We start from the raw sequence: 60,948 nt of genomic DNA, 5'->3' as shown, positions 1-60,948 counted from the left end.
GACGCATTTGGAAGTTAAGGTCTGTTTTAGTTTGAGTTTAGCAAAATAAAACAAACTGTAAAAGATTTAATGATATGCACACAGTATAATCACAGCATGTTTTACAAGACTGTTCAAAAGGTTCTTTTTAACTGTTGATTAATAACACAGCTAAAGCATGTGCTCAGATAAAAAAAAATAACAACAAAGGAACAAAAAAAAAAGAAATAACCATGCATACTTTACTTTCCAGCAGTGCAAATGTTGAGATTGTTTCTGATTCAAGCCCAGGTGGGTTTTTTGTTCTGGTTTTTCCCCATTAATTGAAAATGAAAACTGTTTTTATTTTTTATTGTTTCAACACAGACTGGGGTGAGGGCATCTGCACACTTCAAGTAAGGAACAGTGGGACTCAAATTATCTTAACAACAGGGAAATATTTGTGAGCGGAGAAGTCAAACTCTGGCAGCACCTGAAGATAAAGCACAGGAAAAATCCATCAAACTCTAATAAAGTAGTGCTGATAAAAAAAAAAAAAAAAAAAAATAATAATAATAAAAAAAAAAAAAAAAAAAAAAAGTAAAGAAATGGATAGTAAAGAACCTAGCATTTATTTTGAAATTGTACACAGAGAAAATCCTTGCAAAATAAATTGTTTTACCTTGGTTTCCTTCTTATGGCCTCCAGCTAGGAGCTTCATCACTACAATGTTGGGCTTGGCAACCTTCAGTATGCGGTTCACCTGCCATAAATAATTCATTATTCATAGTTGATAGTCATTAATTATAGAGAAGAAATAAATTAGAGTGAAAATGAGCCATGGTTCCTGACAGAAAGTGTGAATGTGTTTTAATTTAGAAGGTTTAGCACATTCATTACTTTAGAAAATTAATTCTTTATATATACTTTTATATTTATGTATTTTTTTAAATTTTTTTTTTTACTTGTAAAGTTTAAAAATGTTCCACTCTAGAAGAATTAAATAGTTTTAACCACAGTTTGAGTTCCTGACCTCGGCGTCTGGGTTTGGCACGCTTTCTAGGATGAGCTTGGCCTGCTGAAAGTGTTTGCTGGCAGCCAGGTAGAGGTCTCCAGAACCTGGAGGAGGATTGTACTTCTTCAGGTCAGACATCTCCTGAAAAATGAAAGAAAGGGTTCCCACACACAAAAGTTTGTGTCAGAAGAGAGAAAATGTGAAAATTTACTGATAAAATAGAAGGATAGTACCTTGAACTGGATGTAGTGCACAGGCGGGGGGGTAACTACACTGTTGAAGGGAGCAAAGCGATGCTCATAGCGGACTTGTTCACTGTCCAGCTCAAACTGGGGCTTTCGTACCTTTCCATCCATATCCAAAGCTACCATGGTCTGACAGGAGAGAAGCATGGAGAATATGGAAAAGAGGCCCCTCTAGCATGTTAGAAAACAGGTGTGACACTTTATTTCTCCTACCTTGTACATGCCAGCACACATATTCTGGTAGGCCTGACTCATGGTGATCTCTTTGCCAAGAGGGCGAACTGCAAAGCAAAAATCAAACAGCATCAGTGCCCTGGAGAAAAAAAAAGATGCACACTGCTTGACAAGTTATCCACAGCCTTATGAACATCTTGCACTTTGGGGCTTTTTGACCAAAACTAAATTATAACATCATAACAAATAAAAGTCTGTTTTCTTTCCCTTTATGGTACTCTAACAACCCTCAACACCATCCAGTGCAATAAATACACTGAAATCAGTAATAAAAAGATTCTACCTGCCTGGAGATAAATTTCACTGTAAATACAGCAGTTCTGTGAAGATCTCAGAGGTTTGCAAGGAAACACCAGTGAAGCAAGAGCACGATGAACACCAAGGGACACCACAGAAAGGCAGGAACTCAAGCTGTATAAGGCAGGGTTTGCGTATAAAATAACATCCCAGCTTGTGAGAGGCTAAATATCTTCCAAAAGACTTAATGTCCAGTTGCCTAAATGGAACTTTTCAAGCTTGACCATGAACCGGATGACTGAGAAAGGCCATGTACAGATAGAGGAGCTGCATTCACAGCTTAAAGATTAAGTAAAAGCTAAAATTAAATAGTTAAGGACAAATATTCAAAGTCCAAACCTAATTTCAAATGAGAAATAGCACAGACTTAAAATCAACTATTTACAGATGCTTTCTATCAGAAATAACTGAGCTTGTACTATTTGGTGACCAACAATATGTCTCCACTTAAAGTAGAGACATATTCAAAAATGACTTTCTTCTGTCATTGCAGTAATATCACCTCTATCATAGATTGACTTGGGGGCTGAATAGAAACGTGCTCTCTACAATTTTAATAATTCTAATTGTCAAAACTTTTGAAAAACAGATCTTTTCCTTCCACTTTAGGATGACTTGCTTTCTGAGATTTTATCATTCAATCCATTTCAAATAAATCAAAGTTTGTGGCTGCCAAGTAACCACATCTGAAAACATTGTGTGACGTGATATTCACTTTGGAAGACATTGTAAATCACTTTCATGTGCACGAGAAGCACCACTAATATAGGTTTATCGTAGGAAAATTTAACCTTTCTTCTTCTTCTTGGTCTTTTTGCTGCTTCGTCCTTTCAACTGCTCCTCCAGAATCCGCTCCTCTGCCATCTGAGACGAGTCAGCTCTGCTTAGCGTGGACATCAGCCATGCATAGAGGAACTCCGACAAGTACCTACAACATAAAAAATAATAGATCATTTCACATAGCTAGTTATTATATGGATGGTTTTATATAACTAACCAAAAGGGATAATTGAGCTCTTACCAGTAGATGTAATAGTATTCATGCATGCTGTAAAGCTCGAGCTCAAAACCACTCAACAGATACTGTATCATGATCCTCAGGTTATGATAGAGGATCCAAGTGCCAAGGCAGGCCAAATGCTGCCGCTGAGGCTCCAATTTAATCAGTAAGCTGTGCAGCGCTGCATCCACCTTCTCAGCCTGAAGACAACATCAAATGTGAACAATTCATAAAGGTGCTATCCAACTCCAGCGCTGTGGTATTCTGTTTTAGTTCAAAGCAAATGGAAACAGCTGACTCTCACCTCATCCTGCAGCGTAGCAAACTCTTCAAGGATGTGTCCCAGTTTGTCTCTCTGTCGAGCTCGGTTGTGTCCGTGGATCTGGATGAGGTTGCAGAAAGGCTGCACAGAAAAAAGGAAAATTTTACCTGAAGTGTTGTAAAGCTTTCAATGTGATATGTAAATATCACAACATAAGGCATGCTTCCTAGTAAGTCCACTAAAGATCTAAGCCAGGGGTCTGCAACCTGCGGCTGAGGGGCCACAAGTTGCTTTACGGATGCTCTGCAGAGGCTCTTAATAGTGGCTAAGATTGAAAAACTAGCTTATGTTTTTTAATAAAGTAGAATAAATATTAGTCTTACATATTTCAGGAATTTTTAAAGATAATTTAAGTCCACTTTTACAAAAGGATGACATCAAAAGAGCCAAAATATGTGCAATTTTTCTTGTCATTAGCTTTAAAAGGATGTTTTTTGTCTTGCTTTTTTTTTTTACATCAATTTCCACAAATAACATTATTAACAACAGACAAAAATCAATGCTTCCTCTTTATGAAAGGTTTTATGTTTTTCCTTATTCTGAAACCTTAAAATACAAAAATACTGTTGTCTGTTTAAAACGGCAAAACATTTCTTATACTAGACATTTAACAACAATAAGTTGTATTTTAGCGGCTGAAATGAGCTTTCTCCGCAGGGTGGCTGGGCTCTCCCTTAGAGATAGGGTGAGGAGCTTGGTCGTTCGGGAGAGGCTCAGTGTAGAGCCGGTTCTCCTCCACATCGAGAGGAGTCAGTTGAGGTGGCTCGGACATCTTCTTCAGATCCCCCCTGGACGCCTCCCTAGGGAGGTGTTCCAGGCACGTCCCACCGGAAGGAGGCCCAGGGAACGACCCAGGACACACTGGAGAGACTATGTCTCTCGGCTGGCCTGGGGGCGCCTAGGGCTTCCCCCAGCAGAGCTGGAGGAGGTGTCTGCGGAGAGGGAAGTCTGGGAGTCTCTGCTTAGTCTGCTGCCCCCGCGACCCGGTTCCGGATAAAGCGGGACACGACGAGTACGTGTAAGTTGTATTTTATCAAGAGGTCATGTAATAAACAACCTCCATTTAGTTGAACTCCGTTTAAAAACCCTCTTTGGATTTCAAAGCTTGCAGACCGCCGATGTAAGCAAATGTAAATAAAGCCCAGAGAATACCTTAAAATGAAACCAATGCATAGAATATGAACAGTGGAATGGACGTACCCTAGAGCAGTGAGTAACAAAGGAGTCGATGTAGTCCTTAGCCTGTTGGTTGTTGAAGAGACAACATCTAGGTAGAGAAAAACAACATTAATCCTGACCTTAAAATGCAGCTAAGCTAAAGATTAAAGCAGGGAAAAAAGCTAAGTCTATATACATCGTTTCAAGTCTGCGGATCCTGATATGAAAACATTTATTCTAAAATTATTTGTACACTTACTTGTAGGAGAGGACAGGTGGGCTAACAAAGTATCTCAGTGCATCTTTAATCATGTCCTGCATCAGGTGAGTGCCGAACACTTTCTTATTATCGATCAGGAACGTCGTCTGAAGTTACAGGGAAAAAAACATTTAGTTTTAATGACCTAAGTTTAAGCTAAATAAAGAAAAAAAACATGATAAATTCTCTTTTTAAGTATATTTATTTAAAAGCCGAGGTTGACACCAGATAAATACAAACATATTCATGTCCTGCCTCCAATCAGTTAGGTTGATCAGGTTTATTTCTGATGGATAAATGCCAGAATACTGAAAATGTTTACTGAATATTTTATTACTTTAGATTGCTATGCATTTAAATAATTTGGAAAGGCTTTAATAATGCAACCAGCCTTGTAAGCTTCTGATTAGCTCTGAACATTTGTGTTTGTTGATCAGCCCCTCAATATATTGGAAGGCATAATCTCAAACACAAAAATAAAACAGATCATCTAAGCTATCAGGGAGAGCATTTTGTGGCCTCCATAGGTTTGGTTCATCCAAGGGTTACCTGAGTTAACCTGAAAGTGCCGCATTCATCTGTTCAACGAGTTATCCTCCAGTATAAATTGCATAAGAATGTCCAGCAGTCATATTTTTGTAAAGAGATTTTGCCTCCCAAATAAGAGCTTGTTTTGTGCAAAAAGTGCCAATTAACCATAGAAGAAAAGCAAAACTCTTTCAAAGACAGTAATAGTGATAGAGTGTAATTTCCAGATGTGGAACAAGTTAATGGAAAGAACAGTGAAAAAAAGAAGCTATTACTACAGAAAATAAAAAACAAAAGCCAGTTTGCAAATGTATTCGGAGACAAAATCCTTGTTTTTGTTCACATATTTAATATTCTAATGAAACTAAATGCTTGTTCATATTCATCATCGTTTCATTTAAAGTTTGCAAGCATCTTAGCTCCATACTTGTGCTGAAACACAGAAAAGGGAGCATTGCATGCTGTGGAGGAGGGACTAGTTCATCACTTCTAAGGTGGACCTAAAATAGAACCATGGGGAACTCCTTGACTGATAAATTGATATTTTTCTACATCTTAAAATAAATAAGTGGAGTGTAACTCCTATACATGCACCTGTAGAAGAGATCTGGAGAGTACACATGGTGACTGCTCACTGAATTCACAGAAAAAGTCCTGAAAAAAACAAGAAGCAGAGCGACTTCATCTTTCAAACATCCTGGAAACCATATTTACATTCAGAAGGTGTAACAAGACTCAGCATAGTTAAATAAAATCATTTGAAGCATTGACAAATATAAAAACAAAGAGAAGCCTCATCTATGTTTTTTTTTCTGCCAACAGAAAGATGTAAAAATTGAATATTTTGTTTAACTAAGTAACTTGAACTGTATTTACCAGTATGCCATGTAGGTTTGTGGTGTTGACCACATCACAAACTGTCTTGATGCGCTCTATGAGCTTGCTGAAGTAAGCAACCATGTCCTCCCTCTTGATGATCTTGGCGTAGCGGGGAAAGGTAGGTGGCAGCAGGCGCTGGTTAACTAGAGGCTCAAAGCCCATCATGATGGGGTGGTCTGCCATAAGACACAAAAATATATTATTATTCAAGTTAAACTTTGCAGAAAGCTTCAGTAGACCTAGTCTAGTAGAACTGAGCAAGTAAAAAAAAGATGCAAATAATTTATACACAATATAATGCACAGTTTTCTTAAACCTTGTGGTGGACTTAGTGGTTTAAATGTGTCTGTTTTACCTCCTTTAGTTGTGTCATTTTGGGACTGGATGCCATACTGGATACTGGAATGGATGGGTGGTAACAGGTCAGCTGCCTGAGCAACAAGCTTCTGGGCCTCACTTACAGAGCTGGTCTGGTAACATAAATACATAAATATTGATCACATCTAGCTGTGCCAAACAGAAGGCAGATTACTTTTATGTTCATAAACAAACTTCTTAATTTCTAATTTTCCATTTCCAAAGTTTGTACTGATTTAGATTCAGCAGATTTTGGCCTTTTTTCATAAATGTCTCTAGATTATAAACTCTATAAGCTCCCCCCCCCCCCCCCCCCCCCCCCCCCCCCCAAAAAAAAAAAAAAAAAAGAAATAAAAAGACTGTTTTAATGCATTTGTGTTGGGGTGTGTAATTCATTTTTTACCATCTAAATTGGGAAGTGCTTATGCTGCCTTGAAAGCACATCTGGTAAAATGTTTAATTTCTACAATAAAACAACATAGCAGTTTTAATGGACCCACAGATCCATTTTCCATTCCATACTTCACTGAGAAAAAGATGGTGAAACTGTCCTTTTCTTTTCTTTTAAAATAATTAATCTGAATTTTATTTCCATATATAGCCTGACCATTTATTTTCTAACTTTTATATTTCTTTGTTTGCATCGTACCTCTTTTTTTGTAAAGGCAATCAGAGCAGTCAGCAGCAGGCGGGTAAACTTGATTCTGTTAAAAAGTGCCAGAAACTGCTGGTGCTGGAAGAAGAAAACACATTAGAAACTTTTCTGGCACGCATGTATATACTAAATTAACAAAGAAAATATCCTTCTCAGAACAAATGTTCTCATACTAATACTTCAGAAAAACTGAACTTTGGAACAGTCTTTAGGGTTCATCTGATTCCATCAACATAACAGAAGACAGCAAACAAAGCATACATGGGATAAACATTAAGAGAACAATAGGGCAATCCATTTATTGCCTGTAATTTAATTAATTTCACGCAGGCCTGAATTTAATTGATTCAGTTGAATCACAATCAAAAATAGAAAATATATACTGAAAATCCAGCAGACACTAAACTTACTTCCAGCTCAACTTCTGGGTTTCTTTGCTCGCCCTGCCGACTTCGTGTGCTCTGTGAAGAGAAATAATGTACATCAGATAGACTAATACCAATATTATTATATGAAACTGCGCTGATAGAGTACAAATACCTTCACTTTCCTCTGTAACTCATCCTCCACATCTTTAAGCATACCTACAGAAGATCACAAAAGAGAAAGAAATAGCTTGCTCCTCAGAATAAACTGCAAAAGTTCAGCTGATAAGATCATAGACGCCCACCTGTCACCCGGAGGTCGGTGATGTTATTAGCCATCTTGAACCCATAGGTCATTGCCTGGAAGTCCTCCTATAGAAAAAAAAAAAGTTCAAATAATGAATTTATACCTGTTTAATCGAAACTTTGTCTGGGTATCAATTCAAATTTCTAGCATTAAATTGATTCAGATTCTCAAGATTTAGAATCAATTCATTTCAATGCAATCTGATCTCAGGTTGTATTCTGGTGCTTAAATCATGTTTTGCAGCTATTACATGAATTACGTAATACCATAGTTATGTATTCATTACGTATAATATTAACTGCAGCAGCAAATGAAAAAAAATTATGGCATTTAATACTGGCTGTAAGGACAGTGGAAACCACATTTAAAAAAAATTAATAAATTGATATTTGATTATATGAATCAATCTTTAGGAAACAAAATTTGAAAACAGATTTTTTAACACAGCCTTAATTCAAAATGAGGATCTTTCAAACCAAATCTATTCCTAAACTGCATAAATCCAACTGACACCTTTGTAAATAATGTAATTTATCAATTCAATTAAATCTTCATATTTTTTTTATTCAAGTATGGTTAGACTTTTTACTTATCAACCATCTACATTTATTTTAAAATACAAAACAATATAATTACTTATTAACATATTTATAGCATATTAGAATCAAATTGATTAATGCTAATTATTGTGTTTTGTCTCCTCCTTTGATTAAAAAACTAAAAACACCCTAAAAGATGTTTTTAGTGTTCAGGATTTACATACGAAAGCTGAAAGAAAAAATTGTAAGGAAGGAAGCATAGACACAAAGAAGGGAGGGCTGGAAGTGGGACATGTGGGAGAAGGGAAGAATATTGTGTGGAAAGGAGAAATGACAAAAAATGAAGAAAAGAAAGGTCACAATTAAGGTAGAATAGAAAGAAGGTGACAGCACAGAAAAAGGACACAGGGAAGGAAGGAAAAAGCGAGAGAAGAAATAAAGACTAAGAAAAAAGAAGGCAAGGGGGAAAAAGACTAGACAAGGAAAAAGGGAATGCAACAAGAAGAACAAATTAAAAAGAAAAGGAAGAAAGAAAGGGAAGGTGGACACAAGAAAGCAGGACAGCAGAAAAGAAAGATAACTAAGATATAAGAAAGGAAGGACACAATGAGAATGAAATAAAAATGGGTTCCAAGAAGTTCGGAGGGAAAAAGGAAGGAAGAAAAAACACGAAAGAAGTGAGGAAAAGAAAAAAATGGAAAGAGGACACGAGAAAAGAAAGAAGGAAAGAACAGGAAAAAGAGGAAGGATAAACAGGACAACAACCATACATTGGAAATATAAATATTTAACACAGTCTCGTTTCCTTTTCTTTACATTAAAGACCTGTGCAGGAAACCAAATTCTGTACTTTTTCAGCCTTCATATGAACCCTGTAATTCAAGAGATTATTTTTCTCCGAGGTTAAGTTACACACATCTACACCTGGAAGTGCTGGCGTAGCCAGGGACACTGATAAAGATTTTCTCCAGAGTAACTCAAATGTACCACAGTGGTTTTAAAGACATGCTTCAATCCTTAAACCTGCAACCTTCTCTGACCTTTAGGCCCACAATGAGCAGCAGACAGACAGCAGCTCACCTCTTCAAACACAGCTGCCTTGTTGACTTTTCCCCGTGCAATGTCACACACTTTGAGTAAACCCAGGGCAAAGGCTTTGAGTGCGGGCTCTTCAATCAGGTCCGGATTATGAACATAGAGGCAGGTGAACACAGTCTGTGCCAAGGAGTGACCCTCCAGCCATGTTATCTAGGTGAACACATGTAAAAACACAAACATTGGAAGGAAGAGTTTGCTGTATTTGTAGTCATCTAAAACATATAAAAAACGATAGGTCGGAAAAAGGTCTGCATAAACTCACATTATGAAACAAGTCATATTCATTTAGTTATTTGAATGCTTTTGCATAATTATTTACTGGTAATAAAAACAAAGAAATTCAAAGACTTTAATAAAGAATTGATTTATTATCTCTAATACACACTGAGGAAAAATAAACATTAAAGGATTAATTTCCTCAAACAGCAGCTCTGGGAATACAGTAAGGTGATGCCTCAGCATCCTGTTTTAGTGCTTACTAAATAATGCAGCAGTCCAAGGGTTAAAGGCCTACAAACATACAACTTTTTACTGTGACCAGAAAACTTTTTAATATTTTTATTTTTTTAATTGGTTGTTTCTGTACATCCTAATATCCATTCATCTGAGATGACCATTTGTGACAGCTTGGTAAAACATCTGCTCCTTCCAGACAAGGGAAACTGAGTATACTTTAGAAAAAGGAAGCCTATATAAAGCCTTCAAGAATCTGACCCTAAACCCTGACCTGAACACAGTGTTATAACATTTAGGGAACATGTAAAATGAAGGTCAGTGCTAAGAAATCAATTGATTTCAAAGAGCTCCATCAATACTGAGCTCAAGAGTCAAAAGTCCAAGCAGAACTGTACCAGATTTACTGATGGCTACAAAAATGACGTGGACCATACAGTATAGGTGTTGCTGTAGGTTATTGTAACCAAATATTACTGGGTTAGGATCGACAAGTGTAATTCCAAACAATTTAGGAAATTAATCAACAAAAATATGACGCTCCCTTGTCAAAAAAACAAACAAACAAAAAAACCCCACTAAAAACAAACTAACAAAATACACTAGAAATATATAATTTATGATTATTACAGTTATAAAAAACAGTTCAAACACATTGCTATAAAGTTCTGCATTATTAAAATTGTCAAGTGGGAGTTCTTTTAGGCAAAAACTGTTTAGTTAAAGGTTACCTCACTGGAATTTAAAAGAGGCAACCTAACAGAAAATAATAAATAAAAACTCCTCACCAAACAACAGAAACAAGTGTCAATGATTCCGATGAGTTCAGGCAAACTTAGATCTTTCACCTTGATGGCACCCTCCTGGAATGGAAGTCAAACAGTTAAATCAAGGATTAAAAAAAAGCTTATTATGTACATATATTAGCTGAGTAGTAGACAATCCGTCTTTTTTTCTACTGCTGTACCTTAATTGCTTGTTCAAAATTAAGCACCTTCCTGTTGACCTGGTTTCCAATCATCCCTGCATCCATTTTAGGATCCATCATCTCGATAGCAGACATAGCCTCAAATAAGCCAAACCTGCATAAGAAAAAAAAAAATCACTTTGTCTGCTTTCTGAAGAATTTAGCAATTTTAAAATAACATGAAAACAAACAACAAATACTAATTTCAGTGCTGTCAACTTTAATTTGGAGGATTGTTCTTTTTGAGTTGTGAAGCAATATAATATAATTGTTTTCTTTATGCTTACAGTTTATCATGAAGCAATTCTCCGAGGTTCAGCTCTGCGAAAATAAAGGAAAAGAACATGAATTTGATCATCAGGATACATTGTAGATTATCCAGAACAGTTAAATAATTAGATTTAAACATTTTACCTTTACAAGCACCCTTAAACTCATGGGTGATATCAACCCAGTTTGCATTGTTCTTCATCTTTTCCGGTATGCCCAGCACCCAGCCAGAATCATCATCCTCAACTGCTGACTTCATCACCATGATGACTGACAATGAAAATAAGAGAGATGCAAAGATTTAGACAACCTGGGAGATCTGAATGTTCTTCTCCTTCTCCTCCATCAATTAATTCAAGGAGTTCTCTTAGTTCATAACCAATAGAACCAATATAAAAAATGTGAAGGATCATCTAAATCAATCAGAATACTTTAAATATATGAATAGAATCACTTAATTTCAAGCTTTTACTGCTTTTATGTTACTGATTATGGCTTAAAACTAATAAATACTAAAATACAGTTTTGAGTATTGCAATAACACTAGTCAATCAAAAAAGAGAAAAGATATCTACAGATATGTCCACAAAGAATATTACGTATTAGGTTTACAAATACATTTTAATAAAGTCATTGTTTGCTGTTGAGCAATTGCAATCATCAACAGCACTTACTTACTGTTACTGATGTTAAAAGTTAGATTATTCAATATTCTGAAAGATGTTGTTTGTGGATTTTGTTTGTTTTTTTAAGCAATATTTGTGATTGGGGGACTTTGACTGCAGGGACATGCAGCCCCCTACAAACCATTACTTAGAGCATCAACTTTTATTTGATTAATTTAGAGACAATGAATAGTGATATCCTTAGACTTAGACATATTTATCTGTCATTTTGTTTACACAAGTGTACAACAAAAATAAATTTCACTTAGAACTGCTCTCTGGACATTTTCTTTTTGAAGTGCAGCCTTGAAAAATAGTAAAAAAAATATATATCCTATAGTATTTCAAATGAATCATCAACTTCACCCTAAAAACTCACCGAAACCGAGCACTCGACGTCGTTAAATCGACAAATGGGAGGAATATTTCAACACTAGCAACTTTAAACTAACACAATAGCTTTACAACTTTGCATATACTATACTATCCACATACTATAGCCGCAGTATAGATCTTATTGGAGTCAATTGCACCTTTTCAGCAAGACATTGGTGTATTTATCATTATATCTCGGACACATAGGTGGTACAAGCTGGGTATTAGGGCTTTCTGTCTGTATTAAAAGAATATCAACAATACTAAAAGCAATGAATCCAGCACGACAGGTATATACATAGTAAATAGGCAAGATAATGTTAGCTAGCCAGTTTCAGTTACCGTTTGCAAACAAATTACTTCGGCCCATGCTGTATCTATAACAACAAACCCCATTTATTCACATTTTATGAATCGTTACCTTGCACCTATAAATACTGCGAATTTTCTTCTTCTTCTTATGAGATTTTATGGCGGTTGGCAAACTTGTGAAATGTGCATTACCGCCACCAACTGATATGGAGTAAAGCAAGGAAACAGGAAACGATTCACCCCCCCCAAAAAAAAAAAAAAAAAAAAAAAAAAAAAAAAAAAAAAAAAAAAAAATACAATAAAATAACCTGTGTAACTTAAACCCACATAATACTAAATTATACTAAATTACATTTGCCCGTATAATTTTAATTTACTCTAGGTCATCGTACCTCTGCCAGTTTCTGATGGTCCCATTGGTCTTTCCATCATGCTTCCAACCATCTCCCAGTTCATATCTTTAACATCCAGATATTTTTCTGCAGCCTTCACTATTATTTTGATTTTTTCTGTTTTTTTTTGTCGTCTGAGCAGTACAATTAATCACTTCCACCATGAAAAGAACAAAATTTGTCTTTTTAACAATTAGTGAGTCGTCATCAATTTTTGGAGATTTCTCTAGAGGTTTGAAATTTGCCGTGTGTTGAACTGTAGGTTTGGGTTTTTCTGACTGAGATGGGATCCTTTTTGCAGCTTCAGCATAAGTTATTCCAAGCTCAAATTTCATTTTTTTTATTTCTTCAGACCTTTTGCTTGCTTCACAGCCGCGATAAGCAGCAGTATGTTCTCCACCACAATTACAGCATTTTATTTTAGCTTCTTTTCCACATTTACCATATTCATGTTCTCCTGCACACCTTCCACACCTCTGTTTCCCTTTACAAACTGCTGCAATGTGTCCGAATTTTTGACATTTGAAACATCTCAATGGTGGTGGATTGTAGATTTTGACATTGTAACTGATGTAACCGATGAATACTTTGCTTGGTAATTGCTCTTCCTCGAATTTAATTAGTACAGATAAACTGTCAGATCTTTCTCCGTTTCTTGTTGTTTTTAACCGTTTTACTTCTTTTACTTTTGCACCGCTTATGTTTTCCAGAATCTCTTTTTCAGAAATTTTCAGAGGAACTCCTCCAATGACTCCCCTGCTGATCTTTTTGTTCTCCATTAGGCTGCACTGAACTCTTATCCCGTCAATTTTGTTAATACGTATTGCTTTGCCTTGCTGGGCGCTGTCTCTGCAGTTAATTAGCAGGTCTCCACTGTACAGAATTCTGGCACCTCTGACTTCTCCAACAAGTTTATTGATGGTTTTTGTTAAGTGAACCGGATTCCAGTTTGTAAAAGAGTCTGCCTGATTAACGACTTTGAATATGACTTTGAATTCATTTTGTTGTGCTGTGGAATGTATGGATTGATCATCACTGGATTGTTCTGAACTAGATTCCCCTTTAACTGATCTCTGTTTTTTTCCGCTTTTTCTCATTTTTTGATGCTGCTATCTTCCAACCTTCATTGTCACTATTTCCCTCTTCCATCCCACAAGAATCGCTTCCTGTTTCCTCACTACTCACGGCCCAGGACATTTCTCCACAAGCAGAGCAGCTTCAAAACACGCGCCATGCACCAAACGACCAACGTTCCTCCCACGTCCTCTACTGCGAATTTTGTTATTCGTTATTCATTAAATAGTTATAAACTAGCACATACCTTATTTTTTTAATCCCCTCGAACACAGTAAAAGCTGGAACACAAATTACACGTCATTGGTCGCAAACATTTCTGGGATTTGTAGTCCATATGGCTACCGGTTAAGTTCCAACTCACGATATTGCACGTCATTCGTTAGATTTAAATGTGGGATCTCAAAACAAATTATAAAATAACATTATGAGGCATTTGGAGTTTCTATTTATCGTAATTTCGCTTAAAAACTAACTATACAGAAGGAAGTCGCGACTCTCGCGTTGCTACGGCGTCTCCCACTGATCTCGTCACCTCATCAGCAGGGCGTTTCAGGCAAACAGTAGCTGTCTGCCTTATCTCTGAGTCAGACTCGGCCCACCTTCAGCTGGACCGCAGCTCCTTTTAATTCAGGTTTGATTAATTCTATTATTTTATCCTTATTGTAAGTATCTGCTCTGTCTTAGCTCGGGCTGTGCTTCATGTTGAGCAGTGTCGCTAGCTTATTTCTTCGTTAGCTGGCCTGCTGGGAAACACAGGCGCCCGATAATGAGCGAGCAGCCCAGCAGCAGGTGCAGGAGCCTTAAGCTGCTGCTGAGCAATTCATTTTAAAATATTTAGATAAACACATACAAATAAATCCGTGCGTCCTGAAGCATAAAAAGGGCAAATGTTCACATTTTAAACCGTGACAGGACACAGGTCCTTAAAAATAAATCATCCCATCAAGACACTGTTTTGGCCTAAACCATGAGTAACATGTCAGCTGTTTAACGGCTTTTCTGGAAAAAAACAACAACAACAAAGAAACAAAAAAAAGCCTGGCCTGTTGTTAAAATTGTATTCTCTTTGGCAACAATTATCTGAAATTTAGGGATGTCCTGATCTGATATTAATATTGGAAATCGGTACAATATGAGACAAAAATGGAATATTTGAATATATCAGCCTGCATCTAACATATCTTATATAAGCAAGTTTATAGAAACACTACACTTCTCTACACTGCTGTTCAGAGTTTATGTCATCCATTGGTTAATAGTATAGGGGCCAAATACTCTTATACCTGATGTTGTTTGCTGCTGTTCTCTGAGTGATATCACTTGATCAAACCTTTTCACTGTAAAAAAAAAAATAAAATAAAATAAATGGTTAAAGTATGTATGAGTCGGGTCGATATTGTATCAGGTCAATATCGGTATCGGTCAATAACCAGAGATTATCTTGCTGTATGTGGTGGAGTAGCAGATGATGATGGGCCTTTCAGTCACAGTCCCTGAGATGTTTTAGAAATGGTTGAATGATTAAAAAATAAAATAAAATCCATGCTTTATATCAGATGAGGTGGAATTTTGCATTGGACAATTTCTACACAACCATCCCAACTATCCACCTTGCCCAGATAAAGACATTGGCACTGGGATCTGTTGTGCAATTACATCAGCTGTGTAATAAGTAATGCCAGTATCAAATATCATGTAATTCAGTTACATATTTTCATCTTAATTGATGAAAATAATCATCCTTCTTGTTTCTGTACAGACAAGAAGGGTTGACAAACTTAAGGCTGTTGAGGTGTAACGTGAGTTAATATAGTTATTGTTAAAAGTTAGGTCATTGGATAAACTCTATTATTCAAAAATATTTTTTGATGATAAACTGCATAATCAGATGTGCCAATCTAGCATTTTTTGATAGTTATTAAATGCCATACTGATAACAAAAATTGATATTTATGTGATTTTAATACCAGAACATTAGAAAAAAAACAAAAAACAAGCTTGTTTAAGTGTATTTCTTTATTTTTTTTAATCCTATAATATTAAAGCAAGCAAGTTATCCTTCGGCACTGCAGGCAGATAATATTAAACTGCATGCTTTGAAATGCTGAGCGACAGCAACAAAGAAGCTTTGAATTTGCTTGAAATTGCAGTTGGGTGCAGTTGAGAACCAGTTATCTCCCAGTATGAAAAGAGTCAGAAGGAGTAAACATGGAAAGAGTATCCAATCAGGTAACTACTAGCTGGAAGAATAAAGTGGTAAATAGAAAAATAAAAACTGTAACGGATTAATTTAAAAAAATAGAATAGATTTTTTTTTAACAAAATTTGCTTCTTTAAGTTGGTTATTCTACCCATTAACTCTTTAAAACTTCAGGTTTCAGTAAGTGTTTCCTGCACCACCATCTACTCCACTCCATTATAAACAATATTTTCTGTTTACCGTAAATAACCATCTAATGTAAACATATCAACATTTTAAGCATAAAACCAAATTCCCATTATTCAATTTTTTAAGACAGACAGTTTAAAGACAGGAGAAATCTGCTTTGGCCTTGTCCCTTTCAAATTAGCTGTTAGCTTTTCACCTTTGTAACTAACCTATATAGATTGTTACCTGTGTAAATGCTGCAGCAAGTTTGGTCATTTCGACATGTCAGATTTCTCTGTATTTCATTTTCAGCCCTTATAGGTGGTGCAAAACCTAAATGTATTTCTTAATTTTTTATTCCTGCTTATAACTGTCCATAAGGCCATACATTTGATCTTGTCTTAAGTCGTCTTACCAACATACAACCGGCCAGGCAATGGAAATTACAGTCAATGTTTTCATAATAGCACTCAGAATCTGTTTATTTTGTCTGATGGTTTATTTTATTTTTTAGTACAGCTTAAATAAGCTACGTAACTGAAGTTTTACATTTTTGTAACACCTTTTTGGATGAGAAAATCCTAAAATTTTTATCCTTTCTTAAATTAGAGGCTTATCTGTGTGCATTAGATGCCTGGAGAATATTTAACATGATTTGATTAATTATATGCATATTTCTACTCCAAATTCCACAACAGCGAAGCTATCACAGACCAGCTTTACTCCTCCTGACTCTGCTTAAACAAAAAATGAAAAAAAGTTAAATATGTCAAAGAAAAAATGCACCACACTTGTTTTTGGAGGACCTCTCAAATCTATATTTTAACACTGCTTAAAGGAATAGTACACCCAAAACATGATTAGCCTTCATTTTCTACTCACCCCATGCTGAACAACACTCTGGAGTACTTTTTGATATCTCAAATGCATCTGGAGATCTGGGAGGCTTCTTGCTGTCTGCTGACATTCAAATAATGGAGGTCCATGGTGCCCGAGACAGAAAGGTCCATAAAAGTCCACAAAAAACGTGTCAATATTCCTCCATACTGCTCGTCCAATGTATTCCAAGTGTCCTGAGTGGGTAGCATCCAGAATTTACTCGAAAGAAGTCATTTAGAATGCTTTTAGAGCATAAACAGTAGTGTATAGGATTTCCTAAAAGCGCGTTCACGACGCTACGGAAACCGCGGCAGACCAAACCAGACGAAAGTGCGCATTCAGCTCGGCAAAGAACTCATGCTCTTCCTCAACACTGAAGTCCTCAGACATTTTTCTTTCATTGTTTATTGTTTATGCTCTAAAAACATTCTAAATGACTTCGTTTCGAGTAAATTCTGGATGCTACCCACTCAGGACACTTGGAATACATTGGACGAGCAGTATGGAGGAATATTGACACGTATTTTGTGGACTTTTATGGACCTTTCTGCCTCGGGCACCATAGACCTCCATTATTTGAATGTCAGCAGACAGCAAGAAGCCTCCCAGATCTCCAGATGCATTTGAGATATCAAAAAAGTACTCCAGAGTGTTGTTCAGCATGGGGTGAGTAGAAAATGAAGGCTAATCATGTTTTGGGTGTACTATTCCTTTAAGCTCAGATCAGGCTCTTTTTCTTTAAATGTATCGTTCTTTAAATATCACTGCTATTTCTCCTTACATACATGCCATGGATATTACTTCTAAAGTTGGGCTTCTCAGTAAGGTAAATATGTAAAGTTGATATTTAAAAAAATACCTGGATCAATGTATTTGTAACTTGAGACTGTTTTGAGGGTGACAACAACGGATTCCTACAAGTAAGTCTGTGTATTCATCTGAATAAGAAATCTGTATTAAAATGCAGATCATTTTAAAATGTTTACTGCATATATCCTAAGTAATGTAAACCTGGCCTAAAATATGACCTACACTCCATATGCAGGTCTGTTAATACAATGCCAAGTAGAGACTATATCCCTTTGAAAAGCAGACATAGCTTTCCATCAGTCTGGCATGGTTTAATAAAGTTATTCCTAAACAATTTTAAGTCTATGATGGTACACTGGCACTGTGCTATGTTTCATTTCACAGTTTTAAACCTGACTAGAAGTGATTACAGGGTTTCTTTCTCTATTGGGGATACTTTGTTATAGGCTGGAGCCTCTTCTGTATTTAAAAATCGCCTCTCACTCCCTCAGTCAGTGTATAAACTATCCCACTGCCTTTATTGCTGTTTTTCTTTTCTTCACACATAGTTCCCATAACATTTTTAATACCCACCTATAAACATTCTCTATCTGTTCTGGTTTGAGATGCTTCAAAGACTCGTTTAGTGGGGCTTTATTTTATAGCTGCACCGTTTTTTTATTTTTTTTATTTCTTTATTTTATTATAGCTTTTCATAATCTGTCCAAGTCAAATGTGTGAAATTGTTTTAATTTGTGTATAGCACAGAGACATAAGTGGAAAAAATGCTGCTCACCCTGCCTAGTCGGAGCCTCTCTATAGGCAGTCAGTGTGACATGGAAAAAAAAATAAGTTCGGAGATTAAAAAGTCACATGTAACTGCTGTGTTCAGGCCCTAACCTGTTTTCAAGTCTCTGACGTAACTATGAACTCCTAACCTCCTTCTCTGGAGGTGTATTTAAGTCTGATGGCCCTGCAACAGGCCAGTGGTCCCAAACACTAAAGCAGATCGAAAACAGAATGGATTTAAATGAAAAAGGAACAGGGTGCTGCAATGGCTCAGTCAATAAAGCAACTCATCATAGTCTGTTTACCTATAAATCTATCTCTCCTTGACTCGATAGCCTTGCAAGCACAACCACTGCTCTAAATATAAATCTTACCAATTATCACATAGGCTTCTGTATAACATCAATTAAATTAGATACTGAAAGTATGACACTAAAGAGTTCTGTGTTTTTAAATGCAGATGCAGTGCACTCAAAAAGATGAATGAAAGTGAATCCTCTCATAAAATGATAAAACTTAGAGAGGAGGTACTTAGGATTGTTCCATGAGCCTCAGGGCTGAGGTAGAACCTGATAAACAGGGATTTTATTTTTATCAGGCAGACGGTTGTAGTCCAATGCTATTTGATGTTATTTTGCAAAACATTTTACTCTCTTATGACACTACTCAGGTTTTGGAAAAATCCTGCAAATATTTATACACCAGTACATTCAAAGCTAGGGGCTGTTGAGCTTTACGGTCAGGTGGTTTCAGCATAGTTGCTTGGCTTTCTCCAGTTGGAGTTCTGTGGGAAATCATGTGACCCTGGAGGTTAAGGTTAATCACGCTTGTTTCCAAATGATGCAAATTGTTTTGACTTGTCCTCTTTTAGTAATGTGGACTTTCCTTTTCATTCTCTTGCAGACAACATGACCTTTTGACGTGGGAGAAAAATGAACAAGCCCAAAATGGCCACAGAGAAGGGGTGAGCTGATGCATGCACAGCCACACACACACACACACACACACACACACACACACACACACACACACACACACAGGCAGTGATGGGTGAAGCTTAGAGAAACATCTGTTTTATGATCTTCGTAACTCTTGATTCACTTTTATGATGTTGCTCTGTTATATCTTTTATTCCTTTTAGCTTTTGACTCCCTTCGGAGCAGCATCTGATCCTACTGTTTATCTTATTGTTGCACTATGTGTGACCATGTGAGGGAGGGAGACTTTTAACATTTGTGCCAGAGAACACTCTGCAGAGATAATTACACGGCCTTCAGAAGCAGCCATATGAATTTGTCACGACTAAAAATAATCTTTGTTCATCTCTGACTCAGGTTTATTTAGGTTCTACATCTGTTTTTGTTCTTTGCCCATTTAGGCTTTACATTCTCCAGTCATTCCTGACATTTTCTTTAATTATCTGTCTTGATCACTAGCTTTCTATTTCTGTTTTTGTCTCTCTACTCCTCTTTTTCAAGGATGAGAGCGCCTGCTCTACTGGGTATAATCAGAGCTTAGATTTTTGGTTGTTTGCCCTTGCTTTACCAAATGACCCCTAATCTCTTGCTACAAGTGCCAGAGAAGTTCATGTTATTCGAAAAAGGTCAGCCAGCCCAGAAATAGCTAATCCATTGAGAACAGTCATTAAGTGGGATTTAGTAGAATAATAAATAATCTTAAAGCAGACCTTAACTGTGTTTGATACCAGTGAAGCTGCTTCTATTTATAGTTTTTTTGTTTTTGACATATAGTTTTTTTGTAGATGTAATAATCCCAGTTTAAAATTTTCTCATTTTGTTATGTATTTTATTGGCATTTTATATGATCAACCCACAAAGCAGCAGACATTCATAAATTGAAAGAAAAGGGATATATACTTTTACAAATAAGTCTATAAAGTCTGACTTCCATTTGTATTTGGCTCCTTTTAATTTGATACACCTTAGAAGACAAGACAACAAGATATTCAAATCCATTCTCATGTAATTTAATCCCAGAATAAGTCAATTTCTTTAAAGTTGTGCTAGTTTTTGTTAGACAGCATTAGTGTATAAGTATGGAACAGAGGAGACAGGTAAAGATGTCATCTGTAAAACCTCTGAAGTCAGCAGATGAGGCCACTGTTATTAGGCTGATCTTAGACCATGAGAGTTGAACTTACTTAAGACTGTGGAGATATTGTAGGTGAGATGGAAGCAGCATTTTATGAACTCGGACAAACCTTATGTAATATAAGATGAAATGTCTGTTTCTTACCAGTGTTCCCAGTAACTCCAGGGTACTTATGCTCCTCGGCCAACTGGAGAGGATGAATGGGGAGGTCATGCTGAAAGATGTAGAAACGGCAAGACAGGTCACTGCGAAGATCCTTCATCTCATACAGACACAGGGTGAGGAAAGCAACAAAATAAAACTCACATTTCATTATGCACACATGCTCGCAGACCTAACCAAATGCTGATTCAGCTAATTACATAGCAGCATCCCTGTTTATTAAGGCACTTTATCTAGAGTTGCACATCATTTTTCACTTCCGATTTATTCCTGACTACTAGCAAGTTATGCTTAAACGATTACTGATTGCATACTCAACAATGTGTGAACCAGACAGTCCACAGCAGCAAAGAAAGTTTGCAAAAAAAAAGTTAAATACCAGTGTCTCGTCAACCTTTGGTGTAAACATTGGGAATATTTTCATGACAAACCTTGGGCCTCTGAGTGCCAACTGATAACTGTTTAATCATCACAGCCATTCTCCATATAACTGTTGTTTACCGATTTCCTGACGCTTGCCCTAAACAGGATAATGCTCTATTTAACAAAGGTTAAATCGATTTAATTCACTGGCCTTCACAGTCACAACATTTCACCAGCATTAGCTTGGCCTGTTCAATTTGTGTCAAAACTACGATGTGAATTGTTTGATCTTGAATTGAATTTCTAACGTGCAAAAACACAGACATTTAAGCTTGTGTGTAAAGTTGTTGCAACATTTCCTGCATAATCTGCATCTATTGGTGAGAGTGCATTCACCTGCATTCAATCTCAGAAAAATATAGAAGATCGAACATTTAGAGACAGAAGTAGCTTATGATGTGATTAGTCCTTATTAAGGTGTATATTTTTATGACAGTAGAGACATTCAGACGCTGTGATCTGTAGAGAACGAATATATCCCCCTGCCAAGAAGATATTCCTAAATATAAACCTTAGTGAATGTTAACATAAGGGCTGCCTATAACGATTATTTTATAAATCAATGAATCTGTCAATTAATTTTGAAGTTAATGGATTAGTAATGGGATAGCCAAAGAATCCTGACTGAAGTTTTTTTATGAAATTAAACCAGGTGAAAATAAAACTTTACCACTTAAGGAGATTATTATAGAGATTATTGATGGACAAAAGTTTTTTTTTTTTTTTTTTTTATGCAAAATATTTTACAGTTTTGATATACTTACTGCTCTGAGCGGGTTGCTAATCTATACTCCAGTTAATTATTAATCAGTAAATGAAATTATGTGACGATTATTTTAATTATAGATTAATACGATTAATTTCAGCCCTAGTTAACATTTCAAGTATGCAAGTATTGATCTTCAATTTGATATAAATTCACATACAGTGTTTCTTGAAGACACAAATCAGGAGCAACAAACTAAACCTTTGAGACATTTTCAGTTTTTACTCAATTAGCAAATCATAACATAAGTTTCAGAGTTTTTGCTGATTGGAGACATAGTCTTTAAGCATGATTTACTTTTAGCTCAATGTTGCTAGGGAACTAAATATTTATTACAAAGTGACGTTTTAGCCTTTTTATTAGCTAGTCAGAGATGTTTGTAACCTTCAGCAACTAAACTTCAGCAGAGATTTATATCAGGCTGAAGACATCTGATAAGCTTAGTTCTTCCTAACACCACTCTGCCAAACCCTGGCCGTTTTATTCAGCTATTTTTCCTTCTGCTGTTCTCAAATATGAGTTCTTCAGTCAGTGACAGTGACGTCCTCATGGAGTTTATTAATTTTATCTTCTGAAAGCAAACCTTTTCTCCTTATTTTCCTTTGTTTAGTAAATTAATTCACAAAAACTTGTTCAAAAGTCCTCCTGTGCAAAAGGAGAGGATGGGTGCAGCAGTAGCTGAGGTGTAGATTGACTGATCTTGAGCCTTCGAGTTTCTGATTACTCTTTAAGAGCGGTGTTGATCTCACAGCGGAAAGAGAAGGCATTGTGCCACCTCTCAGTGTTGAACACCATGTAACATGAGTGTTTCTCTGTTAGCAAGGAGCCTCTGCTGTAAACTTGGATTAGTTCAAATATCAGTTTCACATTGTTGTTGCACTCTTACACTCGATAAATGCATTCGCCTAAGTGGTGAAATTAACTGACAGTTTTGATGCTTGTTTAAGTCATTTATCACGCAAATATGCAAAGCATTCTAAGCGTGCAAGTTTTGACATGCTAGGATTGCCGGCTATTCTCAAATTGGCATGACTGTAAATAGCAAACACGCACTCACTAAACTAGAAACGTAGAGACAGAAATTCAGGCTGTTAAATATACTAAGTGTTCATTCAACAGCTTTTAGATCTGCTGCCTAAAATAACAACTAAATCTTATATATAAAATTTCACAGCAATCGATTAGAGGTTGTTGGCCAATCCCAGGTTTGTGAAGCAGTATTTATTTAATAGATTTATTTTTCATCTTGCTGTGAGCAAATATTTTCCCCTTGGATTACTAAGCAAAATCCAAAATAGGTATATGGTCTTCCTGTTGTGCTTTTACGTTTTTTATTTGTAATTTTAGCAGCAGATGCATTACAGGATTTATGGAAAGCAATCAGTGTGACCCTTAACCTTTCAGTCTGCAAAGGCCTTCCAAGTATTTTAGCTACGGCACATTTTAAAGCATTAAGACAGAAAACAGAGGAATAAAATGGAGCCTTCAGCATGCTGGTGTCTAATAAGATGGCTACTTTGCCATTTCGTGTTTGTAATTGCTAGAAAAGCTTCCAACCAAGACAGTCTCTGTATCATGGCAGACTAATTGAACGATCCATATACTTTCTCAGAAAATGCAGTGACTTTTAAAAAGCTTATTATACGGCTGTGGTTGCTCTGGCTTTATTTTATCCCTGTCTGTAAAGCCATACATGGTTTTTTTTTATTTTTCTTTTATTTAAGGCTAAAATAGTAAAGACCTTAAGCTTATAGTAGGTCTTTTCTTTAATTTAGCCATGCCAGTCAATATTTCTTTGTTAGCCTAATCATGGTCTGCCTGGCACTGACTTTGTAGATGCTTAGGAAATTACAATGAAAACGTTCTTCTAACGTGTATGTAACTTTTGGCTCTAAAATGGCGATTTCAAAAGGCTGAAACCTCTAGCAGTCGTTATAACCCCTAGTGTCTACTATCAGAAGGTGTTGAAGTTGGATGGCCAAAGTGTGAAAGCTCTGGGATGGCATGCCAGTTGAAAAGATTTGAGATTTAAATTGACTAAGATGTGTCTGACTTGCCCAAGTTATTAAGCTCAGGAAAACTATAACATAGCTAATCTGGGATTTTTTAATTAAAATAATCTATGAGAAAAAACAAGTATCTCAAATTAAGTTATTTGAACTGACAGTGAAGCCACTTTCACTCATACTGAAACTGGCCAACTTCATATCTTCTTCCCTGAGTAGCGACTTCCACACTGAAGAAGTTAGGGTGACGAGGTAGTTTTGTTAACTTGTGCTCATTGGTTGGAAAAAGATCTGATTTTTTTTTGTTGCCAACTGTTCGTAATGCTGAAAATAATCAGATTCTAGCCACTGCTACTGTAGCTCTAGATACTTGTTTGCGACTTTTAATGAAGCACACAGGGAGTTCTTGCATTATGTTATGTAACAGAATGTTACTGAATTGCTAATTTTCCCTTTCCCACATGCTTTGCTTTTCCTCTGACCTTGTTTCCATCTCATCTTTCTTGAATATCATCTTTCCTCTTTCCATAATTTTGGTCTTCTCCACTCTTCAAAGGAAAGCTGTTAATCCATTCTGACTGACGGGCACAGTGGAAAACCGTCTGTCTGTAACTCTATCAATCATGATATACAGCTGTTCCCCTTCTCATCTACTGCTTTGCTATCTGTCAGAGCCTCCCCTGCAACCCCAACTTGAAACTTGCATGAGTATGACGTTGGTTAGAGGGAAGTGGAGGGGCACAGTGACCCTGTTCACAGTAACTATACACTCCAGGAGGGACTTTTCTGTCCTCTGTCTTAAGTTCAGAGTCTTAGGGGCTTAAGAGGCAGGGAAGAGAAACCTAAAGAAAGAACAAGGGGAAGCTAAGGCTTATTATAGTGTCCTTTTCCATCTCAGAGTGGTGTATTCCCTTATATGAAACTGTTTTTACATGAAGAGATGCATCTAAAACAACTGTCGGTCTTCAGTGGTTTACTTGTTGGCAAAGTTCAGAGGGAGGGGCTTGTTTCCAAGTGTAGATATCTGTGCACACATGGTAGAGGAGCAGGTGGATTGTGTTAACATCCAAAGAGATCACTGTTTGCCTTGAGGGGATACAGACATACCAATGAAGCTTTGGGGGGATCTTTACTTTTTGGCATCATTTACTACAACATACCTAACCCAAAGGGGTTTGACTTATTGTGGTGGAAGTAGGGCAGACGTTTTGGAGAACTCCACACATTTTCATTCGAATGCTTGAGAATCATTAGGCTTTTTGTTTCAAAATGGATTACCGCTACACTAGGAGATACTATTCATCACTGGACTCTTTGGACTCATCAGGTAGGGTCAAGATTGGCTAAATATACCAGAACAATTTTTTAAGAGGTCAGAATTTTCTATTTCAGACCTAATTAAAATCTGTAATATATAGATTTTTTTTTGCCACAAGGTTATTTGTAAATTAAAACAGTAAATTTAATTCAATAAATTTGATATTTAGGTTTATCAGAGGAAACTAAGGAAAAATGCTTTTAACAGCAAAAAGAAATGTTGTTTTTAAAACCGACATAGTCATAATAAACAAAATGTGCAACTAATAGGGTAAAAGTCCAAACGGCATGCATAATTTTTTAATAAAAAAAACAATAGACTATTAACAAAACATTGAAATAACAGTTCAACTAACAGCAGGGTGTAAAACGACTTACTTAGCTTGTTCAGAGCATGATTATAAAATCTATTAGCTGCAGGGAAGAAGGATCTGCAATAACGCTCCCTTTTGCAAATGTGCTGCAGCAGTCGTTCACCTAAAAATTACAATTGAGTTCAACGTCAGGTCTTTTTTCTAGGCATTTTTTTTTGTAGATCCTAGTCTTTGATTAAATGTAAATCTCTTAACTATTATTAACCATAAAGGAACCCAGTTCCTGTGATTAAATATAATAGATAGATGGAGATATAAAAAAATACATTCAAAGTATTTTTTTTAGCCTTCTCTTACCTGTCATCAATTTTAGGAGTGGAGGTGCAATCACGCTTGCTGTATTCTATTCATTTATTATATAAAAATTTATTATATAGATTTTTTTTTTTTTTAGACCAATGGCAGAGTTCACATTTTTAATCAGCTTTGTTTGTTTTGTTGTGTTTTTTGTGGACCTTTTACCTTAAGCCTTTTTACAAAAGGCTCCCTTCATATCCAAATTCTGCATAATCAATAGAACTCTACTTCCTTTTATTTACTCCCAAGTCTTGCAGACGTACCTGGACATGTAGAAAATTTCTGTGAAATTGCTTCTTATAGTTTTTGTTTGCTTTGAATTGAATTTAAACACCCCATTGATACCACAAAAAAACAAACTGTTAAACTGTTTTTGCTGAGGGATTTTCAGCATGAGCTGATTAGTCCTAATACTTTTAATAATGAGAAAAAAATAGATTACTATGGTCCCAGCCTAGAGATTACTGGTTTGGCTTAATTATTACTGCAAATCAGCTGAAATTTCTTTGCACCTCTCTTCATTTTCCTTAAAGATCCAAACATTGATCATATCATTCTAGTATTCATTGTTACAGAAATGCATCAATCAGCATTTAGGCGTTAAGGTGCTGATTTGTTTAGAAGCTCTTTAAAAAGCCTGGCATGATAAAAATGTTTTTAAGACGATGCTGCTCCCCTTTCCGCCAGTCTAAAGTGTGAGGAGAGACAGACTGAATGAACATGATTCCTGTTTGCTCTTCAGTGTAACTTCAGCGTATTCTCCTCACTGCAAACTGCGGAGGCTGCATAGCTGACACATTTTATCCCCACATGCACTGGATATTGCATATTTTGTCGAACACCCAAAACTGCCTGACATAGTCTAAAATCACCACTTAGTAATATAACCCTTCACTTAAAAAAACAAAACAAAAATAAGGGTATATCTCTGATTAAAATGTGCCAGCTTAAGAGAAATCTAGTAACATTATCTCCTGCTCCCAACTTTGTCATTGATTATGTTGTATATGTAATTTTCTGTTGTTTATTTGCAGTATTCTGTTGTTATTGAAGTCCTGCAATTTTAAAGGATGTTTTGCAAAGCCGTCAGTGTCCGTTCCAGCTTTTTTATTGTTGTTTGGCGGTTTAATATGTTCCTTTAATCTGTCAGCACTCCTAAACATCGATGTTAGGCCCTGCAAAACAAAATACACTTGGGTAAGACTGTTTTTGTTATTAAAGGACTAAGTAACTGCTACGTCTTCCTCAGTTGAATAGAAAACTTAATAATATATATGCGGGGAGGGGGCAGGTTTAAGAATTCCTTAAAGTTTTAACTTATGACATGTTGAAAACTAATATGGATGCAAAACAAATATTTGCTATGTAAAGATACAATGGATTAAAGGTCCTCAGCAGAGAATGAAATCACTTTCCCTCTTTGTTGTAATGTGAGCCTCTGCGCTCTGTTGCGGGGCCCATTGTAACGCCATTGCATATTTTTGAATGGGAGTCTGGCAAAGTTTGAAGCATTCAAGTGGAGATGATCTTCTACACTTCAGTTCCTGAAAACAAGCCAAGCTCTCATTTTAAGATGGCCAGAGATAGGAGAGATAAAGATATAGTATTACATCATGTTGACTCAAATTAGATAGATCTTTGAGTGTCTTTGTCAAGCATTTGTTCCACTTGTTTGACGTAAAAGGAATAAGTCATCACCTACTCTTATAACTACAGATTTAGGATGGGTCTATGATCTTTTTATAAAGTCTTAAAAGGCACAAATATCTGTGTTTTTATATTCCTGATGATCTTTTTACTGTCTGTTGTGTTACAGAGAAGAGTGGAAAAGAGGTGATGTCTAAAGGCTCCAGTGGAATGGAGGTCATCCTGTCTTCTCTGGAGGTCAGCTCATGTTCAGTCAACCACAGGCTATCCCATCACACCACTGTAACACAATATTCAATAGGCTCCCTTTTTAAAATTCACCAAGAGTAAGATTAAGTTACTTTTATTGAACGGTTCATTACCCTCTGTGAGTCAGTATGACACATCAGATGCAGGTTTTAGAAAGTAAATAACCTTTATGTAATAATGAAAATAAGAACCTTTTGAATTATATTTTTGTAAACCAGAAATGTAACAAGATAAAAACAGACTATTTAAGAGAAAAAATATTGCATTACAACCTTGTAAGATATAAGAATGAAGGGGGCTTTATTGTTATTTGTACATTAATTTTTTTGATCAGAATGTGTCTTTTGTCGGTTTTGCTTTTCTTAATTTTAAAATTGTCTCACCACATCAGAAAATTGTTTAAATGAAGCATTTTGGTCTACAGTCTTCTTATAGTTGCTGATGATTCAGTCTCCTTTATTGACTGCAGCTCTGCAGCCAATTTCATGCTGATTATCTAAGAATAATAAATATCTATAAGTTCATAAAGAATTGCTCTTATTTAATAATTTGTCAACTGTGTCCATCATTTAATCATATGTGATGCTTGTCACTTTGACAGAACAGCAGGGATGTCCAGACTACTCTGAACATCATGTACATCCTCAGTGAGCTGCTGACAATCGGTAAGGAGGCTGTGATTTATTTTACATCAGGTTGCATTAAATAAATTAAGCCTTTTGCAGAGATTGCTCCTGCATTTATTTATAATGCAATTTAAAGCCATTTAGAAACATAATATATTTTCTTAAAGCTTGCCTAGTATAATTTGATTCCTTGATTAATAATATGGCAGTGATAAATTGTATCAATGTTACCCCATGTGGTTCTAATCTGGTCCTGAATTAAGTTTCAGCTCTTTTAATACAGTTCTTTTCCTGGTTTTCTGTTATAGGCAGAGGCCGTAGAGTGGGAGTGTTTGTTTCCAAAGGAGGAACAGGAGTTTTATTCCAGATTCTGATCTCCGCCAGTAATGAGCTTCCTCCCAGTGAGGAACTCATGCTGCAGCTTCACTCACTACTGGCCAAGGTTGGACCGAAAGGTATATTTATTTTCGATCAGAGTCTATCCATCTAGAAAGTTATGTATGATGCTGAATCCTTACAACGCTAGGATTTTTAAAAGCTCAAGACATTTAAGCTGGTTTTATAGGCGCATATCTGTGACGTTGTCCGCGTCTAAAGTAATGTAGAGATCCATCCTATTGGTCAAATACATGAAGGGCTTAATTTGATTGGTTAAAAACTTCAAGCGCCCATGTGATTTACAAAACACCAATATGTAGGGTAGATATAAGCATTTGACTCAGCCATTTATCACAGTTTAACGGTTTTGTGATAAAAAATAAATGTATTGATAACTTAACCATTTAAGGATGAAAAATTCCTCTTCTTAACACAGTACACTACTGACCCCCACTGGTTGAATATGGTCTGAATTAATCAGTAGGTAGATTTGACAGCCCTGCCATGCTTAGTGAACAAATCTCTCTTTGTTTAATGTAGGGGTAGAAACTGGTCAAATGTGGGTTAATTTGTAAATTTTGTATGGATTTGTGTAGATTTCCAGCCACAGTGACAGGTTGCAATTCCAATAGTAAATGCTATTTAGGTAACTAGCATTTAGGGCAGCAATGCGCCGGAGTTGCTACATCTTTCCGTTTCAACGGTAAACTGTGAGAAATTGAAGAATTAATTTTGGCAACATAATGTTACAACCTCTCACAAACTAGCGTGTCTTAGACTCCATCTTACTAGACATCTCTGTTCATAAACATCCGAGAATGACTGTAAGTTCTTTTCAAGAGTTATTTATAATCAATAGATACAGGTGATATTTATGGCATGGGCAGGTTCATTGAAGACAGAGCAGACATTCACCAGACACGTCTCTATAAAGCTGCATTTTTACAACCGCGTACAAAATGTCCCACTGAAAGCTGCTCAAAGGGAAGAAAAGTTTCTGTTTGAACGGACAATAATTACTGTATCCATCAGCAGATTTTACACTGGTGGCACAACCTAATACTCACATCTCATTATTTCAGTATATCCAATCTAAGATTCCCATGATGTCTGAAAAATGCTACACTAAACAACATGGTGGCTGGTAAAATATTCAAGTGGTTCGTACTAAGTGCTGTAAACCCCTGGTTTAGTGTCTCATGTAAGTAGGTGACAACACTTGGCTGTGACATATGAGTTGTGTATTTGTAGCAAATTAAGATGTAGCTTTTGAGATCACCATAAAATGTACACAAATAATGCTGAAGAATTATTAGGTATTTTATTGTATGAAATTTGCAAGTGTTTTTTTTTCTGGAGACTCCTGTAGACCTCTTAATTTTACTTGAATTGCTTAATGTACATCTTGTACAAAATGTCCGTTTAATCCCATTAATAACCATTTTTAGGGGTATCTAAGTGTTTTCAGACGGCACACAAGTTGCTTAGTAGCCTTTTTTATTTCATTATCAGGGAGCATCATACTTTTCTAGCACCTTCTTTTCTAACATCTGTACAAAACTTGGCTGTCATGTTTTATCTTTATCCTTTGAGCATCATTAAATAATGCTCAAAAAAGAATAATCAAAAGTTGGTTTTATTATTTGAAAAAAAATTTCAAAGATGAGATCATGAGTTTCAAAAAATTAACTAGAGATGGTAGTTCATTCTTTTCATTTGTGCTAACAGTCGACCGATACAGGCTTTTTTAAGGTCTATAAAGATTATTGTGACATCTGACTGATTTTGAAATTTGACAACAGTTTTTTTACTTTATTAAAATGACAGTAATAATAATTGCTACATCTAACAGAACATTTAAAATGGAAAGCGAATGGAAGGAGTTGCAATGTGATTTCAGGACATGGCTGATGAATACACTAATGAATCTGCCAATGCATGCACTTGGCAGAAGCCCCCCCCCCCCCCCCCCACCACAAATATTGCCAAAAAAAATCCGCTGGCTGATGTTTCAGTCTGTCTCTTATTAGGACTATTGTTTTAGTCTTTATGTGTCTCAGTAAATCGGTTTTAAACCTGTGTCAGTCACTTCAGAAAAACAGAAGCTTACATGTGCTCTGCACTGGCTTCCTTTACGATAGAGACTACATTTCTAAATGTTAATCCTAAAGGTTAGGGCTCTATGGTTAAGCTACGGAGTATGTTAATAGCTTATGGATGCCATATAATTCCCCTTAGATTCTAAGATCAGCTGGTTACTGGTAGTAATGCAGACTCGCCTTAGACCTTGAGGAGATTGGGCTTTCCTGGTGGTGGCTCAAAGGCTCTGGAACTAGCTCCCACTTTCTTTGTGCTACATAAATACCCTACAAAAAAAATCTGTTATTTTTATATAAGCAGGCTTTTAAATAGACTCCATATATATTTGAAGTATATATATTTCTATACTTATTATTCTTACTATACTCTTACTATTATTCTTGTGAAGCTATATTTACTCTGTCTGTGAAAGGTGCTATGCTAATTAATTTGACTGCTTACATACTTAATATTGCTTTTTATTGCTGCTTCATTATCAGTGATTTACAGAAATTAATGTAAAAAAACTGAATGTATGATTAAAAAAAATCTTAGTAGGCGAATTATAATGTATAACAAAGTGTTTTTGACTCCTGTAAGACTAGTTTGAGGTTTAGTTAAAAAGCATATTGCTTCTTTCTCACTCACTGATATTAAACCTTTTGTGTCTTTAGACAGAAAGTTTGGAGTGAAGGCACGTTTGAGTGGAGCTCTGAACATCACGGTCAACGTAATTAAACATAATCTGCAGAACACAAAGCTGCTTCTTCCATGTCTGCAGGTTCTCAGGGTTTACTCTACCAACTGTAAGTAGAATGCATCCTCAGTGTCTTGGAGCTGGGATAAAAATCGTATCTTCGCTACCAACTATGTAGTTAACTTTGACCTCCTCCTGTGCTTTTTCATATGCAAAGCGGTAAATGCTATTTCTTTGGGCAAGTGCGGTGTGATGGAACTTATTTTCAAGATTGTCGGGCCCTACAGTAAGAAGAACACCAGCCTTTTCAAGTGAGTGTTTTTCTCCTGTTAGAGAGGCACATAATTATAGACAGCACTGGTATCCACAGGTTTGTGGCCTTTTTTTACAGATTTATCAGTCATCATTTAACACTTTGCTTTATTTTTTTAAATAAACAGGATAGCTCTGGATGCACTTGGAGCTCTACTCAAATCTAGTAAGTATGTTATTGGTATGAACTTTATGTATGTATGTTATGCATGTTATTGAGTTGAACTTCATCTTCTAGTCCTTCATCAGTACACTCTTCATCCAGTGTTGCATACCTTTTACTTTTTCTCCTTGCTGCCTTCAATAACACACTTTGCTCTGGAACCTCTATTTCTGTCTGTCTTTACAGTTTTTAGTTGGACTCATTGATCAGTCCATACCACAGTGTTAACCCTGTGTCTGTTTATCTACTATGTCTTCCATTCCTCTGTGCAGAAACTAATGCTCGCCGTTTGGTAGACAGTGGCCATGTGTCTGTCTTGCTCACTCTGTACCTGGATTGGCATCGCAATGACACCCGACACAGATGTGTGTTGATTCGTAAAGGATTGCTGGTCTGCCTCAGAAACATTACCAACATCAAACTGGGCCGAAAGGCTTTCTTAGAGGCTGACGGCATGAGAATCCTTTACAACTCCTCCACTGTGAGTGAGAAAATCAAAGCAAGAAGAAAAGAAAACGGCACCGCAGTAGTCTGGAACATTTCATTTCATTCTTTTTTTTTTTTTCCAGGAGTGTCTACCAGTGCGGACACTGGATCCACTAGTGAACACTTCAAGCCTCGTCATGAGGAAGTGTTTTCCAAAGAATCGTTTGCCTCTGCATACTATCAAGTCAGCCTTCCACTTTCAGCTGCCTCATGTCCCCCCTGGGGGACCTGTGGCTCAGCTGTACAGCCAGCCTTCTGGGGGTGAGTACACACAAGATGTACATAACCCTATATGCAGTTTAGTTTAGGGGGGCTAGCTTGTCACAATAATTGTTACAGTAATTATAGAAACAAAAGCAGTGCAGTAGTGTCATGTCGCTGCCACATATAACGGGCCTTTTCAGTCTAATGAACTAATCAAATCTTCAACAGCCCTTAACAAGTGTTGTGTACATACCATAAAGTATTTATTCACTCCCTGATGAGCAGAAATGTAAAATCTAAGAAAAAGGCTGTGATTGCATCCTCCATTTGTATTCAGTTGCCTTAAATTTGGTTGGAGAATAATGATAGAACTAGCATCATTAAGACCAAAGAACAGACTAAACAGGTCAGGATAACATTATGGAAAAGATCAAAGCAGGATCAGGTTTATTTCCCTATTTTTCATCCAGCTTAGCAGTCAACTCTCATCATTGCAACATTTGAGGAAAAACAGTATGACACTACAGCCATATAGATACAAATGTGATGTCAAACCTTTAAGCTTTTATATTTGTAAAAATCTTTCAAAATATATCTGCTATTACCTTCCTCTTCACAATTTTGATTTGCTTTATTTTGGTTGGTGACATAAAATCCCAATAAAATGTTTAAAATTATGTGTTTTTTTGTAAAAACTTTTCCAGGTAACTGCATTAAAAGCTATTAAAATGTCATCAGGACCATCCACTCCTTATTAAAGTGTAATTTTAGATAGCTCTATTATTTCCTTTTCCATCAGTCTCTTCTCCTGACTCCTCACACACCCAAATGTTTTCCGTTATCCTCCTACAGCAAAGACACCAATGTCTTCTGCTGAAATATGTCCAGAAATCAGAAAAGCTGGTCTCTTATGTGTATAAAATGTGTCTGCATGTTTTGTGCCCAGTGGATGATGTGGCAGATGAAAGCGATAACGAGGAGCCAGAGGCAGAGACAGACACTGAGAATGACGAAGATGACAAGGATCAGTGTAACCTGGTAATACTCAGAATTTCATTCATAGATAGTTTTTAATTTGACAGTCTGATGTATTACTGCTATTATAAATATAAACTGTAAAGAGTACTATAATATTCCCTCTTAGTTTGCTATTGCTAATTTTACCAAGAAAGCTTTGGGATGTTCAAACAATTTGCATGATCTACATGCTATCTCTAGCATTTGCAATTCTCTGAAGTTCCAGCAGATGGAGTCACTTACAACTTGAAATTAATAGTTAAATGTTCAGTTTTCCTTTTCAGCAATGTCTGTTGCTGTTTTGGTTTTGTTTTCTGTGTGGTTATGTTTTTCTCCCTCAATCAGAATGATGACATAGAGACGGATCTCAATAAGCTACATCCCAAAAGGACCATCGGACGCCCGTTTGAGGAGCTGAAGATCTATCAGAAGTTCTTCTCAGAGCTTTCTGAAGACTTTCAAGTAAGTATTTTCTACTTTTAGGAGCTTTGTTTCTTTCTAAAAATAGATTTGATTCTTGAGTTTAGGATTGGCTTATTTGCTAAAATATATTACAACCGTCTTTCTTTTTAATTTGAAATAAAGATCATGCCATTTAGATATGGTTAGCCTATGAAAATTATGCTGTAAACATTCTTCCTTATTGAATGAAGGGACTTATGTCAACTTTAACTTGTATTGCAAACGTTAATTAGCTTTTTTATTTAGTTCAACAATTGCAAAAATGTATTTATTTTTACTTGAAAGAACATGATTAGGTTGAATTCCCACTAAAGTTATTCCCACATCCAAGCACTGACTACATGGGTAAATGGTTAATTAAGCCTTAAAAAGTGGTGCATGTGTCACAGTTTGAACAAAAAGAGATAGATGTTTCAAGTAAGTAATTGCAGCTGATCTACTCAGGCTTATTCCTATTATGAAATGCTAAAGACATTGTAAAGCTTGAATTAATTTTCATATTGTTTTTAGAGTGGTAAAAATTGTTCACCTGTGACTTTTCTTTCTCTCAGTGTGACTTTACCTTTGTTCCAATATAAATATTTGAAGAAAGTTCATAATAAATATTTTGAAAGCTGTTAAAAAAAGATGACCAAATCTTTAGGTACTTTTAGAAATATTCAGTTAAAGTATTTTATTTTTCAGGTATAGATAATTCTGCAGTTGCAGTAGATTGTCTAATAATTTTCCATAAAGAATAGACTTCTCTGGCTATTTCCTTTTAACCTCTAATAAACAAGCCTCTTTAACAACATTTGTTCAAAATTTTTCCCCCAAACTACATGTTCATGAGATGGCGTTTGATAGTTTTAAACGCTGTGCTTTATGTTGCAATAGGTAGATATTCTATGCTAATCTATTTATTAAATTCCTATAAATAGTTTTTGAGCTGTTTGCAACCTTATCCCTCAAAATTCTATAACCCCCTTTTTTTATTTTTTTATTTTTATACCAGGGGTACAGCTTTGAATCTTCAAAGAGTTCCTTCACTACTTCATCAGCACATCTCTTCTCATCATTATCAGCTCGGTTCACTCGACCGGTTGTAGTGCCTGCAGCGCAAGAGTCCCCAAAGCAAATACCAGGTTCTGAAGTGATTTGCAACTCTGTCAAAGAGCATCAGAGTCTAGCCTCTCCCTCCCCCACTGGTTCTCAAACTCCTCTGGACCTGAACTCAATCGACCTCAGCAAGGGCAAAGATAAGAAAGAGAATGTCAGCATTCCAGCTGCAGATGGACACTCTGCTCCACCCCCTTTTTGCAGTTCTCCCTCTCAAGGACCTTTAATAGAACAGGAACTCTCCCATCCACTGGAATGTGTCTCTCTAGAGGACAAAGGAAGTCAAAATACAGAGGCTGGGTCTGAGAAGGTCAAACATGAGGGGTCTCCAGTCAATAACTTGAGACAAATACAGTCACCTTTGATCCTTGGGGGTTTCCCAATACGTCGGGCAGGTGGGGGAGGCAGCAACGTGGGTTCAGAATGTGGCTCAGAGGGTGCTGAAGATGAAGGAGGAGAAGGTGCCGTTCTTGAGGTGCCAGACACAGCTCTGCTCCTGCCGCTGCATGACCCTGACCTTTACGTGGAGATGGTGAAGGGGACACAGTCAGTCCCACATTATGCTGAAGTGGCTTACCCAGATTACTTTGGCCATGTACCTCCAGTGTTTAAGGAACCTCTTCTGGAGAGAGTGCATGGTGTACAGAGGTGAGACAATTGCAATAGTAGCTAAAGAAAATAGATTAAGTTAAAAGTTAAGGTGTATCTCACCAAAACATCCTTACGTTTTGAGCCTTTTCACATTTTTATTCACATTGTCTTTTTTTACGATTTCTGTGAGAACACTGTTCATAGTTTTGAATTGGTAGAACATTAATATAGTTTATAGTTTCTGATATTATGTCCCAAATGTAAAAAAAAAAAAAAAACCTAAACAAGAGTCTGTCAGTCATACTGTATTTTATTCGGTCCTTAAATCAGTATACTGTAGGAACATCATTTGCTCAGTTTGTGCTACTTGGTATTCTGTCTCTGCTGCTTTCTTAGCAAGAGAAAATCTTGCTGGCATTTATTTATTTATCTTGTTTCGTCCTCATCTATAGGTCAAAGATATTTCAGGATATTGAGCGGCTGATTCATCCTAATGATATCTTGGATAAAGTAGTTTATGACATCGCTCATCCCAGGTGAGCTACAACACATCTGCTGAAGTTTTTAGTTGAAGGAAGGGTGTTGGTTTTCATCCAGTGTTTATAAGATCTTATGTTAAAGTGTTATCAAACACATGGATACCTCAGATTTGTTATTTTCATTTTGTTAAGAGTTTCATCCTGTTAAGAGTTTCATCCAAGCTAATTATATATGATTGCTATCAATGCATTAAGATTGTTTCTGTTTCAGTCCTGTGATTGAAGAAAACAGCGAATCTCTGAAGTTCAACTCTCAATTTGAGTCGGGGAACCTCAGGAAAGCTGTTCAAGTTAGGAAGTAAGTAGCAAATATAGGATCTGAAACTCTAATACAAATTAGAGATGTACTGATCTGATATTGATATCAGACATTAGTCTGACATCAGCCCAAAAAATTAAATATTAGAATAAATCGGCCTGCAATTAAAACATCTGAAATCAGCAAGCTTATAGAAAGACTACACTTCAGTTTAAAGTTTGTTACTCATTAACTCATAGTTGTTAGTTGTTCTGTCTATTGTTGTTGACTGTTTTCTAACATTCCACACTACAAAATGAGTAATAAAAGCATTTCTTACACATTTTGTAGTGTGGAATGAGTAATTCCACACTATTAATGAGTAAGTATTTAGAAAAGTATTTGTGTTATCGTATTGAATCAATACTGAAAGCTGCAATATTGGTAAAGTATTAAAAATGATACCACATAATTTCCTATGAGGAACAATCTCTGTTGAATGTATATATAGTTAAAGTTTAACCTGGCTTCAATATTGATGATCTGCTTTTTACCTGTATGTTCCCTTGTACATGTTTGTGTTGTTCAATTAATTTATTGATTTGTTTTTTCTAGTTGATGTTTGGGTTAATATTTAGAATTTTTATGTTTTGTTTTGTTTTCTCTAGATATGAGTACGACCTTGTTCTGAATGCAGATATCAACAGTAATCACTACCATCAGTGGTTTTACTTTGAAGTGAGTGGCATGCGTGTCGGGGTTACGTACCGTTTCAACATCATCAACTGTGAGAAGTCAAACAGCCAGTTTAACTATGGTGAGACATGAGGCCACATCTGAGGGAAAACACAGCAACCATTTGAGCTAACAAATGCTATGCAGCACAGCATAACCTTTACTATTACTTTGAGTAACATTATTATTTTTTGTGTGTGTGTTTAGGCATGCAGGTGTTGATGTACTCTGTGCAGGAGGCCATTGGTGGCAGGCCTTGTTGGGTCAGAACGGGAACAGACATCTGTTACTATAAGTAGGTGAAATCCAAAATGTGTAATGGACCTGCACTGTTGTTTCCTGTTGAAAACAACCATCCCAAAAAATTTTGCCATTAGTAGTAAAGTTGCATAAAACTAGATTAGTTTCTTACTTTTGTACACTTCATTTAGCAGTTTAAAATACACTTCACTATATAATAATTTATATTTTACTGCATTACTAAAAGTTATGAGCTCTTATTAATGGACTTAATGCTCAGCAAGGCCTCATTTAGAAACTATATCACTGCTTTACTGTCCATCTTCACTTTTTTATGGAATATGGATATATGATGCTCCAGTTTTTATAGCTACACCTAAATGCTCCTATAAAATTTCCAGTTTTTACTCCATTGGTTTTATTAGGCGAATATGCAGGACAACTTTGCTAAAGAGATAAAGTTTTCAATAAGTCTTTTTTTTTTTTTTATCACTTTCCTTTCTGTACTGTTTAACTTATGTGTTCTTCTCAGAAATCACTTTGCAAGAAGTTCCATCGCCACTGGGGGACAAAAAGGAAAATCGTATTATACACTGACCTTCAGCATAAACTTCAGCCATAAGGATGATGTCTGCTACTTTGCTTATCATTACCCTTATACATACTCCACACTTAAGGTACCACTGAAGTGCAATTTTGGGAATCACACTACTATCTGTTTACTTCTCTATGTTTAAATAAAGAGTTTTCCTGCTCTTTCATGTTTGAGCATTCGCTCCGAAAGCTAGTATCACGTTGCTGTAGGGATGTCACAAACTGATATTCATTTAAGGTTTCTGACATAAACTAGCTGATAGGAACACTGCTTCTGTTTATGTATCCCATTGGTTAATAATACATGGGTATGTTGTTGTCATAACTATTGTTGTTGACTATTGTACAAATCGACAAACAGAAGTATTTTAAAGTCTGTTCTCTGAGATACGGGGAGCCAATGAATTGACTTTTGAACTGGGGGGATGTGCTCTACTTTCTTAGTTTTAGTGAGGATGTGAGCAACAGCATTCTGGATCAGCTGCCTGTCGTCTGATAGAGTTTGCAGTAATCAATTCTACTGAAGGCAAACTCATAAAATAGTTTCTCTAGATCCTGCTGAGACAATGGAGATGTTCTTACGGTCAATGCCAATGTCATTTTTCTTCTGAGCTTGTACCATATTCAAGTTTCTAAACCATATTATTTTATAAGTTGCAACTCCGTAGAGTAGACATCTGAATAAGTCAAACAAGTTGGAGCAACAATGCAAGAACACATTTAAAAGAGCCGTATTAAATCAGAGTTAGAAATAATCTATAAATTTGTTAGTAAGAGAGACCTAAAAAGTGTAACTTTTTAACTTCATACAGATGCATCTGTCCAAACTTGAGGCTATGAGGACCCCTCAGATCTACTTGAGACAGGACGTTCTGTGTGAGACCCTTGGTGGAAACACCTGTCCACTTCTTACTATCACTGCCATGCCCGAGTCCAAATCCAGTGATCATATCTGTCAGTTCAGTAAGTAAATGAGTGTTTTGGTTGTTGTTTGTTTTTGTCGAGAAAATTCTATAATTTTTCATAAAATTCTAGCCTCCTTTCAATTTCAAAAATACTTATTGAACGCAAAGAGACAATATGTTGTTAAAAAAATCTGGAATTGCTTAATGTGAAAGTTTGTTTTCTGGCTAATCGAAAAAAAAAAAAAACAAAGGCATCTAGAAATTTGGTGCTTTTACAGCAACAGGTTAAGACCCCACTCCTGTCATTTTAGTTTCAGTGCTGTAAATGTAAGATGGCAAGATGTAGAGATTTAGTTCACTAATTTTTTTTATAGTCACCAGAGGTTTAAGGTATGCTATCCATTGTCCTGTATATGATTCTGCTATACTTTATTTTTCTTCCACTTCAGGGAATCGCCCATTGATCTTCTTGTCAGCCAGAGTGCACCCTGGGGAGACAAACGCCAGCTGGGTGATGAAGGGCACACTGGAGTTCCTCATGGGCACCAGCCCGCTGGCAGTGAGCCTGAGAGAGGCCTACATCTTTAAGATTGTCCCGATGCTTAACCCTGATGGAGTCATTAATGGAAAGTGAGTTCTCAGAGATGGAGTAAAAGTAACCCAGTGAGAACTTTGAAGTATTAATTCATCAGTTGCAGCTAAGCTTGCACGGTTGTCACAGCTTTATGTATTTCAAGGCATGTACAGGTGCTGGTCATAAAATTAGAATATCATGAAAAAGTAGATTGATTTCAGTAATTCCATTTAAAAAGTGAAACTTGTATATTATATTCATACATTACATACAAACTCATATATTTCAGATGTTTATTTTGTTTAATTTTGATGATTACAAATGACAACAAATGAAAATCTCAAATTCATCATATCAGAAAATTAGAATATTACTGAAGACCAATAAAAACAAAGGATTTATAGAAATGTTGGCCAACTGAAAAGTATGAACATGAAAAGTATGAGCATGTACAGCACTCAGTATTTAGTTGGGCCTCCTTTGGCCTGTATTACTGCAGCAATGCGGCGTGGCATGGAGTCGATCAGTCTGTGGCACTGCTCAGGTGTTATGATAGCCCAGGTTGCTCTAATAGTGGCTTTTAGCTCTTCTGAATTGTTGGGTCTGGTGTATTGCATCTTCTTCTTCACAATACCCCATAGATTTTCTATGGGGTTAAGGTCAGGAGAGTTTGCTGGCCAATTAAGAACAGGGATACCATGGTCCTTCAACCAGGTACTGGTAGCTTTGGCACTGTGTGCAGGTGCCAAGTCCTGTTGGAAAATGAAATCTGCATCTCCAAAAAGTTGGTCAGCTGCAGGAAGCATGAAGTGCTCTAAAACTTCCTGGTATGTGGCTGCGTTGACCCTGGACCTCAGAAAACACAATGGACCAACACCAGCAGATGACATGGCACCCCAAACCATCACTGACTGTGGAAACTTTACACTGGACTTCAAGCAACGTGGATGAAGTGCCTCTCTTCTTTTCCTCCAGACTCTGGGACCTTGATTTCCAAAGGAAATGCAAAATTTACTTTCATCAGAGAACATGACTTTGGACCACTCACCAGCAGTCCAGTCCTGTTTCTCTTTAGCCCAGGCAAGACGCTTCTGACGCTGTCTGTGGTTCAAGAGTGGCTTGACACAAGGAATGCGACAGCAGAAACCCATGTCTTTCATACGTCTGTGTGTGGTGGTTCTTGAAGCACTCACTCCAGCTGCAGTCCACTCTTTGTGAATCTCCCCCACATTTTTGAATGGGTTTTGTTTCACAATCCTCTCCAGGGTGCGGTTATCTCTCTTGCTTGTACACTTTTTTCGACCACATCTTTTCCTTCCCTTCGCCTCTCTATTAATGTGCTTGGACACTGAGCTCTGTGAACAGCCAGCCTCTTTAGCGATGACCTTTTGTGTCTTGCCCTCCTTGTGCAAGGTGTCGATGGTCGTCTTTTGGACAACTGTCAAGTCAGCAGTCTTCCCCATGATTGTGTAGCCTATAGAACTAGACTGAAAGACCATTTAAAGGCTTTTGCAGGTGGTTTGAGTTAATTAGCTGATTAGAGTGTGGCACCAGGGGCCATCAATTTTGAACCTTTTCACAATATTCTAATTTTCTGATATGATGAATTTGAGATTTTCATTTGTTGTCATTTGTAATCATCAAAATTAAACAAAATAAACATCTGAAATATATGAGTTTGTATGTAATGTATGAATATAATATACAAGTTTCACTTTTTAAATGGAATTACTGAAATCAATCTACTTTTTCATGATATTCTAATTTTATGACCAGCACCTGTATTAAATCTTGACTGGAAGAATTCTCTAGCTGTTGCTCTGTTCTCCTCCACTCTGTATTCTTCTCTGCCATCTACTTTCTGCTTTAGTCATCGATGTTCTCTGAGTGGAGAGGACTTGAATCGACAGTGGCAGAACCCCAATCTTGAGCTCCACCCCACCATCTACCATACTAAGAGCCTGCTGCAGTATCTTGCATATATACAAAGGGCACCACTGGTAGGACTTCTAATTAACTGCACTTGAGTTACTTTGGGGCATTTTGCACTTTGCAGCATCCTCTTTCCATTAACTACCTTAAATGGTGCCAGTTCATTTGCACATCCTATTCAACTGCATGGAAAACAGTATTTACTGTACAGTGAATTCAGCGTCAGTTCTTCTAATGCTTCGTTCACACCAATGCGTAAAAAAATGCTTAAATGCAGAAATTTGGACACTGGGTGAAACTGTGGTCAAGTTGCTTTGACGCTTCAACGCTCTGGAAGCTCGGAGCTCTGGTTGTTTTTCTAGCTTGAGAGTAGCTTGGCTTTATTTAGTTTATAAATTGGAAATTCCAATTTCAGACATCATCTGTGCGGTCAGATCATCAGGATTATGATCCCACTAAAATGCAATTCTTGTTCAGACCGCCAGACCTTCAGCATACCACCGGGAGGCAGTGCTGGAAATCCCTGCTGAAAGAACTCTGCTGCGGGGAGCCTTTAGATGATTTCCCGCTGACGTTCATAGTGGCTTGAAGTGAATATAAAGTTATCTTTCAACATTCGTTTTGGTATCTCACTATGGGAACAGGCCTCCAGTGCTATCTCCAGAAACTCTATAACATTATGCCAGTCTTGACTGCCTCACAGAGATGACATTTGCAACTGGAGGAGGGACTTGTCCCTAGTATAAGAACCTGATGTCACGCTGATGATCCTCAGTCTAACACCTCTTCTCGCTCCCAGAAGCTTACTCGGATGGCCAATACAGCAAGTACTGAGCTAGCTTAACTGTTCACAGAGCGAGCTAACAATTCGGTCTATGAACGCTGCTGGAGGTGGACGCTGTGATGGAGGTTGCCAACCCTCCACCACCTGTGCTCACTGTGTCCAAACAGGGAGAGCCCCTATTCACCGGACCAAGCTCCCAGTTGAAACCTGGTACTGAAACCTAACCCTGCTTTCATACCAAAAGTTGTTAACCCCGCTCTGTCTTGCTGCCCTCTTGAGTTGATGGCTTTCCACCCTCCTTCCTTTTCTTCTCAGGTGTATGAACGACTCCTCATGCTCTGCCCAGTGCGAGCTCTCAGGATCTATGTGAAGAAAACAATCTGTTTCCGCAAATCTGATCAACTGTTTGTATCACGGTCTCCACCACATAAAGGAAAGCCCCTCACTAAAACGTCTCTCACATTGGATAGTGGGAGCTATTACAACGGCCTATGAGGTTAAGGGCTCTCAACCCCTGCAGGCCTGCGAGCTCTTTCAACCTGTAGTATGGCATCATCGGGGGTATTGTTCCAGGGTATACTTTTGGATTACATCTGTGGGGCTGCATGCTGGGCAACTCCTCACACTTTCACTAGGTTTTATAGGTTGGATGTTACCACACCCACACCTGCCCACACGGTTCCGGGATGCAGGATCCTCACATTTATTTAAGCTTATCTGTCAAAACGGGAGTTGCAACATCCCATAGTGAGATACCGAAACTAATGTTGAAAGAGAACCTTAGGTTAAGTTCTGCGAGCCACTTTTAGACACAGCAGGCAAACCTATGGCAGGCCAGGAGATGCGAAAGAAGGAGAATACAATAAGAAAAAGAGCAAAGAAAGCGTGGACTGCTGGAAGTACCGCAGTGAACTGGTGAAAGAAAAGTGAAATGGCGTGCTCAAAGATGACCCTGCACATTTTGAGTATGTTTGGCTCAACCTACTGCTGTGAAGCAGGATTCTCCACCATGAACATAATCAAAAAATAAATATTGATCCAGGCTCACGAAATAGCACCTTGATATGTGCTTGAGAATGGCTTTGTCAACATTCAAACCCAGTTTTTCTGATTGATTACACTCCAGTATCCAGCGGCAAAAGTTAAATATTTTGATCTCCAGCGTCGAACGCTCGGACGGCAGAACGCTCTGATGCGTCGTTCCTGATCCTCGAACGCACCAGACCTCTTGACGCCACCCCAATAGACATTGCATTTAAATCAGATGCTTTGACACAGGAAAAGCGCCCGGTGTGAACGCAGCTTAAGGATTGACCACAAACAGCCCACTCTGCTACGCTCTGTGCTAAACTTTTCAGGAACTTTCAAATAGATTTGTTTGGTTTTGTTTTCTGTGGGCCTTTTCAAATGATTAAACTGTCTTTTATTTTCTCTAACTAGAAATTCTTTTTACATTTTCCAACCTCTTTTAATGTATCTTTCACATACATAGTTTTTATTTTCTACCTAGTTTCTCATTAATTTGTGGTAGAATTTCCAGTATGCATAATAAACCGTTGTGCATCCATCCTGTCTGTGGCTGTGTTTGTGCTTAAATACACAGGTGTTCTGTGATTACCACGGCCATTCCAGAAAGAAGAATGTCTTCATGTACGGCTGCAGTGTGAAGGAGACAGTCTGGCAGTCTAATATCAGTGCAACCTCCAGTGACTTACAGGAGGACCTTGGATACAGGGTAAATATTGTTACATCCACCAGGCTTGTTTGGTGGGGGTAACATTAAAGGAGACCACACAAGGATATTCTTTCAAGTGAAAATTGAATTTATTAAATTATACTAAAGAAACAAAAACCTGAAAAAGGGATAAATAAAATGGGGAATAGAAAATGGCTTACTGCAAAACCATTAACTAAACAGAAATAAGCAAATGCAAACAAACCTAACAAAACCCAAGCACAGAATACAAACCGATCAAACAGATCACCTGCAGAAGGCCTGCATCCAGAACCCTGCAAGGAAAAGTGCAGAAACCCACTGCAGCCGTAACAATATGCACACAAATGCACAGAACATGGTTAATGATTGTAACTCTATAAAAGGCTATGAATAAGCAAAGGATTATTTGTTTAACTGTACTCTACTACTTCGTTATATCTTCAACTGTATAGCTCATATTTAAGTTATGTAATCATGTTGTGTATTACTGTATTCAAATGCTCCATGATACAGAATAATGTATTCACAATCTCTATGTCTTTAAAAGGAACAATATCAGCATTTTGCTTAATCCCAGATAATGACAGACTGCTGCAGAAACACAAATAACCAGACTGCTGTATCTATGAACGAAAAAAAAAATCAATTGGAACCTAAACTCATGTAACAGTTTGATTTAGCTTTTTGTTTTTCTAGTTTTTGTTTCGTTTAACTAGAATGTTTTTTTTTTTCTAGTTTTTTCGTGGAGTGTTGTAGATGTTTTTACTAAATTTTTACTAGATATCATGTATTAACTATATATCATCCATAATGTATTACGATTCATATTATTCTCTTCTGTAGAGAGTTATTGAATGAACTGAAAGTTTATCATTAAACAACTGGTCTGAGGACCAGGAGTTCACACAAACGTTCAGGATAAGAATGAAAAAATCAACTGAATTACTAATAGATGCAAAAAACATTTTGAACAATAACTGCTGATCAAAACAGAAAATAATAGCTTTCTATATTTTACAGACTCTTCCCAAGATCCTGTCTCAGATCGCACCTGCCTTCAGCATGGCCAGCTCCAGTTTTGTGGTGGAGCGCTCCAAAGAGTCAACAGCGCGAGTTGTTGTCTGGAGAGAGATTGGCGTAAAACGCAGTTATACCATGGAGAGCACCCTCTGTGGCTGTGATCAGGGCAAATATAAGGTATGTATTAAGGATATTAGTTTTATTTGGAAAGAGACAATATAAAACAAAACAACAACAAAAAATGAATAAACCTTATAACTAAATACTTCCCGTTAGGCAGCTACTACTGTAGATGAATCAAATTCAAAGGTACATGAAAAAATACATATATAATTCATTATTTATCAAGGGTAAGCAAAACATTAAATATTCCAATTTCTTTGGGCTGATGAGCACAGATGAGCGTCTGCAAATATTAAAATGTCCACCAAGGGGAGCTTTGGTTCCTTTTTCCTTTATTCAATTCCCATCTCTTCTGCTTCCAATCAAATAATTTTGTTATTTTTCTCTTTTTTTAAACTGTGCTCTTTTTTCCCATTCCAGCTTATTTCCATCAGAATTTTGCCAATGTCAACATTTAATATATTTACCTTTCCAAGGGCTCTTCCTAGATTCTGTTGAGGTATTTGGCAGGATCTGCTGGAACAATTGTTGATTGAGTTGTGGCCTTATACTGTAGTGGCGAGGCCAAGTTTAGATGCTTTTACTTTTCCTCTGGAGAAAACAAACTTGCAGTTTTTTGGGGGGTAAGACAGAGGTTAGCTTTGTGTGTTGCTGCTCCCCCTTATTTGGCAGATTTTCTTTCTGTGCCTTCCATAGTTTTAACATGAAAGTTTCTCGCCCGAAATGTGTTGTATCATTTAAAAATTAAGCTTTTAGGATAATTTTACTGTAATTTTTTGCTGATGGAAAACTCTAGTTATGCATTCCTCTAGCTGCTAAAAATAAAAGAACAGATATGTTTTCCTGATGGGTTTCATGTTCCTTTTAGGGACTTCAGATCGGCACCAGAGAGCTTGAAGAGATGGGTGCTCAGTTCTGTGTGGCCCTGCTGAGGCTAAAGAGGTTAACCGGGAACCGCAATCACCAGCATTTGCTGGATCTGGAAACCGATATCATTGGAACACATTCAAAGCCAGTCAGGTCTGTAATAAAAATAACTTATTTCACAGTAACAGCCTTGTGTGCACCAATCAGAAAATATTTCCACATTGTGGCACCTGGTAGTTGGTGCGATGAATCAGGCCGGAAGTTAACATTTTGTTCTGAGAGCTGATGTGTTTGAAATTAGCAAAGTTGTCAGCTGTAAAGATTTGAGCAAAATTGAAAAAGGACAAGCTGTAATGTTTGGAGTTTAGATAATTGGGTCAGATGACTACACAGCTTGATAACCTGAATATGCCACATCTTCTCTAATAATCTGTAGCTTTCAAAAGTGGTCAAGGGTTATGGATTAAGATCAGGAACAAAGGCTGGCTTATGTAGTCTGACCCAAAAGATGACCTTCTGTAGCTCATAATGCCAATTAGTCATTGGCAGCTCTGACAGAGGGGTGTCAGAATACAGTATTGCATCATGGTTTCTTGCTTAGCTAGCTGCATATATGCAGGCTAGCCAGAGTATCTGTGCTAGTAATAATGTTATCCCTAATATCTTAACACCCAGATAATGCAGATACAGAAATGGATGCTGGGATCAAGTTTAAGTTCCATTAAAGAATATTTATCTGTAGAGTAATCTACGTTACTGTGTGATGGGATAAGTGAGTCAAGAATCTACTAGTTGCAATATATTTATGTTGATATGATTATTAATATGTTTTTAACAAACATATTCATTATTATTTCTTTGAGTTTAACAACAGGACAGAATACAAAGTGAATGTTTTCAAACTAGATATTTATTCACATTAACTGGCTTCAATTGGCTTTAAACTTTTGTAATACTAAAAACAAATGCTTTTTAAACGGTATAGGAAAAAGTAAAATAAGCCTAGTAAAAGTAAATGGGGGTCATGCAATTCCGGACAATATTGTACTTTCAGTATTTCTGTGTTTAACAAAAGTATAGAATACTGTAAAATGCAAGTGATTTCAGTAAAACATTTAAGAGGTAAAGTGCAATGCACGTGCTGTGGTTCAAAATTGTAAAAGGTTGAGACAATAAAAGGTCCTTCATTAGATTAGCACCTTTTGTTTCTGACTTTAGCAAGTGTAAATTAGTATCTACGGCTACTTTCACACAGCAGGCCTTAGTGAAATACGATTCTTTTGCATGGTTTTTCATATATCCAAATATATGCGACTTATATGTGATCTCCTGTGTGAAATGCATTCACAAAACGTATGTGTCCTGCATGTGCAGTAGAGGACCCAATGAGGTTACAAAGCGTCACATCAACAACACAATCTTTTCAAGGACCTTTAATATAAACACTACTCTCCGCATTATCGTCCGCTATGGATGTTGTTTTTCTTCCCGCCTCTGCATAGCAAGACGCAGAATAGGAAACTTTGTTGAATATTAATGACATACAGGTTGGACGAATGCGACCTGGCTGTTCAGACACAGGTGGCATTTGAAAAGATCAGATACGTATCGGGTTCAGGACCACATAGCCGAGTGGCCTGGGTCACACTCGGCTATGTGGTATGAAACAAATCAGATACAGGTCGCATATCGGCAAGAAAATCTGGTTTTGGTCACGTTAGGCAGCAGTGGGAACGTAGCCTATGCTTCCACTTTAGGAACACTATTATTAAATATGCGGGTCTCTCCACCATCACTAGTCTCTTTTGTTGTTGGTCTCATCTGTGTGTGCAATGTGCATACACCCACCCACTTTATTCCTCTCAGCGCCCCTTCTCCGCTGCACTAGAACCAAAAAGTAGTTCTCCTACAGCAGGTGGTGCGCTTTTATGATTGTTATAGATTCCAAATCCCATAAACATGCTGCTCAAATGAGAAAAAAGTAACTCTATTACTCTTCTACTGAAATGGTATCCCGATTGTTATCTAACGCTTGTACTCTCAACACTGCAAATCAGAATTACACTGTCATTAAATTTGTTAAGATTTTATTTGCATTAGTAAATACATGGTAAATTGGAAAGAATTTTTGTTATCTCCATTGTTAAGCTGAAATGCGCAGTGTACATGTCTGTAGTCAGAAGTGGTTTCTGTCTCTTAAGTTACAAAGCCCCTTAAGTAAGCGTTGATTTTAGTAAGCGCCATTTTTTTGGCACCGATACCGAAACCTGGCTGTGCGTTACTGGTCGATACCATACCGATACCACTGTTTGAAATTGATCTGTGTGTGTGTGTATATGGAGAACTGCATACTACTTTATGTAAAATAATTGCCATTATGGCTTTGTGAAGCTGCTGCCTACCTTTGTGAAGCAGGATAAAGACTAATACAAAGTGAATCTAGTAGAACCTTTTATTGCCTACCTGGAATGGCTGACAATAGTTGAATAAACTTTTGGGTCTGAAAATGGTATCGGTGCCCTATTTTTCGGTACTCGCCAATACCGATACCACAATTTTGGATGGATCGAGGCCCCGCCCGATACTGGTAACCGTATTGTTGCAACACTAGCACTTACAGTAATGCGGCTTTGCCCATTTCCTGCATGATCTTGGGCAGTGCATCTATTGCCTTCTTTATGTCTTGAAGGAGGGCCACCATCCGTCCTATTATTCTAATTATTATTATTATTCTAACATCTGTTGAACTAACATTGGCAAGCAGTGGTACTGTTAAAAAATATTTGCCATCTCACATTTATGATTGCTATTATTTAAAAACTATTATACACAATAACCCGATTAAACACAGAATGCAACTGTAAAGTGATTAGTTTATCTTGTAATGGTGATGACGGCTATCCAAAATAAGTTGCCCCCATAGGGAAAAGTTATTATATCTCCCTCCCCTGTTAAATCAGCAATTAGCTTTGAGTAATCACGCCTTTTGGGAAGCATAGTTTATTTTGGCTGACCAACTCATCCTTAACTACTGTCTATTCCCATTAAAGCATCAAGAAATAGCTTTAATGGAAACGTTCTGACAATATAATTTAGGCCAAGAGATCTCAAAGAAAAGAGGAACTAAGTCAGCACAATCTATTAGTCTGGAAATCATTTCAACATTTCTAAGGCTTTGGTATTTCCCTGAGCCTTAGAGCTTTTATCCGCTAATAGAGAAAGCATGGAACAGTGATGAAACTTCCCAGGATTAGCTTTCCAATCCAAATGTACCCCTGAATTACCCAGAAGGTCACAGCATTGAAAGCATGGAAAGCCACAAAATGCTTTATCTTACCACTCTGCTAATTTCCAACCATGAGTGAACTGGTTCTGAGGAGGTAGCCAGATACTTATTTGACATCTCCACTGGGGGGCACTATAGAGAAGGTAATGAAGCATGACTTTAAACATGGCAGCATAGGGGCTTTCTGTTTATAAAAAATGGCAATATGGAGGACTACAATCAGAAAACACAAAAGCTTTAGGCTAAGTAAATACAGACCAGTGGCTTACAACACACCAGTGGCTATGTTAGATGTAATGTAATTTGAAAAATGTTAATAAAACTTTGGATTGTTTTTTCTTTTCAGAGATTTAATTTTTATTTTAAATGGTAATCTTTCTTTATTTATAGATGCCAATGAAAATAAGCTACATGTGCTCTGTATCAACAGTGTAGGTATTTGCAGTACAGTTCTAAGTTTGTCCTCCATGTGTTTTGAAATGGAACTAAAGAGCTCGATCAAATGTTGGTAATCAAATTTACTGGATATCATAGCCTTTAATTAGACTGTTTAAAATCACAGCGCAGCTCTTTCCTGCAGGTGTATCTTTGTTTTAACTCGACTCTTTATTTCCTTTAAATTCATTACAATGATTAACATAGATCTACAGGGTTTCTCTAACCTAAAACTGGAATCCAGACTAAAAGCAGAGGCATGTTGCTTCAGCTTCTGGATATTCACTCTGCTGCTTTAGGTATACTTTACAGTTTAGTTTTTCTCCCTCTTTGTGTTTTTCATGATTGAGAAGAAAAGGTCTGAAGAAGACCTTTGAGGACAATTTTGATAGTCCTCAGACAAAAGCAGAATTTTTGAACAGAGTGGTTCCAGTTACAGCTGGCAGAAAATGAACACATGCTGTGTTAATGTATTGGTCTGGGACTGCGTTACTGCTTTAGGACCTGGACAACTTGCTGTAATTGATAGAGCCATGAATTTGGCTCTCTAGTAGAAAACCCTGATGGAGGATGTCTGGCAAACAGTTTGCAACCAGACATCCTTCTGCTGCATAACCCAAGTGCTGAGGCATACTGAGGTTATGCAGTAGGATGTCAGCCTAAGCCAAGACACCTAAACAGGCAGTTTGTGCCTGAAAACCCTCTGTGGCTAAATTAAAACACTTATGTAAAATGGAGTGGGCTTTATTTCTCCAAAGTGAAAAATCTAATTGTCAGTTTAACGATGGCAGGAGCAGTAGGGCCTTGTTTATTTTGATAGCTTTTTTTCCCCCTTAATAGTTAAAATCATAATTTGATTACTGCTCTTTATATTTACTTAGCTTATGCTGAGTAGTATAAACATTTGTTTTAGTGTAAAAAAAGAAATCATTCTTAATTTAGCATTTTTTCAGGTTTTTTTTTTTTTTTTTTGCTTAAGCCAATAATGAGTAATGAATATCAGGTAGGTAATAACTCTAAAAACCACTATTTTAATTCTTAGAATACCACCACCCTCATTCAAAACCTTCTAAAATACCAAATCAGAAACTTTGATCTAATTTAATGCTGCGGCCAACAATTTTTTTGCAAATCGAGAAATGTATTGATAATTTTTTTGTTAATTCATTATTAATCGGATAGCCAAAGGTTCCTTAAAGAAGACTTTTTACGAAGTAAAACCAGGGAAACGAAAGCTTTTCCACTTGAGGAGTTCTGGATAGAGCATATTGACAGACAAAAAAGCTTCTTTTTTTATATCTTAAATGCAAACTGTTAATATATATATTTTTTGTTTTTACAATTTTGGTATAATAACCGCTCAAGGGTTGGCTGAGCTTTAGCCTAAAGGGATATTTTACAGTCTCTAAACTCCAGTTAACGATTAATCGATTTTTAAATTAGTCGATTAATATTTCATAATCGATTAATCATAATTCATCCGATTCATTGTTTCAGCCCCAAACTAATTTTCCATCTATAACTTCAAAGGTACCAGAAATGTTTGTGCTAATCTTTGTGAACTGGAATCAGGCACATTTGAGATATGTGACTGTCAACGTAAAACAACTTTCTTAAGGATAGCAAAAGTGATTAGTGATAACTGTTATTAGAACTTCGGCTCTATTGACGCAATGTTCTGCCACAGCTGTGGCTGTTTCTAATGCCTCAGTAAATCAGGTGTGAACTGATGTACATCAGACTCATCACATGTGATAAGTTCCTTAAAGACCATTGTTGAAGCCAAATTTAAACCGTAAACAGTGGTTAGTTTAAAGCCTGAGATACTGAATCTTCTTGGGATGATTCAAAGCCTATTACTTGGCATCTAATCAAAAAATCACATTAACGACATTAAGTCTGGACATTTGCTGCTTTCTGTGATTAAGTGTGGCTGCTTTTTAAACATGGTCCATTTGTCAGTACAATCTACATTTCCCCTCTGATGCTCTACTCAAGACCCAAATAAAGACATGCATTTATGCAGGTCTGGCGCGACTATCATTGAAATTCTATCAATTTTATCCCCCTGCGGAGGTTTTCACGGCCACATTGAGCAGTCCGTAGCACAGGGCTGCTCAGTGTGGATTAAATGCACATTGGACATGTAAACTAGCCTTGCTCCTCTGCACGACCAGCATAAATTAGCATTTTATTATAAACTCAAGTAGGAGTCTATTTAAAGGAAAATGTGCTGTGTTCATAAAACAGCTATAAGACAAAGACTGGCCTGTGTAACCCAAGTTTACCTTACACCTTTATGCAGTTTACTTTTGAGCAAAGTTAGCTCTCTTAAGAGTAAAAGTAATCTGAATTATTCTCAAATGTTTGTAGTAGTTCATCAGTAGGACTCGGTTCAGTTCAGGTTCAGGCCTCAGATAACAAAGAGTGCATGAGCAGACCACCTCCTCTTCTTACAGTAAGACATTCATAAAAATACCAACTTCTCTAACATGCCGCACGATTTCCAATGATGATCCTGCTTAGCAGTGTGAGAAACCTAAAAGTCTGTCATTGTTTCTTGCTTCTGTAAGCCCTGATTAGACTATCGTTTGTCGTATCCACTTCCCAAAAGCCGACTCTGTCAAGTAACCTTACCAAAGACTGCTTTCTTCGCCTGACTCTCCGCAAACAGCGAGATATCACAATTATAACCAAACTTCCTGAATGTTATGGTTACGCCATGCAGATTTGCTTGTTTTCCCTCTAGAGAGCAGTAGATCATCACTAGAAGACAAGGAATCATGCGATGTGTAAAATGTCGCAAAGAACCGAGATCGGCACGTTTAACTGATCAAAGCTCGGTCCGAACTCTGCACGGATCGGTTTTCAGAAATTAGTTTACACAGGGCTTTTGACTACCCAAATATGAATCAATTAATCGAAAAAATAATTGACAGATTAATTGATTTACAAAATAAAGTTGTTTGCAGCCCTAATTATATTAATTCTACCCAGTTATAGAGTCAATGACTTAAAGTTCAACTAGCCATTAAAGAAGTCTGGGCTTGTTCTGTAGAGTCCTGTGAAAGCTCTGTTAAGAGTATAGTAATGATTCTTCATGAAATGAAAGATTGTGAAGAGCCTTGAACATCCTCTACTTTAGGTGGTCAAACATCAGCACCGATCTGCTGTAAGACAGATCTCTACAGGAGATCCTCTCTGTCCAAAGTGATGTGCATCTATGTTTAATTTTCCTTTGTTATAAAGAAAGTATTTCTCAATTTTAATGAATTTGTTTTCATACAGTAAAAAATAGCAGTGAATGATAGGACAGCCTGACATTTGATTGCTATGCCTAATCTAAAAAGTCTTATTTAAATGCAATTATTTTCCTAATTTTTTTTTTAACCATCTTTTATTGTTCCATATTCTTCCAAATATCTATTAGGGAGTGAATCAACACTTGAATAGAGGAAAACAAAAAAATAACTAAAACATTGGACCTGACACACCGTTCAGTTACCAGTCACATAATAATCTGTGTCCACATTGTTCTTTATTCAACGTGGCCATTCATATATTACCATTTTTTTTTAACACAGGCTAAAACAGTTAAGGTTATCTTTACTTCTCTTTACATGTAGACTTCAGCATTTTTTCTTTTTAGATCTGCAACACATATTTAGAAAAATACATTTATACCCCAAACCTCAATTTCAATTTCTCCTTTGCTTGTCGTTCCTTTGCTTCGTTCTTAGTAACTTACTCTACTCATATTAATATATTCATTTATCATTTATGTGGCTGATCATTAAGGGACTCCGATGGTGTTTGCATGTGTACCCTTTGGGATTGGTTGCTCTCATCCTTGATTTATGGTTATACATGTAGGTCTCTCTATAGTAGCACTTAACAATGTTTTTATCTGTTTAGAGCTCTAGCTGGTGTCCCTAAATGAGGGGGATTTATTTCTCATTTTTATGATGTTTAAATAACTAATGGTTTTTTACAAGGGGATAAAGTTTAAGTTGTACTTGTATGGTTTATAGAGTATCTTTATATGATAAATGCTGAATAGTCATTGGAGATGTTTTTTTTTCCTATTATAATGGCCTGTAATGGTTGATGCACAACTTCTGCAATCCGAATCGATAAAATTCTGTCTGTCATTACACACTTACGGTACATTTACTGACGCACAGTTTCTCTGTATCTTTGTCTGTCTCTTGCTCTCACTGAGGGGAGCTCATTGTCTATATCCCCCCCCCCACTCCACATGATCGACTGTCTCCCTAGGATCACATTTCAGACCATTAACACCATTAAAAACCCACTAAAGCCACTAAAACCTCAAAGAACCAGCAACCATTTAACCATTAGGACCCATAGGAAAAAAACAGCCTCACTGGCGGGAGCTTACAAGCACTGTTTGGTAGCAACATGAGTTTTGTTATAATTTAATAAGTAAGTAAATTTGTTCTTTTGGTTTCTAATGTTAACCCTAGAAGAATTTAGGTTTAAAAACATGCAGGTGTTCTGAAGCAACGGCTCGATTAACATAAAAATCCATTTTAATTATCTGTAAGTCACTTATATGTTTTTCAGTTGGCTACTCAAGGTGAGAGGGATGAAAAATGAACACTGAAAAACATGCATTCCCATGATCTCAGGAAGATAATAGTTTTAAGAACCAAAAGCTTTCCTTTTGAAGTATGGTAAATGTTCCTAATTATGTCACTTTCCTGTAAGTTTTTAGTTCATCCTAATAATGCAATGGTGGGTTCAGTATTTAATAAAATTCTGGTTCCTTCGGTACCATGAAACAACCAATGCATGAAGGAACTTGACCTTTTATACACAGTTTTTTGTTCTTTTTCACATTGATGAGGAAAAGGCACACAAAAAGAACACACACACACCATTATGTGTTTATATATATATATATATATGTATATATGTATATATATATATATATATATATATAAATGAAATATTGATCCTTTTTATAATGAAGTGGTCACAATTAATCAAATTAACCAATTTAGCCTTGGTTGGGACGTTTTAACATGGGTCCGTTAGCTGTGTCAGTGTATATCTGGCCTAATAAAGGTATTGTTATTCAGTGAGGAAAATTAATATTTGAACACTGTGCTATTTTGCAAGTTCTCCTACTTAGAAATCATGTTGAGGTCTGAAATTGTCATCGTAGGTGTGCCCACTGTGAGAGACATAATCTAAATTTTTTTTTACAGAAATCACAATATATGATTTTTTTAAAACTATTTATTTGTTTGATACAGCTGGAAATAAGTATTTGAACACCTATCTATCAGCTAGAATTCTGACCCTAAAAAACCTGTTAGTCTGCCTTCAAAAGGTCCACCTCCACTCCATTTATTATCCTAAATTAGATGTGCCTGTTTGAGGTCATTAACTGCTTAAAGACACTTGTCCACCCAATACAACCAGTAAGAATCCAACTACTAACATGGCCAAGAACAAAGAAAGGAGCTGTCAAAAGACACTAGAGACAAAATTGTAAACCTCCACAAGGCTGGAAATGGCTATGGGGAAATTGGCAAGCAGATTGGTTAAAAAAGTTCCACTGTTGAAGCAATCATCAAAAAATGGAAGAAGCTAAACATGACTGTTAATCTCCCTTGGACTGGGGCTCCATGCAAGATCTCAGCTTGTTCGGTCTCAATGATCCTGAGAAAGAGGAGATTTTTTTATACAGTTGCATAAAAAATTGTTGGTTTTCTGTAAATAAATCAAGTTTTAAGATTATGATTGAAATTTTCATTTGGAAATTTTTGTGACTGCATAATTGCCTGAAAATGGCTTTTGTGTGTGTTTGATTTCTCACTAAGTTATCTTACTGTGAGAATCTCATATTGGCCCATGAAGAAAACATTTTTCAATTCCTTGTTAGACAAATGATTCTGCTGTCAGTAACAGTAATTGCTACACTTTCATTTAAATTAATTTGTAGATTTCTAACCGAATATTATAGTATTTTTCTTCTCTAAATAACAAAAATTGCATTATGTGACACTGATTTTTATTTATTTTTTGTCGCTCTTGTATTTACAGCAGCTGCACAACTACCTATGTGTTGGAGGAGGATGAGCCATCCTTTCTGGAGGAGATTGACTACAGCGCGGAAAGCAATGATGACGATGCAGAGCCTGAAAGCGATTTCTGTGGCGACGTCCAAGAGAATTTTGATCAGCTGTCAGACTCTGAAAATAATCACAGGGACTAGTGCTAATCTCCTTCATATGGGGTGGTCTGAGCTTATAATTAGAGCTTGGATTATGGTTAAAAGTTTAAAAAAAAATTTTATTCTATAAACAGAAAATTGCCTCAGCTCCTTCTTTGTCTCTTGGATAAAAAGTTTAATCCCACCTGAACTGTGGGCTGGATTAGCGTTAGGCCACTGTTAGCAGCTTATTGCTCCTGAAGGTGCGTACACCATCTGCCTTTCTCTTCAGATAGACCAGTAATGAGTAGTTACAACAATAAGGGTGGATTCACTGAATGTTTTCACCTTCTCTGCACCAAACTAAAATCCTTCTTAACTTCAACACTGTACAGTCCCTGAGATTCACATGTAAATAAGCAGAGCGACCCATCTCACCTGCAGTATTTTGACGAAACACTTAGTGAGAGAACAACCAGTCTGCCTTCTTCAAGAAACATAAGCTGTTCTTGTGTTTCCTGCATTAAACTCACCTTTAGCTCTTCCCTACCCCGTAGATCACATGTATCCCAAATTTAATCTATATCACATGAATGTAAAGCTTTCACTTCACTATAAAAAAGGACCTAATAACAGATTTACGGTTCAGATATCAACACAGGTTCAAACACGCACAGCTGTTAGATGTTAAGACTGAATGTATACCGTCAGTGTTATGTTTTAATATTTCACTGTATTCTAACGCACTATGGCAAATAAGCATGAGCTCCGGAAACCAAACCAAAAAAAAAAAAAACCTGTCTTTGCACTGTTTCTACAAATAGTAAAACACTTGAGACAAAGAACAAACTTGAGTGTAAAACTTGCTCTATCTGTTACATATGATCACTTCTGAAGTTTTCTGAGCCCAGTAAAAGCTGATTCTCACATTACTGTGATGTTTAAAAAAAATAGACTGGAAATTTGCCTCATTTTTATCATTTTTTCACTTGTAGTTTTTGCTGATTTGTAGATTCTTTTCAATGGAAATGGAGGGTGCTTCATATTAAGAGTGGGAAAAAGAATTTCAGAGTTTATATAGATGTTTCCTTTAGTTGTACAGATGGTGCATGGCTTGTTGTTTTTTTATTTTAATTATTTTAATTTATTAAGTCCTTAATATGCACCCTGCATGTTTGTAAGGATAATTTCTGGTGTATGAATTTTAAATTTGTTTGCTTATTATTTTTGATTTATTCCTTTATTCAGCCTAGCTCCTAAAAATGTGCTTCTATCTAAACTGCTGCTTTCCTCATGTCTTTTTAATTTTCTGTCTGTTCTAATCCTTTCCTCTTTCTCTGTTCTTTGGACTTCATTTACTTCTCACATTTTCCTCTATTTTAAAAACCCAGAACGATGTGCGTGAGTTAATTTCCTTCTCATATAAAACTGTGTGCTATTTTATTTTATTTTTGGAACATTTAATGTTTACACTTTGTAGGCTGTACTATTTGTTGGTTTGTCAAGGAGCAGAAATAGCCTATTTTAAGTTGTGTGGCATAAAACTGAAGGTGAACATGAAAGTATCTGGAAATAAAATGTGAATGTGGAAAGCTGATTCATTATTCTTTATTTTTGTCGAACCAATTTTTTTTCAAAACATAAATTCTGTTGGCAGCATTAAGGTCCAATTTAACTAAACGTAAACATGGATTTGTGTTCGGGATGAATTCTCTGTTTGGATAGCGGCTCTATTGCATTGACAAAATTATAATGAGAATTGCTGTGAGATGATCAAGGGGTCGAAAAGATAAACAGTTTTATTTATGGATTGTTTTATTCAGATCATTTTAACAGATATGATTTTCAAATTTTATATATATATATATATATATATATATATATATATATTTATTCATTTGTAGACCTGAATAGAGCTTTTATAGTATGGCTCCAACGTTTTTCATTCTTTATTTTGTTATTTTTAAAAATTAAGCAATGTATTTGCTTAATTTTTCGCTTGCACAGAGGCACACAAGGTGAAAAGAAATATGGCAACAAGAAATTCATATATATCAATCTTGATGAAATCCCGCAGTAGGCCTACTGTTTGATACAAATTTGTATTTTCGTGGCAACTGCCGATCTAGATACAATAGCTTTTATCTGTATATCAAGTGTCTAGAAGCATCTGAGTATGTATGTGTGAGTTTGTGTTAACAAGCTTCTGCCATAAGAATGCTCAATAGTAACATTGTGTAATAATATGTGTAATAATGATAATATGGTGGTGTGGTGGCATAGTGGTTAGGGCATTATGCTTGGCCCCCAGAGGATCTGAGTTCAAGCCCCACTCCCACAGACTGCCACTCTGGGTCCTGAGCAAGACCTTTAATCTCACACTGCACCCCAGGTGCTGCACAGTGGCAGCCCACTGCTCCACAGGGGTTTGGGTTAAATGCAGAGGGGAATTTCTCCAATGTGAGAATAAAGTTCTATTATTATAGTAGACATAGGTCATAGGAATGAAGGAAGGGCGGAAAGCCACAGCAGGTTAGAATTATTTATCAACTCTATGGGGCCAAACCCTTAGTAAAGGCACCAATGTGATGTTTAGAGATATAAAGTGTTTCAGAGACATCGATGTCATCCCATTTATGATTTACAACAGATCGGGTCAATAAACATAAATTCATAATAAGGTCTATGATTTGCTACAATTATGCATTGATTATTCCTTTGCATGGAGGACTTTGTCTTTTCTACAAACAAACATTGTCTTCCCACCACATGTAAGGTACTGTTTAAAGATGACTTTACAAAACAAACTCTAACAACTCTTAAATCATCAATCACTTTTTGGCACATATATATTAATCCAGCATGCAGGGAGTTGCAAGTTATTTACAATGTTTGGAATGACACGTACAACTAAGATTATTGCTTTTAATAATACTCAATACGGTGTCTTAACAAAGCAAATGAGCTTTTAAAGTATAGTATTTAGGTTTGTTTTTAAAATTTCTCGCAGTAATGTGAAACAAAAAATGTTAACACAACAAAAGCATGCAGGATTCTGTGTTAACATGGAAACCTATACTTAATCTCAATCTGCAACAGCAGGATCCAAGCTGACGTTAGTATAGGAACAGTGGAGAACAAATGTATATTACTTTTCATTTGGAAATTGAAGTGCTATAGAAATCTATACATCTCTTAACTAAGATATCATGGAATAGTGCAAACAAAACTCTGGTGTGATCTTGCTGGTAATAATTTTAATTTTTAAAGATGTGTAACACTTCTTTCTTCAGTCAGCTGTCAATGTAGCTTAAGAGTCTGGAATGATTACACCTTGACAGGGACAGACTGACAGCTTTTACTGTAAATGTATTGCTGTCAATGACTGATTACTATGTTCTTTAAGTTGTTACCTGTCGGATCCACGATGGATTGTCTTGTCAGGTGATTTTTATGGACAGGTTTGCAGTAGCCCAGTTTTGCTTTTAAATGTAAATGAAAGAAACAACAACATTCAAGGACTGAAGAAGTGAAATCCCTCCTTAACTCCTAGTTACAAAGGCAGACTTCTTTTCCACTGTTGTGTTTTTGTTACTCTCACTGGACTGTCTTTGGTGGGGTGCCTCAGGTATAGTAGCCTCACAGAGAAACTCTTCCTCAAGCAACACAAAAGCATTATTCTGTCAGTAGCTTTTCAATTCATAGATTGTAGACTGCGTTTTGCATAAAAAAGTACCTTGAGGGAGCATTTCTTACACAAAATGGCTGAATTAGCTGGTGTTACTATAACCTCTGCCGAGGTCAAACAGGGTTTCAAGACAACAGAAGCAGACAAACAAGAGGAACATAGAAGCACTGATCTATAAATACTTTCTGATAGAAAAGGTAATGGAAAACTTGCTTTATAGGCGACTCTGTATGTATTTATGTATGGACTAGTTTTTCTGCATCATCTCTGTACAGATAGATATTACACATTTTTGCAATATTCTGGAGATTGAAATAATAAATAACAAGAAATTCTAGAATCCTTTCTGATATGTGTTCCGTAAAAGTTTAAAAACAATCCACTGGACTTGGTTTCCAAGGTTTGAAGACATTTCGCTTCCCCTACAGGAAGCTTTCTCAATTCAACTGTCTGGATTCACAGTGAGTTTGAGGCTTTATATAGACAAGGTCTTGTATTGCCTGGAAACATGCAAATTCAAGCCAGCGAGCGGGTCTTTTGGTTCCATTGTTAGCCTGTAATATTTGAAACCTGTCTAAGATTGTGAAGGGTCGGTCATTAAAGGGGGGATTGTTCACCTGGCTGAAGAGAGGAGGTACTTTGTTCCTCTGTGATGGGGTGGGGGTATCACTGATACCACAACATAACTCTGATATGTGATTTAAGAGACAAGTCCTGATCAAAAATAACACCAAGGTTATGAAACGTCTATGAAAGTTAATGTCTTTGGAAGCTAAAGTCCAAAGATATTAACTTATTTTTTATGTGCTTTCAAAATCAGAAAGTTTAGTCATCCAGGGGAGTCTAGAGGAGTAGTGGTTAGAGCAGTGTGCTTATGCTCTGTGAAGGTTGCACATACCCGGTTCGATCACCACAGTCTGCACAATGTAGCTTGCCATCATCATTGTTTGTGTGTGAATTGGTGAATGACTGTAAAGTGCCTAGTCTCCTGACATAGGCTACGTTCACATTGCAGGGCTTAATGCTCAATTCCGATTTTTATGTGTTGCTGTTCACATTTCCAAATGTA

The 60,948-nt window shown here is 36.7% G+C and overlaps 2 protein-coding genes and 1 long non-coding RNA gene across 5 annotated transcripts; 1 reads left to right on the top strand and 2 right to left on the bottom strand.

Moving 5' to 3' along the window:
- Nucleotides 1-324: 324 nt before the first annotated feature.
- Nucleotides 325-14,130, bottom strand: naa35 (N-alpha-acetyltransferase 35, NatC auxiliary subunit). Its single transcript, XM_038305810.1, has 23 exons — nt 13,972-14,130; nt 11,051-11,176; nt 10,924-10,957; nt 10,637-10,751; nt 10,458-10,532; nt 9,199-9,366; nt 7,578-7,644; nt 7,448-7,491; nt 7,318-7,368; nt 6,902-6,985; nt 6,251-6,365; nt 5,893-6,071; nt 5,611-5,670; nt 4,489-4,595; nt 4,272-4,338; nt 3,054-3,152; nt 2,771-2,949; nt 2,541-2,677; nt 1,432-1,499; nt 1,207-1,347; nt 992-1,114; nt 641-721; nt 325-451 (listed from the first exon to the last, which is right to left on the bottom strand). Exons 2-23 carry the CDS (start codon nt 11,169-11,171, stop codon nt 392-394), a joined length of 2,175 nt encoding a protein of 724 aa, XP_038161738.1. The 5' UTR covers nt 11,172-11,176; nt 13,972-14,130; the 3' UTR covers nt 325-391.
- A 127-nt stretch (nt 14,131-14,257) lies between these two features.
- On the top strand, nt 14,258-57,783 carry agtpbp1 (ATP/GTP binding protein 1). Of its 3 annotated transcripts, none has more exons than XM_038305785.1 (26): nt 14,258-14,358; nt 19,459-19,516; nt 20,812-20,942; nt 27,826-27,893; nt 28,507-28,570; nt 28,840-28,986; nt 31,663-31,794; nt 31,903-31,996; nt 32,126-32,163; nt 32,433-32,641; nt 32,730-32,907; nt 33,797-33,888; nt 34,213-34,329; nt 35,324-36,075; nt 36,471-36,554; nt 36,769-36,855; nt 37,464-37,612; nt 37,738-37,825; nt 38,303-38,447; nt 39,177-39,327; nt 39,719-39,899; nt 41,714-41,843; nt 44,163-44,294; nt 45,297-45,473; nt 46,288-46,439; nt 56,083-57,783. In XM_038305785.1, the coding sequence occupies exons 2-26, from the start codon at nt 19,485-19,487 to the stop codon at nt 56,252-56,254; spliced, it is 3,702 nt and encodes a 1,233-aa protein (XP_038161713.1). In that variant the 5' UTR covers nt 14,258-14,358; nt 19,459-19,484; the 3' UTR covers nt 56,255-57,783. The 3 variants fall into 3 exon arrangements, with proteins under 3 accessions (XP_038161713.1, XP_038161720.1, XP_038161728.1); XM_038305792.1 differs by having other exon boundaries at nt 19,456-19,516; XM_038305800.1 differs by lacking the exons at nt 14,258-14,358; nt 19,459-19,516; nt 20,812-20,942 and adding an exon at nt 24,897-25,348.
- On the bottom strand, nt 15,019-24,696 carry LOC119797015. The gene is made up of 3 exons (XR_005282542.1): nt 24,504-24,696; nt 20,809-20,878; nt 15,019-15,064 (listed from the first exon to the last, which is right to left on the bottom strand). It is a non-coding gene; the product is annotated as an uncharacterized LOC119797015 (long non-coding RNA).
- Nucleotides 57,784-60,948: the final 3,165 nt, after the last annotated feature.

This window comes from Cyprinodon tularosa, unplaced genomic scaffold (assembly GCF_016077235.1).
Source record: "Cyprinodon tularosa strain WSP-4 unplaced genomic scaffold, ASM1607723v1 ctg115, whole genome shotgun sequence".
NCBI lineage: Eukaryota > Metazoa > Chordata > Actinopteri > Cyprinodontiformes > Cyprinodontidae > Cyprinodon > Cyprinodon tularosa.
The sequence above is the reverse complement of the archived record's forward strand: the minus strand, read 5'-3'. Positions and strand labels throughout refer to the sequence as shown.

Coding starts and splice junctions, on each gene's coding strand:
- naa35 (XM_038305810.1), bottom strand. CDS start 11,171: ATGGTGATGAAGTCAGCAGTTGAGGATGATGATTCTGGCTGGGTGCTG. Junction 6,072..6,250: donor AAATGACACAACTAAAGGAG/GTAAAACAGACA, acceptor GTCTTATGGCAG/ACCACCCCATCATGATGGGC. Junction 2,678..2,770: donor GAATACTATTACATCTACTG/GTAAGAGCTCAA, acceptor TTTATGTTGTAG/GTACTTGTCGGAGTTCCTCT.
- agtpbp1 (XM_038305785.1), top strand. CDS start 19,485: ATGAACAAGCCCAAAATGGCCACAGAGAAGGG. Junction 31,795..31,902: donor CAGGGTTTACTCTACCAACT/GTAAGTAGAATG, acceptor TCATATGCAAAG/CGGTAAATGCTATTTCTTTG. Junction 37,613..37,737: donor AAACAGCCAGTTTAACTATG/GTGAGACATGAG, acceptor GTGTGTGTTTAG/GCATGCAGGTGTTGATGTAC.